This window comes from Phalacrocorax aristotelis, chromosome 2, assembly GCF_949628215.1.
Source record: "Phalacrocorax aristotelis chromosome 2, bGulAri2.1, whole genome shotgun sequence".
Classification (NCBI taxonomy): Eukaryota; Metazoa; Chordata; class Aves; order Suliformes; family Phalacrocoracidae; genus Phalacrocorax; species Phalacrocorax aristotelis.
In genome coordinates, this window is record NC_134277.1 from 118,403,157 (window position 1) to 118,475,245 (window position 72,089).

Sequence of the window (72,089 nt, forward strand, 5' to 3'; positions counted from 1 at the left end):
GAATTTTGACAGTGCTGTATTGTTTTATTTTCTTTTCTACCCTCTAAACAGCATATTCTCATTCCTTATCTGCAGGACTGTGTTTTTGCTATATGTGGTAGAATGTACTTGAATATTCCTGCTTAATAATCATGCTTTTTCTGAACATTTTGTGGGTTTTGATTTAACTTTTTTTTTAAGAGCTGAAAGTTCAAATTTATTTATTACCAACATGAGCTTTATTCTGTTTGCCTGTAACAAACATTTACAAGTTAGAAATCACTTTGCTCTGAAGTTACCACCAAACTTGGCCTACCAATCAATTCCTCTTTATATTTCAGGATGAAGTCTAATACAGAAGTCCCCTGAGCTGGACACAGCACTTTTTGATTTAAGAAACTGTCATCTATCACATTTAAAAATTCCAAGGACATTTTATTATTGGCAGCGTGAGACTAGCAGTACAAGACACTCAGATGGCAGTCTCCCATGATAAAACGCTGCTTTTTCCACAAGTTATAAATAGATGTTTAAGATATCAACTACCCTGATCTCTAGAGCAATGCCTGTGACAGACATTGTCTTGAGCTTTTTCTGTCAGGGCACTGATCCTTAAACATTCACGGGCATTCAGCTTTTATAATGCCAAATCTTTGAGTATCATCCCCCTTCTGATCAAACTCAGGCTCCACATAAAATACCAACATCTCTGAACTTCCACATCTTCTACCACCCTTTCCCTGACGTTTGTTTCCTTGCGTCTCTTCCCTATTCTTCAAAGACAGACTTTCCCTCCTTCTCACACCCTTCACCCCACCCTTTCTGCCCTTTGTCCTCCCCTCACACCCTACCTCACTCATTCAAGTCCCTGCCACTCTACCCAAAAAATCTACTTCCAATGTACTGGGTCCCTCATACTGATACTGTAAGTCAGCAAATTAAGAACCCTCTAAAACTCAATTTGTAGTTTTAGAAAGCAGGTGTTCTTTATTGCAGCGCCGGGCGCACAGGGGTTGCTCCACCTGGTGTGTGCACCAAGTTGCTCTACTACAGGGGTTATGTGCAATCAAAATACACATATTCATTAAATTTCTAGGAAATAATTACCCATTTCGTACTATTCTTGGAACTCATTAATATACACAAATGTCCTTAACGCATGCACATTCATGTACATTGGTGGTCTTCCAGGGTCTGCTGGTGGTCATTTATAGTCTTCCTTACCGTGTCCGCTGGCTGAACTTGGTCCCTGGGCATGCTCAGTTTGTTTTTGGCTTGGTTACACAATTCTTACTGATACTAAACTAGCTTATTCTAGTACATTTCCTTTATTTATTCTACTCAAGGATACAGTGTCTCCAGACTCCTTTCTATCTAATCACATATAGCAAGTTCTAAGACTATCTTATTTGTAAAGTATTCCAAGTATTTCAAAATTTAGCTATGTTGCTAAATTAGAGGGGGCCGTATGTTCTTTTGAAGCCAGCATCGGGTATCAATACCTTATCACCTCCATATCTTCTTCCTCATACACCATTTAAATGCTAGTTTTCCCAACAGTTTCCCCATCTGAATTCCTGTTCTCCCTTCCTGCTCAGCTCTAAATTAGCATATGAGTTACCTCTTGCTCTACCTCTCCAGCTACTTTCTCACCAATAATATTATCCTTTTCATCTGATCTCAGCCACCTTTGACTCATTACGACGTTCCCTTATTCCCCATTATGTTGCTTTTTTACAAATCCTGTTAGAGCCACAATCTCTCAGAAAACAAATTAAGCTAAAGTCTCTGCTTGACACAGCCAACTTCAGGATGGGTTGGAAAGATTTGTTTACCTGCAGCACGGAGTGGTCTGGGGACCTCATGGTTTCGCCAAACCAGAGTTTCCTGAGGATTGCTGTTGTACCAAGGTCAACAGTTGTTCCCCTCAATGCCTGGGACATCTGAAATTTGTCAGAGGAAATGTTCTGGGAACTTTGTACTGTGGGCAAAAGGAGGAGAATCATCAATTTTATGCTTAGACCCAGCTTCTCTTGGCCAGTCAAATAACAAGGAATCCATGTTTGGAGCACTGGGGAGAGAAAGAAGAACAATCTATGCATTATTTTTCATTTAGGAAAAAAAAAAGACTCCTTACCTTGGTTGAGGATTATTTGTGTTAATATGATTAATAATGCATTTGAAAAATTAAGTCCATAAATTGTTTGACTCAAATGCAACAAATGAAAATATTTTTAATTCCAAAGCATTATTAAAACAGTGGAAAAATATTAATTTCATTTAGAAATTAATACAAAGTACAGACAGTAAATTCTGCTTTGAGACAGGAAAGAAAAATAACCAGAATCTCCTACAGAGTCCCTGATGGCTGAATGTGTGAAATTAATCACTGACAGGTGAAGAGGACGATTCTCCATGCAGCATTGAGCTTCCTATTCTCTGAATGACAGCCAGTTAGAATAAGAGAGCCAAAGATAATGAGAGGTGCTTTGCTGCATTAACTTTCTGATCACCAGCCGTGCACCTGCAGCAAAAAGAGGTTTGCCCAAAACCTGAACTTGGAGCACATCTTAAATAAGTATATATTAATCCTGTACATGCATTTCCTTTGGAAGTTTTCCAAAGTGCTGTCACCATTTGTCATGGCCCTGGTGAAATTGTCCCCTCCCCAGCATTCACTACACTTGAATGTTTGGTGCAGACACTGAATTGATGCAATTTTGGCTCTTCTTTATTCTGTGCCGGCTCCGTGGTCTTCAACCTCAAGCCTTATTTTAGGGAAATATCCTAACCCATGAGACCCCTTGATTCATCTTCCCTGTGCTCAAACCTTTGGCATCTCAGCCTTCTGTGAGTTCGTTCACCACCTTTGCCAAAAAGCTTCACGTATACATTTCTCTGAGGTACCTGGGAAAAGGTGAATGTGTAAGCATAACAGAGGCATCAAATGCTTGATCAAATCAGAAGAAGAAACACTGTGTCAAGCTATGGAAATCATTGCCATGGCATGGTCTGGATGCCAAACACAGCACTGCCATGCCTACTGCTAGATAAAGGCAGGAGGCAAAAAAAAGCCCCCCAATGCATGTTAAAAACAAGCAGTGGTTGATGAAGTCTTTGAGTTGCAGATCACTGGTGACTGGCATAATAAACATCACTGTATGCTCTAAAACATTTTTCTGAGTATCCGATATTGTCCTCTGTCAAAGCAGGATGCTGGGCCAGATCATCTTTCACTCTAACTCAAAATAGATGTGGACTTATGGTATGAAACAGCAGGGGTTTTGAAGAGAAGCATCTAAAACATTTTTTTTTCTGCTTCAAACAATACTGGTAACATAAAGATCTAGAAAATGGTAAGTACATCTAAGCAAATGAGTGTCTTTGTTTCTTCACAGATACCAGATATCTTCTACTATTGCAGAGAAAGAAGAATTGTTGTCTAAGCCCTCGCCCTCGCCCTCGCCCTCGCCCTCTCCCTCTCCCTCTCCCTCTCCCTCTCCCTCTCCCTCTCCCTCTCCCTCTCCCTCTCCCTCTCCCTCTCCTAGTAGCTAAGAGTCTGCTTGATATATACCCCAGTCTTTTGCCATGATGAAACCTCCCTCTTCAGCTCCAAATCAATGTCAACTGAATGAAGTTCTCCAGCCACTGGTCAGCCATCTTCTAATCAACCTACCCTGAAGAACATGCATAAAATCAGTGGTGGCCACCCTTTTCTCTGACAGTGCTTCTCTCTGAATGGGTGATCAACAAGACTGCTTTGACATAAAGTAGATGTAAAGTTAGCTGTAAGTTTAAGTCCTCATACTGATATACATGTGTTTTAAAGGAATAATGTCACCTGAATAAAGGTAGATACTTGTAAGATGAAATGTGTCAAATGTTGGATGTACTTTTTCTGTCCTGCTGTTTTGAACAGAAAATGAAGGATAAGCATCATAAACTGCAACTACCAGGCAAAAATATTGATAAATAGCCGGTAGTTTTTTCCTACTGGATTTAGCTTTCTATACTGTTAAACATTTAAGAAGTTGGGTTTCATTTCTCTTTGTCATGGATACATATAAATACGTACATGAAAAATTATAGGTTTTGAAAGTCATGCAGGACACAGAAGATGCATTTACAAAGCCTTGTTCTGTAAGCATGTTTGCTTACTGAATTTCTTATCCAGATTTTAAAGTACAGCTCTATGTCCTATGTCTCTCAGATGGCAGTATTTAAAATCACTGCTAACACCTCCAGAAGCTGATAAGCTTGTTTCAGTGCTGTCAGCTAAGTCCCTCTACCTTTATCTGGAGTTTTCACATGCTACAGAGTTCAGTGACTGTGTACCTCATATTCACAGAAATATTTAAACATTTTCTGCAATTCAACCAAAACTATCTTTTCAGGATCAGTGTGTGTCCTGGGGCAGGATTAAGCCAGTGCTTGGTAGTGCACAGGACTAGTCTTTCTGGTGGCCTGATTGCTTTAATCTCTGTTAAAAACCCCCTCACATCTATAAGGATGTGATCATTTTAAATATAAATATGAACCAAATGCTGATACTACAAGCAATTCATGACCTTTTCTGAAAAACCTGTGGTCTTCTCTATCAGTCTCAATGGGCCATTCATTCTGACATCCAACTATTTTGGCTATCTCACTGCTGTTGGTTTGCAAAGCAGAACCAGGGTTCACTGTTTATGATACAGTGATTAAAAGAACACTTGCAATTCATTCCTGCATCCGGTCTTACTCCTATATGTGCTACTGTTGTCCTAGCTCTGGTGTAATTAGTTTGGCTCTCCAGTCACTGAAGAGAGCTTGCGTGGGTGGCAACACTGCTGCCACCTGCTACTGCTCCTTTATCAGAGAGCCGTGCCTGAAAACTAATGCCTTCAAAATCTGGAACAAGCTTTCCACTTTTTCATGTGGGAGCAGAATGAAGCAGAGGTAAATCAGAACTTCCCACATTATTGCAGTGGCAAACCATAGCAGAAAGAAATTGTAGCACTAAGTAGGGCCGGATCTTTGGTTGGTATATATTTATGGGCTTCATTTACAGGCTTCATTTACTTGGCAAGGGTCCATTCACTTCAGCTGAGGATCTGGCCCTTGTCAGGGTCTTTAAAATTTTGAAGAATAGTTATTTATAAATAAGTAGATTTGCTGCAAGCTCTTTTCCTTTTGAAGAGGCTTTTTTTCTAATATACATTTCAAGAATGAACAGCATTTTAAATCCTTATGCATTACTTTTTCTTCGTTTGCTTGTTGGTTCATTCTTCAGTTCAGCAATGTGTCAGTATGACATTTTTGATGCAAGTCAGTTCCTGCTTGCATTTGGAGCTGCTGCACCTTGTGCAGGGACAAATTCTAGACTGATTAATGCTGCACACAGTCCGCGGAACATCCAGTTCCTACGGACACCGACGTGACTGCAACAATAATGGGATCCGATAGGTGCCTGTCCTGCCCTGAGAAGCATCATAGCCTACGCTGAATGTTTTCATTGGGTAATTATTATGTTTTAATTTGGATCCGATAAAGAGCTTCTCTATACTCTGGTCTAACATTGTTAAATGTTAATGCTGCCCACAATACTTGGTGTGCTTCCTTTCATAAACTGAACAAAGCGGCTGTGCTTTCTTGCCAGCCTCAGATTTATTGGGGTATGGATTACACGTATTAAACACAGTCATCAGGCCACAAAGGTTCCATCACAATCTGCCTACGAGCTAACATCATTAAGAGGCAGACTTCATATATCTTCATGACTGATATGCTGATCTTTCCCACTCCATTGACTAATGAATTGACACATAGAATGTTCTTCAACATTAGTGTGCATCCGTTTGATTTACAGCACTAAAGTAGGGGGCTGTAAGCACTCAGATGCTGATGAATTCCAGACAGCACTTGCACCTGGTTGACCAGGGCGTTTCCCTCTGAGGAGAGCAGTGCTTGCATCCCAGAACTGTGCATAATAAACATGGTGGGCCTCACTCTGTCTGCAGTTTCACCTCTACAATGCCATCAGACTGCTTGCCTTCCTGAGCCAAATCCCCAGCTGCCATAAATCAGCACACATCAATTTACATCGGTTGTTCTCTGAGCAGTGTGTCTCAGCCTTTTGGTTTGTCTGCTTTAAAGATACATCTGGGAGCCACCAGTGCACACTCGCTCCTGAGGTTTCTCATGCCAGGGAAAAGGGCTCAAGAGAAGACAAATAGTGGATTTCTGCCTGCGATGGGTGTCAGTCCTGCCAGTCTGCAGCTGTGATGGGAAACAGGTGGCTGCTGGCCCAATACTGCCCCTGTGAACAGAGGGGAGTAAGGACGTTGTGGAAAGATGCAGAGTGAAAGGAGATTTGGCCCAAAGCTTTTGTCTGTTGAACTAATTGGCTGGCTACAGGGTCCTGTTTTGCTAGCAGCCTTTTATTTATGTTACCCACAGCACAGACTACCTAGTTCTAATGACTGACATGAAATACAGGCTAAATTCAACCCTTTGGAAGCTTCCATCACACAGAACAGTCATCTTTCAGTCTACTACTAAATCCACCTGATGAAACAAAAGAGCCAATTCAGGTACTATCCATTCTGTGAGCAGGACAAGGCAGGAGCAATTGCTTGGATGTGTTCTGGATGAAAGACTTAGCATCATTTACATTGGGAGTTTGTGGTGTACTGAGCAAAAAATACCCAGTAAAAGCATTTCCAAACTTAAAATAAGGGGTTCTTATTTTATGTAGCAAATAAATCAGAATTTTAAGAAGTCTGGTAACTGACATACCACTAAATCATCCAGATCTTCCCACAGGGATATATATTGCAGCCTCTGACACAACATTTCAATGATGACTAAAACATATTACTCTTTGTAGATTCTTGATTTGTTTGTTTATTTTAATTTTGAGATGCCTCATATATTTATACAGATTTCATATCAGTAAGATGTCAGTTTTTACCTGTTTAACCAGAGGATTTGAAGACACAGGCAAATTTCTTCCTGCTATTCATGGAAACACAACATGTAAAAAATAATTTTTAAAAGACCTGACCAGGCAGACTAACTAACTTGAAGGAAAAAAAATTGTTCTTTCTTTTGGCTTGCTTGCTAAGATGGTCACCTCGCTTAAAAACTCATACCAGACTCATTACATGGCTAATACACCTAGTCACACATTGCAAATAAGGAATGGGAGGCCTGTCACTGAAAATAGAGAGACGTTCTCCTGGGTGAAGATAGATGTTAACGTTAAGGGAAGCCAATTCCATATCCCTTTTAAGTGAACTTATCCAGAACTTAATTGAAAATACAGGAAAATAAAGCAGAAGTTCTATTAGTTTTCCATGCTCTGATTTCTGGATAGAATCTACGTGGCAAGTAGGAACTGGTTGTTAGTGTTTGGGGCTGACAAAGTTGAGGATGGAGAATGAAGAAAAAAAATTATAGAAAAAGTTATATCACAAAGGAGATTTTTACACTACTTGCAATCAAAATTAGATCATTTGTCAAAGCTGCTAGATATGAGTGTAAGCTGCTTCTGGGAATCTTTAATTTATGTGACTGCTACTGGCAAAGCAAATAAGGTATTTTGATACTGTTATTAATAGCATTACAGGGATAAAATGTGTCACAGGGTGACAATGTCCTATACAACACTGCAGCACCAGTTATATAGAGTAGAAAAACCTTTCCTTTTATTACCTAGCTCAAATTGTCCTTCATTGTAGATAAATCATACTTATTACACTGAACTGAGTAATAGAAAGAAGTGTTTTAAAAATCTAGGTAAATTATAAATCAAATTTCTAACACATGCTGACCACACCTCTTCAGATAATCTTCCCAGAGATAATTGGGGGAAAAGAGGCTGCCTTGGGGATGGAGCTGAATTTCATCACAAAGAAGCAGCAGCATAGGTGTTATCTGGGAATATATTGCACTGCCTGGAATGAAAAGATGAACCAGGGGAGTCAGAAGAGGAGAAGACACAGAGATGGGTGCAGTGGAAGACCTGCTTGTACAGGATGCTGAGAGGAAGATCTGTTCTATGCCTGCATCCAGGCGCGAACAGTGACCACCTTCCTGTGGAGCCTGTGGAAGGTAAAAGAGCACATGTGCCAGAAGAGGCAGGACTATCTGCCCACTCACTGAAGGGGCTGGTTGAATTGTACAAGAAAAACATGCCTTTCTACTCCTTGCCAGCAACTGCCATGGGGTTCCTCAGAAGAAGAGTAGCAGGGGAGAGAAGACCTGCAAACACCAGCTTCATTGCTGAAGGACCAGCCCGAGTGCCCCCTTTCATGGCAGGAGTTCAGGTCTGTTCCTGTGCAGAGATCTGCTCAGAGAAAAGGACCAGGGAACCTTGTGGGAAATAAATTCCTAAAGAGTGGAAGGAGAGAGCACAACAAGCGGATGATTTACTGACATAAGAAGTCTTTTCATTTAAATAAATTCCCACCAGACCTCACTCTTTTTTTCTACTTTGATAGGGTTCTTACTTGGCCTGTGGAGTCTTGCTGCCTTGGCTTCCAGAAACTTTCATGTGTTAACAACGCTGTGAAAAAGTACAGGAAGATTTACTTAAAATCCCTTTGCTGGGTGTCATTAAACTACCTGGAATCTCCCACCTCCTGCTGTTCACCTTGCCTTGAAAAGTTCCATTCCAAAGGAAAGTTCTGTTCTGTCCCACTCTGCTTTAGATCTGCTGGCTCCTTCACTGCCCTTTTCCCTCAAGGCTTTGCAGGTAGCTGAATTTGTCAGTCTGGTGTTCCAGGCTGGAGAGCAAAAAGTGGATAAACTCAGTATTTCTCAGTCTGCCCTGGCCCACATGTGCACAGCTTCCCCACCTCTTTGGAAGGTGCAGGAAAGAAACCAGCTCCATCCGACTGTGTGGACTGTCAAGGCAGCAAGAGCAATCAACAACAGGCCTTAAAATGCTGTTCTTGCCATGAAACAGGTTGGATTCATTTGCATAAACAAACCTACAGAAAAAACGTGCTGGTCATTATCCAATACAATGAAACACAGTACAAAATTTTAAACTCTCTAAGTTTTCTGTGAAACGTGGTGTGTACTGAAAATACTAACACACTTGTTGAAATACAGCAATATCTTACATACAGTGCCCAGCGAAGTAGGTCTGGCCCTTCCCTGCATGTGTCTACAACTATAAAACTCTCCTTAGATCTCCAGCACCATCAAGCATATACAGTTATTCTGACTCCTGTGATGGGCTCCTTCCTTCTCATTAGCTGCAATTTAGAGATGAGAAGATAATAAACTGCAGGCAAAGTTTGATCTGAGATGACAAGACTAATTTTGGGAAAAATGTCCCTCTACTTCTCCAGATGTCGGATTTAATCCAAAGCAAGCACTGTGTGCAGATAGTAAACATAATATCCTCCTAATTATATTAAATTACCTCTCAGGAGCTGCTCTTCCCTCTTGTCAAAGTCTGGGAACTGGTTTTTAATGATGAATGTGAACCTCAGTGGGACATTCGATATCATCATTTAGTTCAGCAAATGTAGCCCAAATCAGTTGCATAGGTGTAATTAGATGCTGAAAAATAATTACCTTGGCCTTACCATTAAAAATTTCTTGCTTGTATCCCCTTGTGATCTATGAACAAATTACTTTATTAGGAAATCATTAGAGCTCAATTTGTCTCTATATACTACAGACATCAATATTAATTTCTCATAATGGAACCACACATTCTTGCCATAAATTTGTACCACTACATAGCCTGATATCAATTTGAAGTTGTTACTAATCTTAACAAAAAGACTGTTTTTACATAGAAAGGTGTTTTTCTTACGTAGCAGCTTCCAGCAGAAAACTGAGCTATATGAGATTTATGGTTAGACCATTAGCTCAGACAACCTTTCTGTTTCTATGCCCCACTGCAGAGGGAGAGCTTTTTATGTGGCTGATCTCTTTGTGCTACTGTAATATCCAAGTTTGGGTGAGAAGGAGCAAAATACCTCCTCAAATAAATTATACTATTATGAGAACATTACTATTATCAGCACCCTGAGAGCATCTCACTCAGGGATTCGATGCCAGCTCTCAGCCTGTGCAGGGCAGTGGGGAGGCATCCCCAGGTGCCCTATGGGCAGACCCTGGCCGTGGCTGATCCATCTCATAGGAGCTACTGGCCCTTGCTGTGCTGTGACACTGAACTCAGGGCCCCTCGCAACTTTCACTTGGTACCTATTTCTCTGCAGATTTCTCTGAGCACTGAGAAAGCAGGCTATCCCAATGTCCTTGGTGTGAGGACATGGTATAGTTTCAGGTCATATTTAGCAGTTAACTGATTTATTGACCATTAGAATTTACGGAGCAGATGTGAGGAGGAAAGGAGACCAGCAGTCAGACCCCAGGTCACCTCCTGTTATAAATTACCTTCACATAGTTCAGTCTTTAGCTTTCACACAAATGCGTGTTCTCACTGAAGTCTGTCATTGCAGGACTGAGTAAAATGACAAGCTCCAGCTGATTCTCTACAGTAGTGGTTGGATAGTCACTTGCTGTTGGAATGGGCCAATATATAGCAGTCGCCATCTCAGTACTTCTCTGAACATCATGCACACCCATAAAAGTAATCCTTATACTGGGGCTTCTAATGTTCCATTTTCTGATGTGTGCATTTACTTTTCAACAGGTACAAATCTTCCATTTCAATAGGTACAAATAAGCATCTGTTTCCAGTTATAAAGTTGCCAGTCTAGAATCATGCACATCACATTGTCAGTACTCATGTGGTCATGGCAGTGGAGCTCACTCTGCCATGGATCTGCTTCACAAGCTACCAGAGTCCCGACTTCTCCCTTCAGGACCCCTTTGAATCCCTTTGATGGTGGCCATGTAATAGGTGTTAAGGCTGTTCAAGCTGCTGAGAAAATTCAGCACAAGTCATGGCACTCAGCTGGAAGCAAATGAAATGCCAGACTCTGCAAAGCCCTTGCACATACTTTGTCTATGGCACTGAAGTTGTTAAAACAGCAAGTAGACAATAAGCATTTCAAGCCAATTCCTCATGCAAAAGGAGCAAAGTGCTAAAGTCATCAATATAAGTAGCATAAATCAACTGAATAGGCAGCTGGAAAATGACAGCTACCTATATTATGCGACTTAAAAAGGGAAGATAAAATATAGGTGGATTTTTATCTTTTAGGTTTATAAGGCTGTGTTTGATGGACCATAAGGTCTTGCTAGACTTAATGGGCCAAATTTCTCCCTGGGGTAACTCTATTAAGTTCAACTGTCTCCTATCAGGATGGTTTGAACCCAGAGAATTATGTATGCTACAGCAGTAGTTTGAGGTGCTCCACTTTTAAGAGCCGCCATGCCTCAGATGGTACGTTAATTCCAAGGCCAGGAAGCATACATTCAAAATTGCAGAAAGCAGCAGAAAGAACAATGTAGTACAGAAACAAGCAGAGAACTGGTGCTCTCAGCCAGCACAAACTGAACAGCGATGAAAGAGCTCGATTCTTTGCTTCCTGCGAACTGCATCTTCCAATTATACTAATTCTTTTATCTCTGCCTTGCCTGTCTGACACCCCCAAGTCAAATCCCACCAGCATGTCCGGAACAGCTCTCAGGAAGGGACTCTGCTTTGCTCAGAGGGAAGTTTCTTTAAACATCATTCTGTCTCTCTTTAATTTACACAGATTTCTCTTGTTTTCTGATCACCTCCAGCTCTGAGTTCAGTCTGATAGACTGACAGCTGTTCTTGAAGCTGGCTATTACTCAACGGTTGCACTCAAGAACCCAAAATGAAAAGAAACAGATCTCCCTTTCAACCTTGGAGAGAATAATTTTCAAACTGAGGTACCCTAACAGCATTCCAGTGAAGGTGAGGACATTCCTATACAGTGATTTAAGTCTCTATTAACAGTAGGCTTTCTTGGACTTGGAATACAGGTGGGGAAATGTTGCTCTAAAACATTTACTGCCTTAAATTTACCTTTTCTTCCACTGACTCACTGCTATCAACCAAGAATATGTAGCTACAATATAACATTAAATAAAACATGCCGTGTTCAAGATCACAAATACAGAATAAGTCACTGAGATTCTTACTGCAGTCTTACTTTGTTACTGACCTTGCTGAGAGGTCAGAAAGAGATTTTGATTGTGGAACAGAACAAATTGCAAATGAAGGTTAAAATATAATGATTTGGAGTTTTCTTAGGTCCACACTTCTTTAGTTTCACTTGTCTTTTTTACCTTTTGTGTTTCAGCTTGTGGGTCCAGCTAGGTTAGCAGTCTGGTCCTAGCAGCGAGCACAAGCGGATATCAGGAGAAGGAAAATACTTTGTACCCACATGACACCCACCAGTGCACTGCTGATGGGTGAAGAATCACTTTCTTTTGTTTTGAACCTGGCTTCGACAAGTGCCATTTGTTGGCTGACAGTTCTTGTACTGGAAAAGACAGTGAAGAGTCAACACCTATCTGTCTTTGCCATGTCATCCGTGTCAGGAGGTTGTGAATTTCTTTTATCTGTTTTCCTAAGCTGCTCACTCATTCCTTGCTTTTGATTATTCATTTTGAGGTACAAGAACAATTTAACTGCTTTTTCATGGATCTAACATTTTCCCAAGATCTTCCCGAGAGCCCATCATTCTACACATAATAGTGGAGTGGCTCCCCACCTTTCCCAGGTGCATTGCTCTACATTTATCTAAACTGAATTTCAGCTCCATTTTGCTATCGTGTACATTAGCAGGTGGTACAGCTCAGTAAAAACAGGTTTTAAAGTGTCCCAGTTGATGTTGAGAGTCCAACATCCACAGTATATGCATTTCAGGTGTATGTGTGGAGGAGATTACTTGGGACTAGCCTGGGTGCACGGATTGAAAAGTATTTAGTAGTCAGAGTGTATCTTCCAGCTTAGTTTTTCCTAAAATGCAATCTAGATTGTGCACTTGAAGACTTTTTGACAATGCAAAATAAAGTGCAGTAATTGAGAACCATAAAATCTGCTGCAAAAGCATGTTCCTGATAAAAACTGAAATGCTAATGTCGACACTCCCCCAGTACCTTCTCTTCCTATTCAGCTGAATAACTTTGTAGCGTCAGCAAACTTTATACTTCACTGCTCACTATTTTCAATGTTATTTGTAAATACATTGAATTTAGAATATACTCCCAAATTCATCTCAAAATAACACATAGCTCCTCCTGCAAAACAGACCATTTTGATGGGTGAGTCAGCTTTATCCCCTAACCCTCTTGGAATTAAAATTGTTTGGCCCATGAGTCATATTCAAAATTGACAGTTTCAGCTGTTAGTCTGACAACTTTACATTAACTCTGCTGGGCGGGTTTATTTTTCTCTCACAGCATGTCAATCCATGTCACTAATGACAAATTGTCTGAGTACCTTAAACCTGTCCTACCTTAAACCTTTCATAAGTAGCAGCTATTTGTACATGCATCGTACAGGAGATCTAGAAACAGATGTAGAAACAGAGTAGACATTTCTCACTATCTTACCCTGGATAGTAAACCAGTCCATGGTTCTGTGTATCTGATCATATTTGGCTAAAGCCCCTTTTATCCCTGTCAATCATGTTGCTTTTCAGCTGGATGTGTTCTTTGCTGTGGCGCGCTCTTTGGTGGAATAAACAATTAAGCCAGCGCAGCAGAGATGGGGACAGGTAAAGTGGGAATGAGTGACTAACAGCCCAACAAGAGGCATTTAGGACATCTTATTGATAAAGAACAGCTTATCTACTAATGACTTGAGTTACATTCATGTTTGCTACAATTTCTGAAAGTGCTGATACACACTCAATATTATGAAAATCATTGGTATGGTACACTGTCACACACTGACCCATTTCAATCACTCAAAACATGACTTCAAAACATACTTTCTACCTTGCTTGGAAGATGATGCAGTGCTCAATGTGGGAATGTCTTAGAAATCCTTAATCCTGGAGATGGGAAAGGCCCTGAGAGGTCTCTAGTCCAACCTCCTGCTCAAAGCAGGATCAGCTGTGAGATCAGACCACGTTGCTCAGGGCTTTAATGTGGTGGATCTTGAAAACCTCCTTTGGGGAGCACACAGCCTCCCTGGGCAACCTATTCTATTGCCTGACTGTGTAAGCTGGCATTCAGTCTCTCTTATTCTAATTTATGCCCATTGTCTCTCAGCCTCCCATGATGAACCACCACTCTTATTTTTATAACCTCCCTGCAGGTACTGGGGGAACATTGCTGCATGCCCCCAACACCATCTTGACTCCATGCTGAATAAGACCTGATCCCTTAGCCTTTCCTCAGAGGGCAAGCGCTCCAGTCCCTGACCATCCCAGTGGCTCTCCATTGAACTTGCTTCACTTATTAACAACCTTCTTTTCACAGGGGGGCCAAAATCAGTTGCAGTGTTCCTGATACGGTCTAACCAAGAGCCAAGTAAATAATCACTTTCAGTGATACCCTTGCTATACTTGGTTTAGCACAGCCCGGGATGCTGCTAGCCTGCCTCGCTGTCAGAGCACACTGCTGGCTCCTGTTTAGCCCACTGACCACCAGCACCTCCAGATCCTGTTCAGCAGGTCCGCTCCCCAGCTGACCAATACCCAGCCCATATTCTTGCAGGGGGTTAGTCGGTTCAAGCTACAGGACCTTGCACTTGCCCTTGTTGAATTTCATGAGGTCCCTTGTGGTCCATTCCTCCAACCTGCCTAGGTCCTTCTGAAAGGCAATTCTGCCCTCAAGGACATTGACTGCACCCCCTGTTTAGTGTCACTTGCAAACTTAGTGAGGGTGCACTCCATCTCGTCCTCCAGGTTATTGATAAAGATATTGAACAGGACAATTCCCCCATAGACCCCTGAGGTACTTATAACCAGCCCACAGCTACAGCACCAACCATCTAGCACTGTGTACTCCAGTAGTGCATAGTCTAGTATAGCACTGTGTTATAACAAACAACAGAGGGGTTTTTTTTCACAACCAAATAGATATATTTGTAATCATGATAGGATTTATGCAAAAAAAAAAGTTTTTTATATCTGAATTTATGTTATGGCTGTAATAAATAAGATGGGGTGCTAGAATGATTTTTGTTTAACAGAAAAGGTCATTCAAAAATGCTATCATAAAGCTCACTCAGGAGAGCACTAAATTAACAATATTTATTTGTCCTTGTGCCTTTGTATGAAGTCTTATGATATGAACTGTTAAATGGAAAATGTAGTAAGAAGGTGATAAATCTGGAAAGGCATCAACATCAGTATTAATGGAGCAGCAATAATGCAGAAAAACAAGTTATCCTTATTTTGAAACACATTTAACGTTTGTGAAGGAAAAACAGAGAAAGTAAAAGAAGATGGTCATTTCAGGCTGCTGATTTCCAGAAAACACTAACTTTGTAATTATGTACAAATTGACATAATTTCTTACACATGTGCATGCATGCGCATTTTTTGTTTTACAGAATAAAGAGACAGAGAAGAACCAATCTGGAAAAAAAACCCAAGTCGAAAGTGTATGTTCAACATGGATCTTCAGACATCCAAGAACAGTTTTTTCTTGCTGTTGGTCTTTCATTTTATGTTCCAGCCTTGGGCTGAGGGCAGAAAAATATAAATACTGTATGAAAGCTTGGGATGTTCCTGAGCTTTTCTTTTGATGAGCAACAGTAAGAAACAACAGAATTCTACAGAGGGAAAGATGTTATAGTAGTTCATGCTCAGTTTTAATTTTAAATGTAGTTTGGTGAGGTATTAAACCATGTTTCTAATGGTTTTGACAAGTAGCCCTTGATAAATTTTGCTGCAGTGTGTATACCTAGTTGTCTGTCACATTTCTGGTAAAGGATACCACCAGAGGGCAGTGTCTGGGAGAAAAAAACCTGCTGCTGACACCTCAGACAGCTCCCAAACGGTCATATCTTAGCCAAAAAAAACCCCACCCCAGTTAAGTAAATAGGTTTAAGCTGGAATGCCAGACTGAAAAGTGGAGAAGTGACCAGTGTTGTTCAAGAAGGTATTGGCTTTGGTGGCTTTGACCATCAGATTAAGGTGCTCCTGTCTGTCTGCTTTGGCCTAATGCTGTTGCATTAGCTGCCTTGCTGTGCTGTGCTGGTGCTCTAAAATTGTCCAGGTTAAAAAAAAAAAAAAAAAAGAAACGAAAAATACAAATAAAAACTTAACTGCCTTGCTAGGCATGGCTGCTTCAAACTATAAGCCAACTGTTTAGTTATTTTGATCATACACAAGACAAATAGGATGGACATGTACCAGAATATTGGCATTTACTCCTGCCATCACTGTATCCATACATCACATTTATTAGGATGCAGTTGATAAACAAAAAAATACCACATTACATTACTGGCTACAAATTTAATTATGAAGGTAGGCTGATTTGAGCTGTTGTCTTTGTATGAGAAGTCAATAAAGTTATGGGGAGGACTGTCTCATGTCATGAAGCATTTCAGAAATATGCCTCAGTTTGTATCTGCACTGAATAAAAATAATTCCAGATCAATATTAAAGAGATGTTGCAGAATTTTATTTTATTTTTGCATGTGAAACATTCCATATAGTTTTAGCATTATTCTATAACAGAAAAAAAGAGTTGTTTTAAAAGTAAACTACTGGAATCTTTTGTTCTGAAGCCATGAATACACAACATTTTGCCTTTGCTGCAACTTCTGTGTTGTCAGGGTTTTTTTTTATGTACAACACTGTCAGAATTGGCCTAACTTCAAGAAATGTTTGGTTTTGATGCACAGCCTCTTAAGAACTGCTCAAAGCACCTATTTCTGGAGTAGTGTTAACATACAGCCCAACACAATCCATAGCTAGAAACTTGCAGGTATATATACTGCCTCAAAGTACAGGACAGAGATTGAAGTAATGTGGGATCTCTTTACTTAGAATTAAATTCATGTAAATCAGACTTCAGACAGACCAAGACTGTACTCTTGATGGATAATTTGAAGCAAGCTCTTAGGGAAAAGTTAGTGAAATGCTCTTTCTCAACAGACATAGCGTTAATACAAGCACAATGATGTACGTGATCCTGACTTTTTAGTGCATTATGACTACCTCACATGGAAGATTTGATATGAAACTTACTCAGCATATTTGGTTTCCTAAGAGCTTCTAGTGGTTTTGCAATGTTTCAGCAGCTCTCTACTAGTGATGGAAATAAATCCCATTAGATGAGGATGTAGATTTGAGATGTGATTGCTCCTAAACAAATCATAACAGGGGTTTTTTTGGCAAGGCTTCAGCTAGAACACTATATACAGTTTGAGTACCACGATTATGAAGGAAAGAGACACAGTAAAGACAGTTCATGGGAGAACAGAAGACTAAGAAACATTATGTATTTGGAAAAGATTTGGGGTTGGTTAGTCTACAGAAGAGAAAACAGAGGGAGAAGTGTGAGTAACCAAAGAGAAAGTTAATAACTGTCTTCTGGGTCCACTGCGGGTAGGATAAAATGTAATAAGCTTAACTTGCAGCAATTTAATTGCAGTCATTTAATTGAAGAGATTTAGTTTAGACGTTAGGAAACATATTCTAATTAAGGAAGTAAGGGTCTAAAGAAATATGAGGACCAAAATAGATTGCAGGTTGCAGAATCTCTTGGAGTATCTTAAGATCAGGGCAGATGAACATCTGTTTGCAGTAGTTTACTCTTCGAAATTAAGAGCTGTAGATGAAGATCTTCTGAGGTCCCTTCTGGAACATGTTCTGTGGCTTATGAGTCTGGCTACAAAATGCTCTGAAGCTGAAAAGAGACTGGAAAAGCAGATGAATACATCCCACCCCCCAAACCACCTGGAACGTAATTCCCTCCCCAGACCTCGCTGAGTATACATGCACATTTTAAAACATTGCTGTGTTGACACTCTTATCTGTGTTTGATTGGATTTTTACAGATTGCTGTGATCAAATTCTATTAACCACAAGTGCTGAGAAAACACTTTAAAGCTGTTACGCACAAATACACCTTGAAAGTGAACAGAAAAAGTCACAAGAAATGCTATTTACACTAGAAGACTGAATCATATGACAAATTTATCCTTTCAGAGAACAAAAAGCCTAGGGGCTGAGACCGCTACTTCTGATCACAAAGCATATACAAGCTTCATGAAGACCTGGGACCAAACGTGGAAGGGAGCTACAATCTTCTCATAGGCTGTCTGCACACAGAAACAAACATGGTGGCTAGATCTTTAAGGGCTTAACAAGTTACATTTGTTCACTGTTTTGTGGTTCGCCTTGTCAGCTATCCCTCAGTGTTAATGTCCACTTTAACAGAAAAAAATTGCTAATTAGGTAAAGGATTTTGTGGGGGTAAACCTGACAGAGAAGAACGGGTTTTATAGTGGCCAAATAAATGAGTCCATGGGAAGGAGGGCAATGAGGAGACCTTTCTCAAGGTCCTGACTCTAAACAAGTCCTCTTTCTTTCTGGTCACCTGTGATGAAACCTGAAAGCAATGGCTTTAGTTACCATGCACCAAAGAACACCCTGGGAAACCCAGTATGAAAAAAATGCAGACCAGGCTGTGCTGGAGGTGATGAGGCCTGTATCTGTTAAAAAAACAAAACCCTAAAAAGCACAACAAAACACCCTGCCTCCAGAAGGCAGCAATCCTGCTGTGGCTGTGGCTGCTGCCTGCAGCTCGGCGGGGTGGGTGGCTCTTCTCCCACTCTCCCCCATCTGCTCCCCCATCTGCCAGACGGCTTCTCTTCTCTGCCCTTGCCCCAAAACTGACTGACAGACATTTGGCAACAGACATCGAAATTCAAGTGGCTGATGAAAATTCACTGCTTTGCATTTTCTCATTGCCTTTGACAACAGGGAGAGGAGAATATGCATTTATGATTACACATTGTTATCTGTAGAACAGAAAGACTCCATTGGCAACTCCTATGCCCCTGAGCAGGTGCTGATCACTGTCCTATATACAGATATTTGTAATTCAGCTGCTCTTCCAGAGAGCTTTTCATGAACCAGAACTAATTTGCAGTTGGGACAAAGATTGCAGGATGCTTCATATGTTGAGCTTGCTTTGCTTTTTACCATACCAACGGTTTTAGCCTTAATTGTGACTTAGCCTAACATAAATCGGAAAAGAATTGAGAATCAGGTGTGTAACAGGTAATGATTGAAGTCTTGAAATGTTTTTTAGGAAAGTCACCCTATTCACTAACCTAGAACAACTAAAACAATAGTCCAGCATACAAAAGACCATCACCTCCTGACCTCAGCAAAATGAATAAGCCATTTGACTGATCTCCCCTGAGGATGGGTACAAAAACTGGCCTTCTACCTCAGGTTCATTGTTGTTGTCACTAAAAAGAAATGCTGCCAGGAGACAGGGTTTCTTGGGCACCCCTTGTGTTAGAAATAATTTGCTAGGTTTCTAAGGCTCCAACCATTGCATTTTGGAGAATAGCAACCACAGCCCTTGGTGAGCAGGAGGAAGCGCATGGCTACCTGAGCCGGAGAAGCGTTCAGTGAAGTAGCAGCATAAGGAAATTTTACTTGCTACATATCTTGTTCAAGGGGGTGAGAGGCTTTTGGCTTCTCCCTAACAAGTAGTAATAGATGACAACAATTTTTAATTTCAGTCTCATGTGACTTACACACTTCACTTCAAAAAAACCCCTTTCCTTTGTAATGTATTTTGAAGTTCTCTGCTTTGAGAACAAAAATCACATTTTTAAAATTCTCATTGAGTGAAACTTACATCCTACACATTGGTCTAACGCATCTGGAATAAAGGACGTGTCCCTTCATGACTCATGCAGTGCCTCTTCATCTTTCCAACCACATGATTTTGCACAAGGGATTTTCCTAGGTTTGTCTTGTCTGGTGCTGTCTGTGTTATCTTTACTATCAATAGTATAGTAACTAACATCGTTATGGTGTTAAAAGAAAGGGAAAAAAAACCCAGGAAAAGTATTCCCAGGAAGAAACAAGACACACTGAAAAGATAGTGTGACCTCCACTCTCAAAGACATACTTGCAGAGATTGTTCTTATAAACAGAATATGTATGCATGAGCGTGAGAGAGAAGGGTAGAGGGAAATGAATACCTTTCAGTGCCCTGACTTGGGGGTTTTGGTTGGCCTCCCAGGTCTTAAATGGCAATGGATCTGTCAGTGAGAAACTTTGCTTTCAGCCCACATCGCAACCTCAAAACTCTTTGAGGAGCCTTTCCCCACTGCAAGGCTCTCACTCGTTTCTTGGCACTCAGTTGCCACGTGTGATTCTGGGCAGCAGGGAAACAGACTCTGCTTATCGGGAGGGGGCAGCCCTGAGCACAAGCCGAACCTTGTGGCTTTCGGGAGACAATTTTAGAGCAAGACACAATCTCCACCTTACATACCTTTACAGCATACATTTTTACGTACACAGCAGCCCCAGAGGCAGTTCAAAATCAATATGGATACCACAGTCAGCACAGTCTCTGAATTATTATTCTGCCTGTTTTGCTTATTAAGATCATACCTTAGTGACTAAACTCATTATTATACAGTGCAGGCAAAACAGCTTATGTTGTGACAAAGCAACAAGCACTTCCCTCAATATAAAAGGAAAATTAGTTTTGCAACACTGACCAAGACAACTGATGAACCACTCTTCTGCAACATTTGCAATTTGCAGAACCACAAGCTGGCACCGCTCCATGTAATGATCATTTGCCATACAGTATACATCAGGGAAAAAAATTGTAGAAGCAGTAAGTCTTCACTTTCTCCATAGGTGATGTAAAAGGGAAAAATAAACAAGGTGAATTCTTGAGGACGCTTATATCATTCATGTTTCTGCCAAATGACATTGGTGATTATTGAGTTCTTTCAGTTATAGCATTGCCTATAAAGATACACAGCTAAGATAGGGTTCAGCACTTCTTTGAATCTCCTTCCAGTAAAACAAAGCACCATTTCTGCTTTTAGAGTTTCCATTAAAATATCTCCTCCGGACATGACTACTCTAGTTTTCGTTCCCTGTGCTGTTACCTGAAGTACTGATGGGTGCCATGAAGAGCATAACAAAAGCAGACCACACATCATCATAACAAGCTGACACAAGATAGCCTCAGATGAAGGACCTTTTCAAGCCTGATGCCTCCCAAGACACCCACTAATAGCTGAGACAGCAGAGATTTAATCTGACGTAAAGCAATTGGACAGAAACTGGCTTGTGTGCGTGCCTGTGTGTGCATGTGCGGTGCTATGACAAGTCACAAAGTTCTATTTTATAACTCAGCCATAAACATTTGCTCCAGGCAAAACACAGCACACAGTGTTCCATCTAGGGAGCAATTTTTGTTTAAACAAATTAAAAAATATCAATTTGCTCTTTTTTAAATTTATGAGTGCCAATATTTCCTGTTCCCCTCTTCTACCATCCACCCACACTGCTCTGCATGTGACTCGGTAGTGATTTGATTTATTGGAATTAATTTGGCAAATGATTAGTTCATAACACAGAGTAATGGCTTTGCAATTCTTTCTGGGGAAGTGGTAGAAGTATAGTTCTTAGAATAGAGAAATACCTGATGTGAAGGCAGAGTACCTGCCTGTGACAGTACAGGGTTTCCTAAGACTGTGTGATCTCCCATTTCCTTGTCCCTGTACCGAGAGGCCCAGCTTAATTACTGCTGGGAAGTTCTCCCCTGGTCCTGGAAATGTCATGGTAGCAAATTGACCCCGACAACATGGGATTTCCAACACCTCACATTTGCAAACTTGTCTGGATTTGCTATGCTAGCATATTTTGATTTGTTAACTCCAGAGGAGCAGAATTACCTCAGGCAGCTTACACTTTCCTGCCTTTACTTCGAACAGTGGATACAAAACAAGCTGCGTTCCAGCAAGAATTACTCTGTGTTGCAGAACTGGAAACAGAATGAGCTCACAAAACAAAGAAAAAGCAGGCTTGGAAATCTAGTGATTGACCAGATGCTGGTCCCCTGGTCCTTGCTGGTAGCTGGAACAAGGTTGTGGCAGTAGAGAGCAGAAAGCCACCTCTATTGTACCAAACTCCCCAGTCCTGCCATCCAAAATTGGACACTGAGGCTTCACTGGAGCTGACAGTCCAGCTCACTAACACTTTCCCTCCTATGGGAAGCAAGCAACAGTGTCAAGGACACACAGATGAGCAATTAGCACCATGCTGATGAGTAATTAAGAGTTCTGATTTGCTTTGGACCAGCCCGACATGGGATAGGGTGGGAAGCCAGAAGCAAAAAGGAGTGAAATTTTCCCCTCTCAAAAGGAGTGAGAAGGGAGTGAGGCTCACTGATGGCATACTCCTCTGTCCTGGACAGGCCACTGAGGGCCACCTCCATTTGAATTCGGAGTTCTGTGGTTCACTGAGGGATGCAGCTGTCTGTTGGGGCATTGTATTTGTGGGACCTTCTGAACAGCTTAGCATCTGTTTTCACCTTGGGAAGGATGCCAGTTTGTGCAGATTTATGAACGTACAGTTCTGTAAAGTGGAAATATTTGAAGCCCTTTGCATCCCAATCACAGAGACACTAAAACTTTCTCCTACTTTCCTTTTATTATCTCCCTTTTTCCAGTTTAAGATATCTCCACACTGTGTAGGGCAAAATATAATTTCTGAGTCTCAGATATTTATTAAAACCAGGTATGGTCCTCACAGAGTTTGTGAAAATCCTCTGAAAGACATCTCTTGTTGGGTTGTGAGGCCTCCCTCCTGGGAGAGGTCCTGGCTTCCTCAGCAGCAAACCCACGCCTGCTGGAGTCCCACACAAGAAAGAGGACTTTCTGAGCTGTTCTCTTCGTCTTATCCTTCTCTGCCTTGCATTGCACAGGGAGGAGAGCGTGAGGACCTGTATTGCCCATGTACTTCACGAACACGACATTGCTAAAATAAACCTTAAATTGCTGTGAAGCCTGCAGAAGCTGATACAGATGATGGACAAGAAACTTCAGTGAAGTTGCCTTTGTTTGTTGAAGTCTTTGAATTTTTGCTGATCATAATCGGTTTCGTAGTCTGACTGCAACTAGAAAGGGATTATTTCTTTTGCTCTGGAATTTAAGGATGAGCATATTTGTTCAGAGGATAGACGAGTCCAAATTAGAACATGCTACTGGGGCATAATAAATTCACAGCAATTGCAAACTAGTGTTCCTTAATTCTTCAGACACCATCATCTGTAAATATTCTGATCCTTTCATAGTTAGCTCGTTTGTGCTTTTGTCTTTATTGAATTAACTGTTGTCTTTTCTTTCATGCTGTCTCCTGAGGGAAACCCCTTCTAAATCTTTTTGGTTTAATTCCATTAATTGGCATATTGTCTAGTCTTATGTTTCCCCTCCTGGGTCTTGAACTTATGTTCCCCGAGTTCTTAAACTTTTTAGCTATATTTCTGCAGCTTTGACTGACAACTTGCTTGATCAGAGGACAAAGCATGGGCTTTCTTATCTTTTACTTCCAGGCTAATGTTTTAACAATGTAGTCAGTTTATCAGTCAATTTGTTAAGCCAGGGTGAGAGTTCTCTGTTCTGAAGTCATCACAAAAATCAATAATAATCAATTCATTTATTCTAGGCTTCATTAAATTATTATTAACTATAATAATTAAAAATAAATAATTTAAAGGTCCTCAAGCCTTTACTGATTTATGGATAGTTCTTGGTTTTGCCCTTTGCTAGCAACTTGCACATTTTTAATCCTTTTTCAGTTGCACTAATGAAGACAGCAACTAAATCATACAGCCTGAAAAGGATTTACTCTCAGCATCATAACTTCCCCCTTATATTAGCAGAAGAATGAATGTGCAGGAAGTATGTAGCATGAGGGAGAAAAAGTAGTTTTGCTGAAGCATTATTGCAGTAGCAAGAAAAATTGATTTAAAAACATAGACCTAAAACTACTCCTAGTCAATACATTTTATGGTTATAATAAACTGAGTTAATGATACGTTGAAAACATTTTGTTATTGCTTTTTTTTTTTTTACAGGACACAAAAAACATGTAATAACTTTACTGTAAGTTACTCACAGGAATTATATCAAGCTATAGTCTTGAGTATATCTCCAACCAAAGTGTATCATCAACCAAAAGAAAGAAAAGTAGGACAGAAAGACATCCAAAGCAGTGATGGCATTAAGCAAAAGCAGAATGATCACATCCTTCTCAAATGTGTCCACCCTAGATCCCTTATGTCAACACGTCCCTGATCTTGACCGGAGTATAAGGTGCAATTTTCAAGGGTGAAAAGAACTGGTTCCATAAAAACTTTTCTTGGGACCCAGGAAAATCCTGATATGAAAGCCAGCAGTACTCTAAACATCATGGAGTCTTGCTTTGTATCTGCTCCTTGCTATAGAGCAGGACTCTGGCAAATGCTTATTTTTTTATATATATATACACACACAGACATATATGTGTGTATGTATAAATATGTGGAGAGGCAACAGCTGTGTAGGTTCTAAAGAAGCCAGCCCAGTAAGAACTGTTTACTTCATGGCTCACAGTATTAATGACCTCTCATTTAATCAGCAAAGATCACATTCAGATCTTTCCTCAGGCAAGTTTTCATTCAAGACGAGGCCTGAGGAAAGGATGACTAAAAATCCATGAAAACTGCTGACAGTGTAAATTGCTGCTGGACAACTTCAAAGGGGATTTTACTGTTATAAGATATCAGGGTATAGCCCATGGCTGTATGCATCCATTCAAATTTAATGAAAATGAAATTGTATAATCTACCACATTTCACTTTAGAGGTGTTTAGTTCTTGGAAGTGGTGTAAGACCCACCTGGCTTAGCTCGTGCATTTGTATGCTTACAGTGCCCAGATGGTAGCAGCTAGATTAGAAACAGCAGACATCCTGGGGAGCATATGAGCTGCTCAGCCTTGTCAAAAGTTCTGTGTTTAACTTGGATCCCATAATGACACAACCTAAATAAATGATCACAAGCAGTGTTGCTTAGCCTTGCACAAAGAGGAAAGGACTTTAACACATCCTTTTCAGCTGCCATTTGTCTTACCTAACCCTCTGAAAATACCGATTCATAACTTTTTTAGTTATGCCTATGGGCACATAGAATATTATCAGTTTTAAATGAGGGAGTCTGCCAAGCTTCAGAAATTAATCTAGTCTCCACTCCAGAACTGCTTCAAGGTGTGAGTATATATTTAAAAATATAGTTTGAAACTTGAGGTAAGGGACATCCTGGCTCGTTGTGTCTGTATGTCCTTGTTATCATGGGCAGCATTTGCTTTAAATACTTTTCATGAGCCTCATCCTAAAACTTTTTCATGTTTTTCACCTGCATTGCCCTCCTAGCAGGCTATGTCTGAATTTTAGTGCTCTGCTCTTTGCAAACCATCTCATTTCCATTCCGAATACATTCCTTGTCAGTTTACAAAATTAAGCAGATCCTTTTTTCATTATGGTTTAAGAGAGCTCTTTGTATGTGTATTTCTTCATATATGATGGACAGAATGACCAGCCAAGTGAGAAACTTGAAGTTTATTGTGAGTAAGCCTTCCCAAGAAACCTGCACCTGCATGGCCTTTCTTTAAGGGAGAGTTAACACTTCCTTACAGTCAAAGGCACAGTTGTGTGTCATAGCAGGGCATCTGTGCATTTTCTGTTCTCATTCTGAGATACCCAGCTCCATGAGCGCAGCTTTCAGATACCAGATAGTGCTGACCCTCACAAGTGTGCTGATATCAGTGTCTTACTATTTCAGGTTTATTTTACCTAAATCTTTTGCGCTTGTTCCGTGTTTCCCTCTGCTGTGTTATAAGCCAGCTGATCACCAGGGGAGCCACAAAAGCTTAGTAGAGAACGCTGTGCAGGCAAGCAGTGGCATTCCAGAGGGCAGATTTTCAGCTTGCCAAGAAAAACAGCACATAGCTTGTAACCATAGCTAAGCATAACACAATTTCACACATCTATTGGTATGGGCAATAGACAGCTCCTGTAACAAGATGCAGTGGTTTGACCTTGGCTGGACGCCAGGTGCCCACCAGCCTGCTCTATCGCTTCCCTCCTCAGCAGGATGGAGATGGAGAAAATAAGGTGGGAAAAACTCGTGGGTCAAGATAAAGGCAGTTTAATAACGCAAAAGCAAAGGCCATGTGCAGAAGCAAAGGAAAACAAAAGATTTATTCTCTACTTCCCACCAGCAGGTGATGTCTAGCCACTTCTCAAGAAGTCAGGCTTCAGTACCTGTAGCGGTTGCTCCGGAAGACAAATGTTGTAATAATGAATGCTCAGACACCTCCTCCTTTCTCTTATCTTTTATTGCTGAGCTGACATCAGATGGTACGGAATATCCCTCTGGTGATTTTGGGTCAGCTGTCCTGGCTATGTCTCTCCCAAGATCTTGCCTCCCCGTCCTAGCCTGCTGGTGAGGGGGGAATGTTGCAGAGACAGCCATGATGCTGTGTGAGCACTGCTCAGCAGCAGCCAAAAGACTGGTGTGTTTTCAACACCTCTCTAGCTACCGGTACAAAGCACAGCACTATGAGGGCTGCTGCAGGGAAAATTAACTCTGTCTCAGCCAGACCCGATACACGAGACTTTTCAAGATGGAGACCTGTTTCAAGACTAGTGTTTCTTACACTGCTGTGCCATGCTTTTACTATATGTATGCTGCCAGGAAGGCTAACAGAGGTACCATGCAAATAATTCACTTGATCTTCCTGTCCCCATAAATTAAGCAGACAGTTACACTAATATTAGTGGCAGATTTCAGTGAACAAGAAATCCTCATATTAAAATAACCCACTGGATTGTACCTATTATGGATTTGGTTATACCCAGTTTTTTGGTGGTCTCTAATACATTGGTTTGGGAGAAAATTCTGTAATTTGGGTAACTAATACGGATATAGCACCTTTGTAGGGCCCAGCTGCATTTCCTGGGAACTGGAGACTTCAGTCAGTTTGGTGGTGTCCATGAAACCAGATCCTTGTGTCAGTTAATTCACAACAAGAGCAACTGTGTAATTCAGACCAGAAAGATAAAACAAGAACAACAGGCCACAGAAGATGCAGATATCGGAAACAACGCTGCATCTACCAAAAAAAGAAAAATCAAAAGCTCTGCTTTCTCTGACTCATGAGAGGCTAGATCAATTGGAGAACAAAAATCCAACACAATTTCCTAGTGGTTTTAAGGTGAGCAATCATATGATCACAAGTGATCCTTTTTCAGAGCACTACCCGCCCAAGCCAAAGCAACAGAGCAAATCAGGACTCAGCTCATACAATTCACACAGAAGGCAGAAAGCTGGACTGTACAGAGCTTTGTACCACTGCTGTTAAAAGATGCATTATTTTAAAAGAAACAGTCCAACAGATACAGCACTAGTTTGAACCCTAGTGATAACAGTGTGATGTATTTCAGACCTGTGCGGCTTATTCTCCTTCCCTCACCAGAAAATGTACATAAGTATCAAGAATTCTTTTAGTGACTGTAACTGTAACCTTTTGGTACTGGAGGCTTATGTGCTGCTTTAACACCTGATCAGGAGCACCTAAATCACTGTGGTATTTCAGCTGTGACTTTTGAGGGTCCCGGTTTTGCTATGAGATATTTAAATGATGTAAAATCTTAAAAAAAAGAAGATATCTCTGTTTTTCAGCTCTTCCATCTGAAAATACCCAAGACTGTTCAGAAATCAGCCTCAGCTACTCCTGCTTTATCCATTTATCCACATCCTTATAAGGAGACCTTCAGTTTTACCCTTCATCTTCTATTGCTCAAATTCCTTTTGCAAGTTCCATGAAGACTGAATTTGATTAAGGCAATTATGTAATTGGCTTAGTGTATACTTATGCTTCAAACACAGCTGCCTGAAAAGTGCATATAATAATTTTTGCAAAAATCAATCCATTTCTTCTTTTTTGAATCTTGATAATTTTAATTCCATTTCAAAATTTGGAACTCTACTACAAATTTGGGGGTTTCAGAGTTATATACAACTAACCCCTAAACATTCAATGTAGCATATTATTGGAGAGCACCTTCAGAATCTGAATAAAAAGTTTTTGGAGGTGCAAAGAAATAGACAAAAAGAGGAAAAATAAAAAATTCAAGTTTAGAAGGCATCCTAAAACACAGTTCCCTACTTGTTAAACTTAACATCTGAAATAGGTGACATATATTGCAATCTTTGTGTTCTTTTCGGAGAAGAATTATTGATGGTATTTCAAGGGTACCCAAAACTTCAATCAAACTGAATGTCTTTTTCAGAACTGTTGTTGTTGTTACTATGCCTTTCATGCTCTTCTTTCAACAGAAGGCGTTCATGAAAATTTTTAGGCTTCCATGTGGAATATCTGCAGAATGACCAAATAAAGAATTTGTAGTCCTTCTTGAAAAAGAACCTCAGACTTAAAAGTCTGAATAGGCTAATACATGATAGATAATAATTGCTTTTAAGTAGACAGTATTATGGCCTCGCATCAAGCAACAGCTAATTACTAAGGGCATGAAAAGGGTGTTCTGGCACTAATGTATATTAATCACATAAAGACTAATGTACACATTCCTAGATAAAAATGATGTAACAATAAATTAGATTAATTCCATTTTCATTGGCTGGTCAGTAAGTCTAGTCCTAAGAAACTCTAATATATATTTAACTGCTGGAACATAATGCTATTTTACTATTTTATTAGTTATTGCCCTTACTGCATAAAGTCATCCTACCTTTTAAAATGCCAGACCATATCAGATAACATGTGATGCTGGTAATAAAACCAATGAATACAAATAGGGGGCTAAAATTAATGTATTCTAAGTGTGTTACATTTTTGCTGCCTATTTTTGTCATTATTGTTAAGGAAGGAAGAAGTATTGAATGAGAATGTCATAACCTTTACCAGTGTGTAGCAAAACACCACAAAGGCAAAAAATGTTCTTTGATCATCCTGTGGGGGCTGGCAGACTCTGGATGACGATTAATAATTATGAGACATTTAGAGGTAATTTTTCAAATCCTATCATCTAATTTAGCATAATCTATAATGCATAAGATTAAGAGCTAGTTCAGGCTGGTGCTTTCAATCCTTGTTCAAAGACAAAACTTTTAAAGAAAATATTTTAGATAAACTAGGATCAAAGCCCTTTGGGTAGAACAAAGACTAATGAGTAGTTAGCAGCTTGGTGACCACCCATCGATGCAGGGACTGCTAATCAAAGCAGCCCCCAAAGTTACCATGGTTAGATATGAAGAGTGTGCCACCATGATGACCATGAGCACTGACTGGTCACCAGGACCACAAGCCCCCAACCACAGGGTATGGATGCTGACTGGTGGAGTGTCGACTGGAGGGGAGAGGTGGTGCAGCAGGTATTTGACCTCCTCCAAGGTGTGTCCTTAGAGCAGAAGAACTGGCTGTGGTCACCCTTTTTAAACCCAGTATGTCACGCAGTGGTTCTGGTTGCAGACCACACTCTCAGTCATTCCTAAGAGTGAAGTTCTCTAGCACCATTACATCATTTCAGTCTGTTTTTCTATTAAGAGTTTACGGGCTTTCAAAAGTCATGGCTTTCACAGACCAGAAAACTAAGGCTATTATGGTCATGGTTAAGTGTCTTGTCCCTAATAATTGTAACTTTAGCAATGCTCAATGGTAAGATTAGTAATGCTTGGGGAATTGAAATATAAGAAAGTAATGCTGTAAGGTGCTGCAAGCCTCGGAGGTGTGGAATACTTTCCATTTCACTCAGAGGTGCTTAGCACACTGCAGGATCAGGCCTTACCTCTTCCAAAGACCTGTGCTCAAGGAGAATATCCACACTATGCAATGGAGTGAACCTGTGCCTGCTGGCCAAATCTGTTCCAGAGACCAATGCAAAAATCACTTCACCAAAGCAGAATATAGTGCTTTCAAACCCCAGGTGTGCACTCACCACGCTGTTCTGTTCTGTGCTGGGTGCTGGCACCAGCACTTGTTAAAAATGACTAGGGAATGCTGCAGCATTTTATTAGAGATTGTCAGCATGCCTATAGGTCTTGAAGGCGTGCAAAATAAAATCCTGTGGAAAGTAAAGAGACACTACCTTAGCCCAGAAACTAGTGAGGTTAGTTACTCCCAATCTGAAATTGTTCTGCTATGTGACAGAGTGACAGGACTCCATCTACTCCATCAGGAAAGGCCTGGAATTTTTTGTTTGTTTGTTTACAACTAAGGAATAACTATGGAATAATCCCCACTGTGAAGGTAAGCAAGTTAACCTCCGTTTTAATGATCCAAGGACAGAATTCTGTGGGATGATGTGCTCTGAAGCAAATGCTTATTTATGTATTTCTCTTATCTTTCCCTCTTGCTAAGCAACTTCAAATCATAATTTTTGAAGAATCCTGGGTAAATGACCTCTTTTGAGTAGGGAAGGTTAATAAACATTTTTTAAGTAATGGAAGATGTTGGAAGAAACAATGAATTAAACTTTAATTTAAAAAAAAAAGCCTTTGTATGTTTATATATAAAAAATTGTAACAGTTTGTCTGATAGATAGGAACCTTGTAGCTAAGATAGGGATAAAAAAATTCCCCTATTTAATAACTGCCATTTATAATGCAGAAAGAATTGATTTACTGGTTTAAAAGCATTCTGCTAATCTAGAAGTTCCTGTAATATCTAAATCAATGTCTTTCAAATGTCTGTGCAAGCAAAACAAAGCCCTATCAATTGAACAACCAAACAACTTTTCATATTAATCAGTAAGAACTTGATAAATCCCACTGATGTAGAAAATTAACACCTTTGCATGTTTCCCAGATTTTTATTTCATTTTGGACACTTGGTCATGCATTATAAGTGCCGCCTGGCTGGCTGCAACTATTTCACTTGAGATCTGTTATTTCTAGGAGAATTATGCGCCTTGTTAGGGAAATGCCAGCTATTTCCATTTCAGCATCTGCACTGCAGTTGATCTGTTATTAACACTGAGTTCATTAAAAACCTGAAAGAATCTGATTTGTGTCTTTGGGTTGGGGGGTACTGAGGCTTCTGTTGAAACAAATAAGCTGTCTGTGCTGCTTCCAGTTGACACAGCTGTCAGGAAAGCGTTGGCTGCCACTGCACCGCGTAGGGATTCCTGGCTATGAGGGCCTTGTAGCCATATGTAAACAATACTGTGCCAATGACAGGTTTACAACACTGGAGACAACGTGTGCAGCTGTTAGCCACTGGTTTTTATAGCACAAAACAAATGTTTTTCGATTTTCAGGTGTTTGGCGTGAAGCCTCCACAGCAGCACTGAGAAGGGGAGGACGGGCGGCTGATGGCAGCTTTATGCCTACCTGGCAGCGCATTGTCCCATGCTGTGCAGAGGAAGGGGCTGATGGATGCCTTTCCATCTCCTTGCCCCTTGTCTTCCTCTGGGTGGATCTTCAGAGAAGGCTGGGCTCCTGCTAACCCCATACATGTGTTTTGTCATTTATAACACCAAAGGGAAACATCACAGAGGGAAACATCACTCTGGCGTGCTCTGAGAGCAGTTGATCTGGGCCATGTGTCACTGAGGCATGTAATAGTTGCATTTTAAAATGGGAAGGGTAAAAAGGGATAACAGAGTTTGGGATAATAGAATTTGGATATTCTGACCAAAAAACTTGAATGGGAGGGCCTGCAGAGGGCTGAAAGAAGAAGCTGAGGAGCAGTGATGTCTTTGAGTAAGTCTTACCCTGCCCCACTTTTGTGTTATTAACCCCGATTGCCTTCTGACCCAGCAGACAGCATGTAGACTGCATGTTAAAACAGGTGGGAAAAATCAAAAGCAAATGAAGCTACAAAAGCCCCATAATTTTCCTGTAATAAACATCAGCAACATTCTCATAAACCACATCCCAAAACAGTAACTATATTTTACAAGTAATTGCTGTGTTGTCAAACCCCATTGCATAGAGGCTTGTTACACTTTAGCCTTGGGCATCTCAACTAGCCAAGCCATGTTAAAGTACAACTTTGTCATTAACGTAAGTTTAAATACCTTCTTCAAAACTTGTTGGCTTACATACCTTTTTGTGACAGAATGATCCTAGCACATCCTGGTTAATATGCTGTTAAACACCAAAGTCAGGCTAACCTAGCAGGAAGTGCCAGTAAAGAAAATGATTGGGGATCTGTTCTTTAACCCTGCAGACAGAGTCACTGCACAGTTTGTGCCTCAGTAGTAAAATTCTCTTCCACTACATTGCTTGGATCCCATTGATGTCCACCTGGACAGTCTCTAGCCCATGCTACCGTCTTACCCTAGACTGGTATTGGCTGGGAAAGTGTTAGTTAGCATTGGTCAAAAATATGCATAAGGATTATACGAACGAAAAAAAAGCACCATGGGCCAGGGCTTGTGGGTATGCCCTTGTCATGTTTAGTATACCAGTATGGATGTGGGTTTAGCACAGATGACAGCGTTAAAACCATTTTTATTCACTCCTAATTCTACAGGAGAATGGGCTGCTACGGTATACTGGAACTCCCTTTTGTAAGGGGGGTAGTTGGCAGTGTAGCAAGGCAGATACAGTCCCTTGGATCTCAAGATGCATCATTCACAGAGACTTTAATGAAAAACAGAAATAGTTACTTGCGCACAAAGTACCATAGCTACAGAAAATAAAATATCCAGGGAAACTATTGCATGTTTCCATCTACAAACATTCTGGAAATTGGAAAATTGATCCAAAATGGCTGCAGAATCAATTATTTGTGAAAATCTTTTCTCACTTCTTCTTAGTTAGAGTGTTGCTGTCTTCCACATTGATTTTTTTTTTACTTTCACATTTGTAGAAAGAAGTTACATTTCTGAAAGAAAGAGATTGAAAATTCAAGAAAATTCAGGAAATTAGTTCTCCTTAGTTTGAGTTTTCAAGAACGTGCTGAAGTCAGGATGATATTTCCTATTTATTTAAAGCACCCTCCTCTCCCAGGTAAATTCAGCTTTCAGACCATGTTTTTTGCTAAACAAATTTTTTGTTTATGCCTCAGAAGCAAACGAAAACAAACTTGTAAACTTATTTTAAAGTAATTTTTATCCTCCTTGAATTATTTTAAAGGGAAGATTAAATGTCTCCATGTGACTTTAAATAGTTGCAGTGTGAGAAAACAATATTCAGCAAAAAATGTTAATATAAGCAAAATAATTACGTTGGTATATAGCTGGGGGAAATCATAAAGGGAATGATCTTGATTTGAGAGATAAAGATCTGTAATTGTGCTGTATTTCATACTTAGCAGCATGTCCAGATGACTGGGTAACACATTTGAGAGAATTATTCCATCATATGGCTTTTGGAAGAGCTGCTAGTTATTACATTCTAAGGCCTTCATCATCTAAGTTTAATTTTTGAAGCTGTTCATATCCTTGTCAATATTGGTATTTTTTTAGTGAGTGCTGGAAGTAATGACTGCTTATGACACATCCTACTTACATAATGACCCTTTTTCTAACAAGGTCATAGCATAGTTGTCTATAAAAATTGCACATTCTTGCTGCAAAAAGCAGATGCAGCTGGAAAGAGAATTTCAATTTTGAGTAACCATTTGTATGTATGGTGCACGGTTCCATGAACAGCTTCCAGCCCACCATAAGTGCTCTGCCTTCTAGCTCTGGGTGGGGTTTTATAGCTACCATAAACTTTTCTTCCAACAGATAAAAACCTGCAAACACAGATGCATGATGAGTTTGACAATAGTCTTCTCCCACAGCTGCCCTCTCTTCCTTCCCCAGCAAGTACTGGGGGATGACACACATACCCACACGAGACATGCAAAAGCTTTGCTTCTATTTTAACTCTATCAGCTACACGGGTGGATTGTGTTGGGTATGCATGGGCAGTCCTGGTGCTGCCTCTCTCACCACAGATGACAAGTTGCTCCCTCTACCTTCCAAGGCAGTGACTTATCCTGTGTTCTCCAGAGCTCGACCCCCATGGGAACAGCTCCAGGTCCTGCAATGGGTCTCGGCAGTAAATAAACACGTCATGGGCACTCTGTCCTTTCCTCCTACCCACCGTTACCTGTGGCATGGCCATGAGCTGGTAAACACTGTATGTACATACAGCCTCATCTGAGGGGTTGTTCTTGGATCAGCTAGTTTGGGTTAGGAGAAAGTGAAGAACCAGGTTCCTTACCCTTTCCCTCTAACAGCCTCTGCTGTGATGAGAAAGGACCTACCAACCCTTCCATTCACTCCACTGCGCTTAATTCCAGTGATGTCATATCCCAAAAAGATGATCCGATTGCTCTAAATGCCTCAGTTCAGGTGCACCACAGTTGCATCTCCCATTCTATTATTTGGCTTGCAAAAGCTGGGCAGATGTTTCTGCACAGAAAGTCCTTCTATTCCTTAGTGGTTGCCTGATTGCAAATCCCTTTATTTAGTTCAGGTATTATACTTAAGTTCTGAAGTACTGAATATTGATTTCTTTTCTCATTCTTTTTAAAATAAATTTTTTAATAACTTGATGTTCTTGAAATATCGCAATGTCAAGTCATCCACTGATGCAATCCATAACTCACTTGACACCTTTTACATGTTTGTAATGAGCAGTTGAAATTACATATTAAGGAATTTAAATTAAATAAGTGTTAAATTGGGCATAAAAAGAAATAAAGATGCTGTAGATAATATGGGGTCAGAATAATAGTAGCTGAATGGTACAATTCTTGTACTATTGGTGATTGACGATCAATAGAAACCACCAAAATATGGCAGAGAAAAAAAAACGTAAGGCAGGAACTATCAACATTTATGTCTATCTGAAATCAGAAGTGGAGAGCCTTTGCCTAAATATATATACACATTTCTTAGGTTAATTAGGTCCCTTTACTTCTCCTCTGTCTGTATGTTGACATAATCTCAAGTCCTTTTTCCATGTGTCTTGTGCTTGTGGATTTGTTCACACCAGCACTGCTTCTGTCATATTTTTTCAGAGCGTCACATCTTAAGCCCTCAGCTGAAGTTCCTGATGATGGCTTTAGCACTTCTTGACTAGTATATGTGTGTTTGCACCTTCTCAGATAACCATTCCCTATCCCACAGAGGAACCTACTATCCCTGTTTGGTGGGGCAGGAAACCAAACCCAAAACCTTTTTCATTGGAATGTAAAAACTCAACTACATCAGAAAAATTTGCTAAATAGTTTGGAAAGAAAAATGGAGCAATGTAATGAGTCAGACAGTATATACACCTTTTTGGTGATTCACCTATTAGTTGAAAATAGCAGAAACCATCCAGCAGTGGCAGGGGAACACAGCACACTGTAGCAGCCAGCCTGGAGCAGGCACTGCCATAGCTATCATTATTACTGTCTTCCTCCCATCTGTGGTTCAGACTCTGCTCCAAATGTTGGGTTGTGAAAGTTAGTATGTGCTAGAGAAACCAGCTATCCCTTGGTCCAGCAGAATCCCAAAAGGACTTCCTGACACAGAAGGAGTGCCCTGAGGCAAACCTTTGTTGCTTTAGCAACGTTTCAACTAAATGCAAGAGAAGTCAGATGAAATATGAGCAGGCATGGAAGGACTGCAAGACACATGGCCCTAAACAACCTTGGGACAAGTTAGGTTTCCTAACCACAAGAGGAATGTTTGTGCTATCTGTCTCCAGATAGAAGGTTTAGATCAGGGAAATGAGCATTGCAAGCTTAAAAACCCCAGGAAGCCAGGAGCAGAATAGCACATGCTCTGAAGTCTCCCTTGCTAACCCTCTCGCAACAGCCCTCCATCTGAGGAACAAAATGAAGCATTTGCACATCTTTTGAAAGAGGAAGAGAGGCTCCTGAACTTTCAGAAATCAAAGTTAGCAGGGATTATCTATCTTTTATATAACATGAAGATGATTTTAATGGTATGACCAACAAACAACTAAACTACCTTCTCCAGAATATAATGAAAATCTATAAAGCTTGCTGGAGATGATCAACTGTTTAGTAAAACCCAGCCCCAATTCATCAATATTCAGTGAATGCTTAATATTGTTTTTCTAGCAATTTCCCTCACTTGGCACTGGCTTGATACTAGGGAATAGAAACATTTCTGCAGTTGCAGATCACTGTTTCACCTTACCAGCAGCTGGCTGCTTCTTCTACCAAACTGACAGAGGCATTTCCCCTTCCCTCAGCATGAAAGCCTATTTTTGTATGCCTATGGAAATGTGAGGATATAAAGCCATGATTCTCAAGCCAGCCTATCTAACTTAGAGATATTGGCCTCATCATATATTGTAAGATCATTATGCAATCATAATGAGAAACCACATATACTTAGTATTATATTTTTGTTCTTATACACCAAACTCAGTTTTTTAAAAACTTGTCCTCCAGTAAGGAAGGTCTTTCAAAACTTTCTTGTTAGTCTTATACAGAATAAAGGCCATTTGGGGTCTATTAAAATCCAGAAGATTGTCTTTTCCCATGGAAACACTGTATCGTCTATTGCATAAGAAGTGCTGCCAATATAGTCATACTGTTGCTATGTTCTTGAAATATAGAAAACCTTTTTAATAGCGAGAAGAAACAGCTTGAAAGAATAAAACTTGAGAAGTCCAGAGTATTAGCAAAGCTCTAGTAATCTGCCAGTTTTCCTCGAAGAACTTTGACAGCTGAAGGTTACGGAATAAACAGTGCAGACAAGCAGCTTTTCGCCACGGCCTGGCTTGCAATTTGCACCTCTGAGAAAGCAATATTCTTTTTTCCTTTTCGTTTTTCCTTTTAATCAACATGTCTCATTCCACTTCATGGCTGGTACTTTGGTTGCAAGAACTGAAATTTTCATCCAGATATGATAAAAGTAACATGACCTCCTAATGGACCTCTACAAACACACATATGCACACAAACCCTCCCTGTTTCTCTGACCTAAACATGAGGGTACAATAGCTTCTGAATACTGACATAGATTCTTGCTAGTGTGTTATTTAAAGCAGAGAGAATTAAATATCATTCTTTTAAATCAGCAAGCTGAAAATCACAGTTTAAATAGCTGATTTTTATCTTGTTTTGCATAACCTTTTTCCAAAGGAAATGTTGAATCTTTTTGCTATTGCACATTGTAATCTACTTACATTTTTCTAAGCAAGTTATATGCAGTGGGCCTGTGAGTTTCTTCAGTCCCTATCCTGCCATGCACCTGGATGGTCACCCACCTGGTGGCAACATCCCAAGGAAAAAGAGGAGCTTGGACGAGGCTTCTGCTGACAGAGAGATTCATCTGCCTTGCAGGTTGCTCCTGAGAAATCACTAGGAAGACAGCAATGAGGAATAGGCTGTGAGCCAGAGGAGCTGTCTTGGCAGACTGCACAAAACCTGCAAATCACAAGTCAAACCCTCCTAATTCAAACAATGGAATAATGAATAGTATTTATTCTTGGTCTCCATCTCCAGTATTTCTATAATATTATAACCTGTGAAACCACCTCATTGCTTATTTGCCAGGTGCTACTTCCTTTCTTAGTTATTATTTGGACCAAGCATTCACACAAAAAAGGAAAAAACTACCTGAAATGTACCGAGAACGTTTTTTAAATGGGGGAAACCAGCCTCACATTTAAAACTAGCTGACATTTTAAAGAAGGGGAACAATATCTACTGGTGAATTGAACAGCAATATTTCTTTCTGGTCACAATCTCGCTAAGCTTTCAGAAGTGGTAGCAGATCTCCTTCTCTTTCCCTTCTATATTTTTGAGAGGTCTGAGGAGGCATATCAGCTTCTCTGATTTTTCAACTCCCAGCTGGTTTCTCAGGTCTGAATTAAATAGTCACTGACTGGAACTAAGGAGATGCAGTAAAATGAAAAAAATCACTCTCTCTGTCCTGCAAAAGGCTAGTGCTGTCAAAAGCCAGTTTAGCACTTCAGCACACTCTGGTTCCAGGTTCTTAGCTGTCTGAGCCATGTGTGTAACGTTTGGGCTAGTTTTGATAGCAAGTTGAGATTTCTGCAGGGTTTTATTTCCTGTAGATATTATCAGTTGAGACATTGTCATTGCTTGCCATATTTTCACAGTTCATTGTACATAGCCTTGCTTTTAACACAGGCAAAGCTAAACTTTCAAAAATATAAATTTTCTTTGACTTTGGTTGCTTTCTTTTCTAAATCTGCCCTTCAAACAGTTGACACTTGCTTAACAAAAAGACCAGCCTCCAAATTGGAACTGCAGGGGGCTGTAATGCTGAGGCACACAAATAAAGCTGCAGGAACAGAGTTTGCATCTGAAAGCAAGAATAGATGCATCTGTGGCCTACTATCCTTCAGTTAATTAATGCATTCACAAGCACGACTAAGTAGCTTGTGTACAACTCCGTGATGCTGGACAGCCGCTAGAAAATCTGTATGATCTCTTACCACATTTTGCAGATTTAGTGACTTTGGTCCCTGCTCACTGCAGATATGCAGTAAATACGGCCTCAGTCTGCTGCCAAGCATCTGTATAGACTTAAACATCTGTAGAGCAGGAGCTTAAATGGATTGTGTAATATAATGAACAGCAGGCTACATAATTACCCTTTATTTACTTGTAACAAATCAGTTACTACAAAGAATTGTATTTTCTACACTGAAAAAATGCTGCATCAATTAAATTGGAAACTGCACTTCTATTAATTCTGTCAATGAGCAGTATAATTTCAAAGTGGACAGGGTGAGTATAAGGACAAAGAAAATAGATTTTACTCTTTTGAAGAGTTGGCAATAGTACACCAACTCTTTGCAGTAATTCCAAAGAGTTATTGATTTTGGAGCCAAAAAGAACCATTGCATTCATCAGGCTTGACCTCTTACAAAACAGAGGGTTTTGCACAGCAAATTCTCCAATAAACCCAGTAGATTTTTTTTACTTGGTTTTTAAAAGACCTTAAAAAAACACCCTCAAGTAATGAGGGAACTGCAATCTGCAAGTTCAACTCATGATGTAAAATAGAAGTCAGTTGAGTCAATTTAGTACTTCTGGCCCACATTTAGCTGAGTGCCACATTTAGAGTCTGCCATATTTTCACACAGCTTCTGACTCTTATTCTGTCAGTTAGAAAAAACCCTTCCCCTTCTCAGTAGTACTGGAGTGAAGAGAAAACACCACATTTAAGACTCATTTACTCTTGAGCAGTATGTGTAAATAGTGCCAGATGGAGTACAAAGAATCTAATGTCCACACCAAGGCCTGGAGTGATATCACAGAATCACAGAACAGTAGGGGTTGGAAGGGACCTCTGGAGATCATCTTGTCCAAATCCCCTGCTTGAGCAGGCACACCCAGAGCAGGGGGCACAGGACTCCGTCCAGTTGGGTTTTGAATGTCTCCAGGGAAGGAGACTCCACAACCCCTCTGGGCAGCCTGTGCCACTGCTCTGGCACCCGCACAGGAAAGAAGTTCTTTCTCATATTGAGGTGGAACTTCCTGTGTTCCAATTTGTGCCCATTGCCCCTTGTCCTGTCATTGGGCACCACTGAAAAGAGTCCAGTCCCACCATCCTGACACCCACCCTTTAGATATTTATAGGTACTGATGAAATCCCCCCTTAGTCTTCTCTTCTCCAGGCTGAACAAACCCAAGTCTCTCAGCCTTTCCTCATAAGGGAGATGCTCCAGCCCCCTGATCATCTTGGTAGCTCTCCGCTGGACTTGCTCAAGGGGTTCCACATCCTTCTTAAACTGGGGGGCCCAAAACTGGACACAGCACTCCAGATGTGGCCTCACCAGGACAGTGTAGTGGGGGAAGATAACCTCTCTCGATCTGCTAGCCACACTCCTTTTAATGCAGCCCAGGATATTGTTGGCCTCCTTGGCCACAGGGGCACAGTGCTGGCTCAGGGTCAGCTTGCTGTCCAATAATTCATGTAACTATGATCTATACTGATCCAGCAATCCATGTTTCTGTTTGAGAAACAGAACAAAGGAGAGTTAGAAAGTGGGACTCATGCACTCTAACACTGCCATCCACCTGAGTGTGCAGAGAATATGAAGCAATATCTCTAAGGAATAAAACAACTTGCATGCAACTCTGCTCAGCACAGCCTTGCAGAGGGCTGTGTGGTGAAGTATGAGAATATTGAGGCTATCTTTGTTCATTTACCTAGGGAGAATTCACCAAAATAAGTCACCTGATTATGGGGGTCTAAACATTACTATGACTTTGGTGGGGAATACAAAATACAGTACCTCTTACATCTTTCCACTTCTGTTTGGACTGGGCCTTCCCACTCTTCCCCTACCCTTGCCATTCAACATAGCAGGAGGAGCCAGAGATATTTTGTGTCAAGGTGTGTCTGCCTTGCTTTCGTTCAGGTCTGGGTTTTTTTTATTATTATTTTTATTAAATTGAGAAACTGTAAAGCTTTATGAAGCAAAATAAACCAATGAAACATTATTCACAGACTCTTTCATCCATTGGTTCATCTCAGAAATTATCTTATTTTTCCATGAAATCATAAAGTTTGGAGTGACTGAACTTGGCAGGAGTGGACCATCTAATAGGGTGGGATCCTGTTGCATCCTGCCCTACCCTAAGGACTCCAGGGTGGTTCTGGGAGTACTGCACTGCCTGGGATATACTTGAGCTTTCCTACTGCTGAAGAAAACCCAAAAGACCACCTGTAGCCAGAAGTGTTTTTCCTTTTTTCCTTTGACATGAATCCCCAATGACATCCAAACAAACAGCTAAAACCACTAATGCTAGGGCAAATAATCTTACAGTGAAACTCTGAAAGTCCTTTTAGGTCTAATACTGAAAAATGTACTTTCTTGCTCATTACAGAAGATTCTGTTCTGTATATTGTAGCTCTGTAAAATACCTAACAGTCCAAGGATATTTAAAAATAATTAAAAGAATTAGCAAAATAAATAGTTCTGTGTTTAAGTCCTACCTTTCAAATACAGTGGTTGTGTCAAGTGAACCCATGTTGAGTCAAACAACTTCTTTTACAGGGTATACACATACCTTAAGAGAGTATTTACAATACTGGTGTATGGGCTTTGGCTAGGGTAGACAATTTTCTTTATAGAAGCTAGTATGGGGCTGTGTTTTGGATTTGTGCTAAAAACAGTGTTGATAATGCAGACATGTTTTAGTTGTTGCAAAGTAGTGCTCACACTAGTCAAGGACTTGTTCAGCTCCCCGTGCTCTACCGGGTGCACAAGAAGCTGCGAGGGGACACAGCCAGGACAGCTGACCCCAACTGACCAAAGGGATATTCCATACCATATGACGCCATGCTCAGCACATAAAGCTGGGGGAAGAAGAAGGAAGGGGGGGACATTTGGAGTGATGGTGTTTGTCTTCCCAAGTAACGGTTACATGTGATGGAGCCCTGCTTCCCTGGAGGTGGCTGAACACCTGCCTGCCCATGGGAAGGAGTGAATTAACTCCTTGTTTTGCTTTGCTTGTGCACGTGGCTTTTGCTTTATCTATTAATTGTCTTTATCTCATCCCACGAGTTTTCTTCCTTTTTCCTTTCTGATTCTCTCCACCACGCTGCCAGCGGGGAGTGAGCGAGAGGCTGTGGGGTGCTTAGCTGGAGGCTGGGGTTGAATGACTACAACTGGAAACTACATGATAGTATTTCAGTGCCCTGTGATATTTGATACCTTTGATCCTGATCTGTTTTGTATCTACTGCAGAAAAGATGTCAAATTATTGAAAGCATGAGACCTTAGCTGCATCTGTAAATTTTGTGTGTGTGCACCTGTCATATATAAAATGCATCTTTTTGGGTTCCAGTTGGCATTTGAACATGACAAATGGGTATCTTTTCATTCTCAGCTGCTTATGAACCCAGTTGTGATTATCAATTTTGCATACATGTAGGCTCTTTAAGTACTAAATGAGACATGTTATTCAATAGGGATAAGCAGTATAATATCTATACTTCTGAGCAAACCCAATGAATAATGTGGCTTTTGTTCAGAGCAAGTCAGGAAAATGTTTAATACCTAAAATACAATTTGGTATTCAGCTACAATGGTTTTATAATAAATTGCATGTGTCTTAAAAATAACATTACAAAATCATAATCTAATTCCTGTATTCTAAGCAGAACTAATAAAGTGTCCATATGTTACCTGTCATATACTGGATTTTTAATTCCCATTCTTTTCTTGATACCTAGATTATATGGCTGTTACATTCTCCAGCTCCCAAGTGCAGTCCTTCTCTTCAAGCTACAGCGACTCATATTTTTAGGGCTGGAAATGGCTGGTTCACTTTCTTCTAGCAGTTAAGATAGTAGTTGCTACACAGGCATATGTCTTAAAGCAGTAAAGTGTATGGTGATATCATTGCAACATTTACACCTCCTCAACCACTGGTTCCAGCTGTCAAAAGTATATGTCATATTTTAAAATGTATTCTAAAGTGAGAGGTGATGGTTATTAATGCTACTGAACAACTACTGCATCATCCTTCTCTTCTGATGAGGGAAATCTGTCATTAGCAATTAGATTAGAAAAATGCAACTCAGTTCTGAAAATCCAACTTTATTCCTTCTCCTGGCCTTATCAGAAAGCAGGTACTAGATAAGAAGGACAATTCTTGTGACACTATGATTTTGAAAATCTAAGCAATTGAAAACAAACAAGCAAATAGAAAAAGCCTTTTTTTATATTATTTTAGGTGCTATTTTAACAAGCACACCAGAAATTTCAGTGACAACAATTTTGTGACATCTGACACCAACCACATGAGACACATTCTGTTCCGCCCCCTGAGTACAGGTTGGTTCCCCGACAACATTGCTGTCCAATACCACTGGCAGCAGAGTGTGGCAAAAGTCTAATGCTTTCATTATTAAAAAATCTTCTTTTAAAAAACAAAAAGGTTTTATTGTAATAGGTGGATCTTTCTGGTGAAGTAAGAGGATAGATGAACACACATGATACAAATAATATTTTCTGATGTACGTAACTTTTGGTAACTATGACATTCTTCCACCTAAGAGGAAGATAATTTATAGCAATCAACTCTGCAACCCTTGCTCCTGTCATTGCTGTTGCTCTGTGACAGCAGATGAAAAAACAGTAATGGCAGTAAAGATGCAGTAGTTTCAGTTTGACAGATGTATACCTATCTTGCAGGACAGGAACATGTTGCACACTAGAAAATCTTCATCTTCATCTTCACTCTTTTACTTCCCCTTTTGTAAGACAAAATTTTCTTCCTCCTCAATTGTACATATGTGTGTACACACACACACACTCAAATAAGCCTTATTTAGGGTGTGAATAAGCAGTTGTATGAAATGTAACATTCACAGCCATGCTGTATATCTACCTTCTTAGTGAGAGGAATGTCTTATGCCACTTCCATGCATGAATTCAGCCAAGATGAGCAGAGGTTACCAGCAGCAGAGACTTTGCAGAAACATAGAAGAGATATAGGCCAGGTGTATTTCTTACTAGTGTACTGCGAGGCCTTCTATGTTTAAATATAGAGCCATATTTTATGTTTTATTGAAATGTTCCCTGTTTTTAAGTTACTGTTTTATCAAATCCTGCAGCTCTGAGAGCTCCTGATGATGTCAATGAGAGTTTTGTATAGACAGGGATTTTGGGACTTATCTCGTAACAAGAAAGGTGATTGATGTGAGTACGAATACAGATGCATCGATCTGTTGATCCGCCCAAAAACAGTCTGACACAGGTCCAGTTGGCAGACACCAACATGATGATACAAAAATATGGGCATTTACCTCCTGGGACTTACAAGCTTACCACTTGAACCAACAGTCTGCATAACATCCTAATGTACTTGGCCAGCACAGCATCCAGCAAGATTACCATTCATAGACTTTGAAATGAAACACCCTTCACCCTGTTTATGCTTCATGCATGATTAAGTTCAAAGAAAGCAAGCCATATCGGTACGACAAGCTGTCAAGGAGAGGAACCTTTTGCACAATGATAAAACAAATAACTAAACACATTTTCAGTGTAAAACCTTGTGTTGTTTATAGAGTATTACATGAAAATTGTGTTAAAAGGACATTAAGGCTGAAAAGTCAAGCTTCTCAAAGTCAGGAAATAATGGAATTCAGACTGCCTGTGAAACCAAAATTTTGTTCTTTTGGTAATATTCATTATTACCCAGTAATTAGACAGCTGCATGCTGTATCTTTGCATAGGACCCAGGCCTTCCTCGGAGCAGAACACTGACAGTGCTCAGTGAATGAAAAGCTATTCAGTATTTTGGTTTACCCTTATTATTCAGTGAGTTTTTATTTATTTGCTTTCATATTTACGTACATGATATTCAATGCCATTTCATTCTCCAGCATCCCTTATGTCATGTCATAAGTTGATGGGGTAAGTCAGGTTGGAAGGTACCTCAGGAGGTTTCCCTTCCAAATGAAAGCAGGGTCAGCTGTAAGACAAGATGTGGTCGCTCACGACCTCTCTGGGCAACCTGTTCCACTGCCTGGTTTGTAAAAAAGCTTTGTAAACCTCTTTGAAAACCTCTTTGTAAAAAAGGTATTCCTTAAAACTAGTCTCAACCTCTCCTGATTCCACTTATCCCCATCAGCTCTTGTCTTTCCATCATGTTGTGAAGAGTCTGGCACTGGCTCTTTTATAACCTCCCCATCGATGCTGGAGGGCTGCTCTTAGGTGCTCCTGAAGCTGCCTCTTCTGCAGGCTGAGCCAGTCCGGATCCCTCAGCTTCTCCTCACAGGGCAAGCGCTCAAGTCCCAACTGTCCTGGTGACCCTGTGCTGAACTCCTTTCACTTTATCAGTGTCTTTCCTGTACTGGGCAGAGGGGGGCGGAGCGCAGAAAAGGACACTGTACTCCAAATGTAGTGTAATGAGTGTGGAGTAGAGATGGGTAATCACTTCCCTGGATCTACTGCCTGTGCTCTGGTTAATACAACCCAGGACACTTTTGGCCTTCTCTACTGCCAGCACACACTGCTGGCTCATGCTCAGTCTGCTGCCCTCCAGGACCCCCAGGTCCTTTCCTGCAGAGATGCTCCCCAGGGCAGTTGGTCCCGAGGCTATGGGATGCACAGGGTTCTTCCTTCACAGGTGCAGAGCTTTGTATTTGTCCTTGCTGAATTTCATAAGATTCGTGTCAGCCTATTTAGGTCTCTGTGGATGGCAGCTTTGCCCTCAAGTGTATCAACCAGTCCCTTCCAATCTAGTGTGATCTGCAAATGTGACAAGAGCACACACCATCATCTCCTCTAGAACATCAATAACGATAACAGGATGGCCCCAAGGGTAGATCCCTACAGCACTGTGTTACAGGTACACCAGCAGAACAAATCTGTTAGAGCCTACCTTGTGTGACCCATCATCCAACCTGTTTTTTATCCATCCAGTTGTGAACCTGCCAGACCATAATGTCCTGTGAATGCTGCCATCGCCACCTTTACAGCAAATGGATACTGGGCAAAAGAGGAGTCTCCCTCTGCTCTGCATCCCTTCTTGCAAGACTACAAGCCTACCAGAATGCCTCCTGCCTGTGGTTCACTTAGGTCATGAACACTGATGCTGCCACACACCCCGCCACATGGCCTCTCTTATAACAAATAAACAATATTCCTGTTTATATTGTGCAGTACATGGTCCTATGACTCATTTACTGCATGCTGTTCAGTTCTTCTGATTAGAGGTGTGGGTATTTCAGCATAGGATTTTCTGTGGAGCTCACTTCTATCACATGTGAGTAGCAGTGTTTTAATCTCTGTAGCCTCCAGGAGAGGTAAGGCAGTGGATGTGGAATTGTTCTGATGTGGAATTGTCTCTGCTGATTTCAAGTTATGCTCAAAACTTGTACATCTGATATTCACATGATTTAGCTTTATGTAGCACATTATGCATTCAGACAACAACTCTCAAAAGTTTTTAGTTGGGGCCACGAATATTCTCAGAGGCTAAATTTGTGCACCCAGGAAGTGAGAAACACATACCGAGAATTATTCATACACTCAGGCATCCGGCTTTGGAGCTGTCAATCACCATCCCTCTCCACTGACTCCACAGAGAATTTGGGATCTGGATTTTGGAAAGTTGTGGGAAGTTTTTTGCTATTTGTTCCTCATCATTCTGGAACCTCTAGTAGACCCTGGCTCTTCAGGGAGCACTGAAAGCTATATGAGCATGTTGTTGCAGTCCTGTTCTCCCTCAAGAGATGTCACCTCCTGCCATACATCAGCAGACATCTTACAGGTAAGAGCATTTTTCAGTAGGTGTTCCTGCCTAATTCCCTGAACATAGTCCACCCATTCATTGAGCAGAGCAGAGGCCTTGGATTTTCCAGTTTATCTATTACACGTATCATCAGGCAACTGAGGACTGTGACATAACATGTATACAGAGGTTTCCTGGATTGACATCAGGTCTGATGTTTCTTTAAAGTATTTGCTTTGGAAATCTCAGTAGAAATCCTTTCAATAGGCTCAAGCATTTGTTTGTTTGCTTAGGTAGCTATTTATGAAACACTAGTTAAACTGCTCTATATTTCTTTCTCTCTTACTCTGGAGATGGCGGGATGTAGATGTCAAACCTTTTAGGTTCCTCTATTTGATTAAGTTAAGGTCAGTTGAACACTTCTTCAGGATGACTTTCACCATAATAGCTCATCTGAGGTGAGTCAACTAGATGACAGCAGACTCAGATCTTTCTCAAAGACTAAACTACCCAACAACAACAAAAAAAGGTACACATCCGAGGTCAACGGGAAGGCTATCAATTATATGGAAAGCTAAAGAAGGAAGTTATGGGTAGGATAGAGAAGCATAAGGAAATACAAATTAATTCAGAGTTTTCAGATAAAGGGGAAATGAAAAAGCAGCATAAGAGAAATTAATGGCATTATGCAAGATTGAATGGGAAACACAGGTCTCGAGCCAGGCTTCAGTAGGACTTCCTATATGCCTGGAGGCAGGTTCAGGATTAAGTACTTGCAATGAAAGTACCTGTGCAAAAATTCAGGTAGATTCTTATTTTACCCAAGACACTTTCACAAGTAATAAATATCCATCTCAATAGCAGAGCTGTTGTGTACTCTTTTAGAAATGTTTTCATTGGCCAGGGTAAGCTGTGTCCATCACTGAAGAAAAATTTATGTACTTGAAGCATCTAGGAATTTATTGAGAAAGCCAGACAAGGATAAGCACGTTAGGGCAAATTAAATTAGGACTGTGAAAGTGTAAGCTGCTTCCGGCTACAGGCTAAAGAGTGTTGCAGCAAATTTTCATGCTTAAAGACTTCTTTTAACAGTGGCTTGTGATGGATCTTTTCTTGCAAAAAAAAAAAAAAGTCTGAGCCAATCTACAGCTCTCTAAAAGCTGCCACCCTGGTTAGCTTAACATACCCCCACTCCTTTCTAAAACGAGCAGCTATAAAGTTACGGGACAGAGATTGAAGTAACCCTTCTGTACTAGGCACTCCAGCTACCAGTGAAATAGGAGAAAAAACAAATCACACATTACTGACAACAGACTAAATTAATTGAACCCTAGTGACAAGTGGCATATAACAAAAGGTTTATGAACTGAAGACAGGCCAAAAATACTCTGCTGTTACAGGTTACTGCAGACTGGCCATGTCAGCAATCCTTACAGACAGAAATGTCAGGGGCATCCACCCATTAGGAATACTGTATTTAGAAATGAAGGAGTGTGCACCCATAATTTAGTTCTGTGCTCTGACTGCAGCACTAGAATGGATGGGGCAGTTTGGGTTTTCAGGCTTACGGTATCCTCAGATCCCCTCTTCTGCACAAATTACCATGTTTATCAATGGTTCCATCCTAAGCAACAGCTTTCAGGACTCATGTCACATTGCTTTTGAAAGAGCAGAAACACACCACTGGGGAATAGAACTGGCTGGAAAAACTGTGATGGCACATTTCTATCCCTGGAATTTGGCAAAATAAAAATGCTTGGTGGAAACCGTTCAATTTTGAATATGATTGCACAGCTAAGTATCTGCAAAAGTTTGGAATAAACCGGGAGAGTTGGAATAAAAAGATTTCTTGAAATCTTGATTATTACATGAAATTCCAAATAATAAAGATCACATTGGCTCCCATTGCGACTGGTGATGGCCTCTGTAAGGAAGAGTCCTTCCTTACCCCTTCATGCTACGCAGGAGGTGTCAGCTAAACAGAGTCACTACCACATTTGGTAGGTATTACCAGAAGGTTAGCTTTCCATGTTTAAATTTAACTTCTCTTACTGGCCTGAATCGTTCACAGAGATATATGTGAGAGCACCCTGGAGTCTTGTGAATAAGAAGAGAGAGAAAATTCTCCTGGAGCAACTGAAAAATGAGGAAAGTTAAATTAAGGTGGTTGGGGGAAAGCAGCATACTGCTCTATATTTCCTTCTCTCTTACTCTGGAGATAGGGTGTGCATGTGTTTGTGCAGATGAAAAACCTTTTAGGCTCCTTTACTTGCTGAAGGTAAAGAAAAGCTGACTTTCCTCTCTGGCAGACATACCAAAAGGCTGACAGCACGGTGTATTATTCATTTGCACTGTATGAGTCATCGCCTGCTCTGTGAGTCAAAGAAAATTATTGTGACCAAGGGGAAAGGTGAAAAATAGTCCAAAACAGAATTATAGGCCTCTCAGTGCCATATTTTGTTATCAAATTTACAAGCAGTCATGTGCCAATGAGCTGACCCTTAGGAGAGCAGATAACTAGAGATAGTGGTTTTGGCCCTCACTTGCATACATACTTGTGGCCTTAATTTCTTCTCTCCAGAGTCCCAAGCCCTGGATATCAATATTTTCTAAATACAATGTAAAAATTTGCCTTTCTAAATTTGTTGTACTGCTAAAACCACGGGATTAAAAATAGATTTGGACAAATGTACCATCCCTTTATAACATTTCATTGGTAGCATTCAAAGCATTATTAAACAACAGAATGGCACTGAAATCCCGATTATTTGTAAAGGTGGAAAACAGAGTCTCCCGACCCTGTTCAAAGCCAGTCCACAGATAGGCTGGGAGCAGAGCCCTGACTCCCAATGACCAGAAATCCTCCTGAAGCTTACAGCATCTCCACTTTATACCAATTACTTTAGCTCTTATTGCATCAAAATAAGGATCATTAAGATATGCAGCCAGATATAACATTTAAGGAAAAAAGGGGTCTGTGCTAGGGCAACTATGTTACAATCCTCAAAATTTTGATTTCTCCCCTAAATTTACCATGTGGTTCTTAAGTAAACCTCTTATTTCAGTTTATTTTATGTATAATGGGGCTAAAAATAGATTTTTACCTCTCAGACCTTCACAGCCTGTGAAGCGCTGAGATGATTTGTGGACAAAAGCGTTGCTTAGAAACAAAAATATACACCAAAGATCCCTAATCTTGCCTCCCAAGGGGACCTGGAAACCAAAACTGTGCTTTGAGACCATGTTTTTCCTGAGGTACACCGGCAAAGTTAGCTCACAGGCAAAAAATGGAGCTGGGCTAGGACGTGCTTTGTTTGGAAAGGCAGGTGGCCTAGCAGTGAGCACCATGTCCCAAGCTGCTGGCTGCAGTTAGCTCTGCCGCTGCCGCACAGCCCACCACTCATGGCCTTGCCACTGCGCTCCTCCAGGTGCCCAGAGCTCCAGAGGTGCCTCTGAACTTCCCAGCCCTCCCTGGTCTTCAGCAAGCTGAGTATGAAATAGTTATTACCAGCAGCTGCTTCACTGTGTGGGACTCTGGTTTAAGTAATTCATTTTGATAACAATGTGTAGGTTAATTGATCAGTCATTAATTTTCTTGCTTTGTAATTTTTCCTAATTATCTCCATTACATAGAAGGTCCGCAAGGCATGTTCCTTGGTGAGTATGCCTACTTTTTATTGCTTTTTGCAAAAGTACAACATATGTGCAATTATTCAATGCCATTCCAACTCTCAGCATCCCCTTTGGTGCGACATATCCCATTTCTGAACTCTTCTAGACAATAGTTAATCTCTTCCCGTGAGAAATACTGGTTGTATATGCTGCAGCAGAAATTCAAGTGTTGACAGAAAGGTCAAGAAACAAATACCTTTTTCTAGGTCTGGCAGCTTTTCCTGTGAAAATTCAGTTATGGTCTTGTGGAGACAATCAGGAGCAACCACAGACCTAAATGTTCCTGTTCCTTTAAGTCTAATAAGCAAAGCTAGTGAAGAGAGTATTTTTCAGGCACAAATGTTTATCACAAAACCGTGCAGTGGCAGCAGGGGTCAAATGACACACCCAGGCATCATTCTGCTCTGGTACTTTGGAAATGACTTCCTACTCCGGTGCATATTTCTGCCCTAGATCCAGTTATTACTGTTACAAAGTGGGAGGCATACCTTATTCTTCATGTATTATCTGATTTCTGGTGGGCTCTGAGATGCAGGAGACCAAGTGCTAGCAAGGACCATCCTAGTCTCTAGGTAACGTTAGGCTGAAGTGTAAGGAGAGAGAGGGGCCATGCGCCTGACTGAGCAGAGATGGTACAGCTTCCAGGAAAGGAAGGCACTGGTGGGTAAGGGATGTATATGCACACCTCTGTTCAGGCATAGGGCATTGATCACAGGTTATAAGACGAGATTTCTGATTTAACTGTTGGAAGAGTTGGTTCAGCTGAACAAGATGAAGCTCTTGCAACACAAGTCTGCCACGGGCCCGAGCTGGAAGGCAGGCAAGGCATGCAGACGCGAGGTGCATATTCGTCTTTAAATAGCAAAGCTGCATCAGCAGAAGTCTGAAATCTTCCAAGGGCACAGCTACAGTGAAGGGTGAAGTCACTGTTATGTCTGTCCCACGGGATGTGTGATATGTGCTGGCCACATGTTGTCCCCTTGTTGGGAAGGATCCCAGTTGTGCACCATTTTCCTTGACCTGACTTCCCTAGGGAAGAACATAGCAGCTGGGAAGGAGCTGTGGTGCACTCCCCTGTCGTGCACTGCTGGGAGGCTGGGGGGTACAGGGTGAGCTGCATGAAGCACCTGCTCTGCAATCTAGATGTAGGGGCAAGGTTTTAGTCTTTGATGGCAGAAAATCTATGCGCAGCAAGTTTCCTTTTACAGCCTGGAGAATATGACCATGCTGACCCCTTTGAGCTGTGTAAGATTGCTTAGCAGAGAGGAAATGGAAGGAGTTCATGACTATTTTTAAATTTCATTGTAAGAAATGCAGCTTCACCTTGAAAAAGAAATTCATAAGGACTAGCTGCAACAGTTCATGATAGAAGGATTAAGATGTATGTGAGTTGTTAGGAGGTAAATACCTCTGTACTCTTCTTGTAGCTTCCAATGAGTGATTTAATGAGAAACAGTAAGAGTGAAAGAGCAAAACCTCTCTGGACTTCTATGCAATTTTTTAATTAAATGGCAGGAAAAATTTCTGGAGTATTAGCTGTGGATGCTCAACATAATATCAACCCAAAAGTAAATAACAAGCAAATATATTTTCCTTTTATATCTTTCTAACTTCTCCCCTGAAGTCCAGCGCCTTACCCCTCATACTTCCATTCTGGTGACATTTACAGCCATTCCTCACTCTCCATTTACCACTTACCACTTTGTTTCCCTACAGTACTCACACCAACCTCCTCTTCAAACCTATATCCAAAAATTCTTATGAAAATACTGTGATTACCTCCCATGAAACCTCTACCTGAGATACTTGCTAGGATCTAAGATTTGGAAAAGTCAAGTCACTCCTTAAAAGACTTGGCCCATTGCAAATGACCTCCAGTGACCCCCATGTCTGCAAAGGGAGGGTCTGGGTACTTCAAAACAAAACACTAGGGAAGGCATGGTAGCATATAATTCTGGAGAATCTAAAGGGAAAGACTGCAAAAGCTACTTGTGCATAGTTCTGTAGCTTAAAAGGATGGAGAACTGGACAGATATCATTAGTTTTCTGCAAGTTTTCTGCAAGTACAATAGAAAATACTGCTTTAAATGTGCTTACATCTGGAGGGAGAAGCTGACAAGCAATTGCACTGCAAAAGCATCCCACCATCAGTTGCCTCTCTCACTGTTGTTTTAGAGTTTGTTACTATTTGTTTAATGCTGTGCTCTGCTAACCATCTTCATTACCCAGTTTTTCTGTCCTTTACCCTTAATTACCCTTGGTTCATCTGAAGAAGATGATGACAACTATGGAAATGCAACCATGCAGTTGGTTGAACACCAAGAATGCTCATACTGAAAGATTTACACCATGTGTTCACCTGTAGGTGAAGCAGCTGAGGTCTTTCAGAGCCATGATCTGCTCTGAAAAGCCAGTTGCTGAGAAGCCAGGATTTCTCCCAGCTGATGACCCTGGTCCTGCTTTCCCATCCTCCGTGTCATATATCCTCTCCCTCTGTATTTAAATATTGTGTGTCTTCAAGTCCCCCTGTGCATCTGCCCTGCTATTACATTAATTCTTATGGGAAATATTTCTCCACTATCCATTGTCCTTTTCAGAAACATATCCTTGAAAGAAAACGGAGAGTGACTGTATTGTAGTAGTTACATGGGCCAGACCCAAAGCAATGACGCTGAACACTCAGGCTTCTGGAGGAGCTCCAGGAATGAGTTTAGCTTGAGACTGACTGCTTAAATCTCTGTAATGGAACGGTTCAAAACACAGGGATACCAAAACTTTAGGAAAATGTAGATAAGTTTTATGCATCTTTTCCAATAAAAGGGTTTTGGGGTCTTAAGGGGAAATTGAATAAACTTTCAAACTTAGTTTCCAGGGGTTGCTAAGACAGGAAAATCTTGGAGTCCCACAGATATGCATACTTGATTACTGTTGCTCTGAAACTGTCTGTAATAATACCACACTTCTATTTGATACTTTAAGGGAGTTTCTAATACTTCTCTGCTTGCACTGTCTTCAGCAAGGCCTTTCAATCTCTGTGTAAACTTCTGTCTATCTGAAGTCTTAAAGCATTTCAGGGTATCATGTTGCACTACTTTTATCATAAAACATGATCTTATTCTTGCAGGCAGTCTAGTTACAGAGGAAGAATGCCATGTACTTTATGGCTATATGGAAATTCATTTCTACAGCTATTGAACCTTCTTGTGCCAGTACTAATCCCAACCCATTTAATAATGAAAAATACATTTAATCTGTTTTATTTTTGTTAAAAGCATAAAATACTGTGGTTTCAGAACTAACTCCCGATTTCCAATTAAAAGCCGCACTTGCTATCCCACAAGTCAACATTGTGGGTCATCATTCCTCTTTAGAAAAAAAAGATTACTATGTGGCTTCTAAAATTAGCAAAGGTAACTGGATATTAAATCAATGGCTCATCAGATGGATAGACAAAATAAAAACAAGTGTTATTCTGTTAAATGAGGCAATAGGAGTGCTAAAACTGTAAACCACGGTTGGATCCAATATACTTCTTCAATGCCACAGGCAAGTGAATGAGTCAAGGGCAGCGGTCTCCATGCAGACTTCCCTGTGTTCCTCCACTTCAGTTGTGCTTTATAGATTTGCCTGTAGTTTGTTCCTGTCTTTTCTGTTTGATTTCAGAATTCTTCTCCTGCTTTTAGTGTAGCTCTCCCACACATTGATGACCTTTTAAATATTTAAAATGCTAAGTGTTCATTCAAGCTATTATGCAACTCACTTTTCAAAGTAGCAGGGAAAAGATCAAAGCTGGGAGAAAGAAGACCTGTCTGTGCTACTTGCTTTTGACTCTCTTTGTTTTCCTGACAGACTCTGTTTGAGGAGAACTGAGAAGTGTGCTTTGTTAGTAGTTCAATGCTCAGAAATTCTCAGTGTCATGTCATTATTCATCATTTCTATTTTGATCATTTAAGCAATCTTTTCATTTTGTTTTCCTCCTGGATATATTATCTGACATGCAACAACCAGCGTTTTGATAAAGATCTTTGGTGCCTGTGGATACACATGTAGCTGATGCCTGTTTAAATGGCAGTTTCACAGCCTTCGGAGGTATGCTGCATCATGCAAAAAAAAACAATTGCTGCACTAGAAAATTCAAGACACTCTTAAAATCATCTACTCAAAAGAGTGACATAACTTGGGAAGAGAGGTATAATCTAGACAAAGCACAATGTCAAGTTAAATACCCTGGACTTACTTCTGAAAACACACCACTGATTTGGTTATGTGTCAAATCAACAGGAACCTAGAAACTGATAAATTTAAAATTAAGAAATAGTGTCTTAGAGAAAAAAGGTTGGTAAACTGAAAAAACAAGTGTTACAGAAACCTCTTGATTTTGGATACATAAATGAAAGTGAAGAATTGAAGAACCTAGCTAATCTAGGTTCCCAAAAAAGCGAACAAATTTTCAAAAATGCTAATACAGCTGCTCCATTACAGTTAATGGGAAGTGTCAGTGCCATGATACCAAAGTTCTGCTACGTTGAGAAGTGGTATATGAGCCCTACAAATGCAGAGGATAGGGCAAATAAAGTAGGATCGTCTAAAGAATTATAAAAACAAACAAAATTTTGTGTTGGTGTAACTGGTACTCCCTGCTCCCAGCAGTTACCTTTATAAATTTTGATATCTGTACATGCATTTATGTCTCTATAGAATCATACAAATCAAGAAAATAAATACAGTATTTTGACACTGATATAGTAAGAACTTAAATCAAACAAACAAAAGAAGTGAATGAAACTTGGGCTAATGACCATTTCCTAAGTATTTTTTTTTTCTATATAGCAAGAAATTGGAGATCAAATGAAACAAATATTTTGATGATCATGATGCAGGCCCCAGCAGCATTTTCTTGGGTGAGAAGACTGACTGACCTTCAGGGCATTTAAGTGTAACAACAGAAGAGTTGTTTCTAGCGAAATGCTAGAAAACTACTTAAAGAACCTCAGTGGATGAGGTCACATCATTCTTTCCTGTCGTGTAATTCCTCTGCTGCCCAGGATATTACCCAACAAAATGAGATGTGGCAATTTTTCCAATTGGACACCAGAGGGAAATTTTTCACAGTGAGGACAGTGACCATTGGAATAATCTCCCCAGGGAAGTGGTTGACTCGGCCACGTTGGACACCTTCAAGAGTCGGCTGGACAGGGCGCTGGGCCATCTTGTCTAGACTGCGCTCTTCCCAGAAAGATTGGACTAGATGATCCCTGAGGTCCCTTCCAACCTGGGATTCTGTGGTTCTGTGATTCTGTGATTCTGTGATCTCAGCCAAGCTTTGCTATAGGATGCACTCCCTGAAACCCCAAAACATTGATGTAGGCTTTATTCTTTATTTGCTTGAAGTAGTGACAAGGTTGTCATTCAAATTACCAAGGCATCTGTTTCTAAATGCCCAGCCTGCTTCCCGAAGGCCAGCATGATACTCTGGCTATCAGCAAATTAAAAAAATAAAAAGTTATTGCATTTGAAAGATACCATCACTTTGTGTAATATATGAACCATTGCAACTTTTAGATCGAAGGCAGCAAAACAAGAATCATTTCCTTCTGGGCCATATTCCCCCAGACTTGTTCTAACTAATCTAATTTATACTTAGCTGCAGCTTCTGGTTCTCGGACCTCTGGAGGACAGTGCCACCTGCTTTCCTTCATAGTTTCCAGTACAAAAACAGTCAAAATTAAGATTTAACAAATTTAAGTAAAAGGACTAATCTTTGCATTATGTCCTGCACCACAATGCCCATTGAAAGAAGGCAATAGGCAGTATTCTCTAAGCAAAACAACCAAACAAGCCCTCAGACCTTTTTATCAAAGTTAGCTTGAATAGGCTGGATGTATGCTCCATGGCTTCTGAATTTAGTCTGATAGTTCAGTATAAAAACACTACATGAAATTCTTGTATCAGAAAAAGAACCACTCCTTCAAATTATACACCAGCATGACTAATGACAATCTTATCATAACTCTGAAATGTCAGTGATTTGGCTGCTTCTAGAAACATAATAATGAACAAAATACAGCTCTGTGTGGTCCCATGCATTTTAGTTCCAATCCATAGTTTTGCCTTACATTTCTGGGGTTTTTTTTTAGTATTTAATCATCTGCATTTTCAGTTACTTGGGGTTGTTAGATTCATAAGGATTTTCATATCATAGGCCTAGTTGAAATAGGTTAGCATGTAACCCTGAATCTCTGCCAATGCAATATTTTTTCTATGTAATTTTGTCCAGTCCAGGCCTAAAACCACAGGTTTTCATAACTTTGCTGTCCAGAAGGCATTGCATCGCCCACAGTTCTGTCCTAGTTATTCCAAACCATGTTACACCTGCTTGACCTTACCTGCAGCCCCTAAAAATTACTTCCTGCCTATCTTGACGTACTCCTAGCCCTTCTCCATACTGTTTCTCAATCACACTCCCTCAAAAACTCAGTTATTCTTTAATTTAGCAACTGATTAGATCCCTAACTTTGTTTTCCACTTAATCAGGAATTTTCTAAATCTCAGCAGACTGCTTTTAGTTATAATTTCTCCATGTACCATATTCTGTCAGACAAGGAATAAGGGTCGGGTCTCACAAAGGTCAACCTGTCCTTTGCCAGGGATCAAATACTTCATGGTTTCATTGCTTGTGATTCTTTGCAGACCACAAAATCTAGAAATAGCCCAAAGGACACAAGGTTTGGTGAAAGCAATAAGTAATGAAACATTCGGGGGGTTCCCTGGGCCGGTGCCCAGCCTTGGCCAGCACCTAGCAGCCACCTTAGAACAGGTGCAGACCAGAGGAATCTGACTGTTTAATTAAAACAAAGCTTTTTTTTATTTTCCAGCGGAGAGCTACCAAGATGATCAGGGGGCTGGAACATCTCCCTTATGAGGAAACGCTGAGAGACCTGGCTTTGTTCAGCCTGGACAAGGAAGACTAAGGGGGGATTTCATCAGTACCTATAAATATCTAAAGGGTGGGTGTCAGGATGGTGGGACTGGACTCTTTTCAATGGCGCCCAATGACAGGACAAGGGGCAATGGGCACAAATTGGAACACAGGAAGTTCCACCTCAATATGAGAAAGAACTTTCCTGTGCGGGTGCCAGAGCAGTGGCACAGGCTGCCCAGAGAGGTTGTGGAGTCTCCTTCCCTGGAGACATTCAAAACCCAACTGGACGGAGTCCTGTGCCCCCTGCTCTGGGTGTGCCTGCTCAAGCAGGGGATTTGGACAAGATGATCTCCAGAGGTCCCTTCCAACCCGTACCATTCTGTGGTTCTGTGATTCTGTGATTCTGGACAGGGTTAGTTCCCGTAACTGGTACTGGCAGATGCCTAATAATGCCTGTCCCTGTTGTGCATATGCTACATTGTGTGGTGGATGGCTACCTATGACAAAGCTTGGAGTGGTTTTGGATGTTTGGGGTTTTTTTGTGAAGGCTGAAAGTAGACAAAAGTCTTTTCGAGAGCAATATGATGTTAAGAAGTTATTCAGAATATAACTAGCTTTCAATTAGAAAACAAGAGTCAATAGACTGATGAGATGATACAGTCTTTAAAACATTTAAAAGCAGACTTGAACTGTGTGCATACAATAAGGGATTTGAAATCAATTTGTCAAAGGTTTTAGCATGAAGACTCTTTTACACTGACTTAAGTGGGCTTCCACTTTTACCTTAAAGCTCTATCAGCTTTTTTGCAATAACTAACTGCTTTATTTCCTCCACATAAGGGTTTTTAAAAGCCCTATATCTACTTGCTAAGTTCTTCTCCAGTAGAAAGGTTTAAATTCAGGATACAATTTTGCATTTTGGAGGCAGCCTCTTCTTCTGAAGCTCTCAGCCCCATAACACTGACAGGCCTTATGATACAGAAAGGAACAGCAATGCAATTGGTTTTGTTGGTGTCATTGTATGACACCAGATAGAGCAGGAAAGACCGTCGAGACCAACCGATTCCTTTTTAACACAGGGCTTGTTATCTTTTTTTACTTCTGGAAGAAAGGTAATTTGCACAGGTTGTGTTGTCAGTCATCAACAGGTTGCTATGGTGTGCAGTCAAGCTTCTAAGCAGTGTTTTGTTTTGTTTTCTATTCTTGCCTGGGTTCCCCCTTTAACCTTATCAAAGCAGTTAAATTTCTTCAGCCTATCAAGCTGAGCCATGTCAGCATCTTAAGATAGTTGCTATTGACACGGCTGAGCAAAGCTGAATTGATCTTACAACCCTCAGGACATCCTGCACAGCATGCATGCTCTATACTACTACCACATGCTTGATTTAAAGTCCAGACCTTTCTAACTCATTGTTGGCAAGGTAAATGCTTTGTACCACTAACGTTATTTAAGATCTTTCGGCTGCCACAAATGTTATCCCAGTTACTGTATGCTGGAGATGGAAAAGGAGGACAGTGATGACATGCTTATTTGCACTAAAAGCATAACAACAACAAAAAAACCCAACCTAAAAAAAAAACCCAACATGATTCAAGTTGAGTTGTACCTGTCTATCTGAGAAAGCAGCAATAAAACGAGATTAGTTACATTAGAGAACAAAGTGTGGCTGACAAGGCTTTCAGCTGCTCTCCATGAAGAACTTGACAAGTGAATGGCTGTTTTCCGAGCTGTTAGGCACCCAAGTTACTGCACATTTGCTTGTATTCTATATGTTTTCCATTAGCAGGCACACACAGTGACAGTAACCTGTGAATCGCAAGAATTCTGTCATTATCACTGTGAGCACAAAAAAGGCTGGATTTTGAAAAATAGGGAACTTCAGTACCAGGTCACAAAGGTGATCAAGACAGCTCAGCTCCAGGACAACAATCAGTCTTAACTACTTGTTCTGTTTACTTCATTCCTCAATAATATTAATATCTCTTAACTTTTAAGCAGAGAAACAGAAGAAAATTCCCTTCGAACAAAGAATATTTTTTTTTAACGTATTTTCATGCCTACCTGCTTGTGTGCATATTAATTAATGACTATTTACAGAGTGGCACCCAGAGAGGTGACAGACAATTATTGTTTAGCCCTTCTCAATGCAACTACTAGGTCAGAGAAAAATGCATAAACTTGTATAGTTGTGGCCTACGATAATAGGGGAAAAAATTACATTTTGTCTTGGTTTCAGCTAGGATAGCATTAATTTTCTTCATAGTAGCTAGTATGGGGCTATGTTTTGGATCTGTGCTAAAAACAGTGTTGATAATGCAGACATGTTTTAGTTGTTGCAAAGTAGTGCTCACACTAGTCAAGGGCTATTTCAGCTCCCCGTGCTCTACCGGGTGCACAAGGAGCTGGGAGGGGACACAGCCAGGACAGCTGACCCCAACTGACCAAAGGGATATTCCATACCATATGACGCCATGCTCAGCACATAAAGCTGAGGGAAGAAGAAGGAAGGGGGGGACGTTTGGAGTGATGGTGTTTGTCTTCCCAAGTAACCGTTACGTGTGATGGAGCCCTGCTTCCCTGGAGGTGGCTGAACACCTGCCTGCCCATGGGAAGGAGTGAATTAACTCCTTGTTTTGCTTTGCTTGCACATGTGGCTTTTGCTTTACCTATTAATTGTCTTTATCTCATCCCACGAGTTTTCTCCCTTTTTAACTTATGATTCTCTCCCCCATCCCCCACCAACAGGGGGTAAGCGATCAGCTGTGGTGCTTGGTTGCTGTCTGGGGCTAAACCATGACACATTTGAAGAATAAAGGACCAAATCCTCATCACAGTGTTTAATCTTTCTGAGGGACAGTGGGCTAGCAGAAGCCTGGCACTGCCCACTGGGTGGGACTGCTCCTTGAACAAAATGGAGTAACACTATGCTTCAGCCTTAAGGTTCCTCCATTACTAATGGCACCAGTTTGGGGATGCTAAACACCTGTGGCATTAACAGAGCAGTTTCCTGAGGCTCTGTGTGTAATGGACCATCTATGTTGGGGTGCAGAAAAAGAAACAATGGCCACACTGCTACACGAGCAGGAAAAGCTTTTCTGCCACCAACCTGTACGTCCATTTTGCAGAGCATAAGTAATCATTAAAGAAATGAGAAGCAGCAAATTTATAGCAAACTTCATACACATTGAAATCCTACTTGTATAACCACAGACAAAAGCCTCTCCTACAGTTCTCACTCACAAGTCCTTGGGGTTTTTTTATGCACTGTTAAAACAGAATGCTGTAGAAACTATGTCATCTGAATTCCCCACACAACAGTTAATTACCCAGAGAAACAGTCCATTAAAGTTATTAAGTTATATGGGAAGTAGGTATGGGAGCCTGGATTGTTTTTTTGTGCTGGAACAAACAAACTCATATGACTTGGGAAACAAAGACTTGGGAACCTGGCAGGCAAAATTCTGCCTGTTCTCTGACTCAGTGAAAATAAGTTGTATGAAGTTAGAGAACAAACTCAAAAACTGAGTTAGTAGCAGAGAAAACTTGTCCTTTAACATAAAACAGAAAACAAATAATGATTAACAGAACAAGAATTAAGATAGTTTGAGGATCACTTCTGGAATGGGAATTCTCAGCCTTGGCAAAGAGAGCATTATAATACCAAAGAACAATTGTGGGCAACAGCTACTATAATGTCATCATCTTATTATCAACAAAATAGGCTGGTGATATGGAACAATTTGTTCATCTCTCAAATTATGATGTACTGGAGCATTCTGATTTCAGAACTTGATTTCAAAAGCATTTCAGATCTCATTTCCTTTAAGAGCAAGGAGGATTTTCCTTTATATATTATTTTCTTTTACTTAAAAACCAGGGTTTAATCATCTTTCATTGTGGTTTTAATCAGTCAAGGAACACACATTGCCTCTTTCAGGGAGCATTCACAAAAAAGGTTCAGGTACAACTCTATTAACTTATATGGGTGCAAATGGCTTGGAAAGTAATTCTATTTGTATCTACATTGTGATTCATAGATTGTGATTATTCCAGAATTCACTTGTTGGATGTTTTTTATTAAATAAAAAATAAAATGAGATTATAAACTTTCTTGTTGTCCCTCCCTCACTTACTCAGCCAGAGCAGAAAAACAATCAAAAGTGGTAATGGTATACAGTTTTTTCTCTGACTGCAAAGACAGTGATTTTCTTAGTAGTCACTTGTTGGGAGTTTAGATTAGAGGCAATAAAAACAGATACACTATCCCTCCTTTGTTTGCTTAGCCATAAGGCTGAGCTATAAAATACCCCACAATCTAAAATCACTGACAATGTACTCTGTGCGGGGCTTTTCTGTGTGATGCAGAAGTGTTCAGAACAACTGGAATGAACAGAAAAATCAAAGTAAAAAAATAAAAGAAAAAATCACAGTCATAAAATGAAAAGGCCCTTGCTTCAGTTTCAATCCATAATTCACCTAGAATTTGTAAAAAATGAATAATGTGATAAATTCTTGCATGTGAATACCTCAGAAAATAAAAGCACAAAGCTTTTTTAAGCCTAAAATTACAGGAATAAGCAGCTGTGTATTTCTTCCCTTCAAAAAGATAAAGGGTTCCTTGATGTAGCCAAATGGTGTGTGACTTGCACAGAGGCAACATTAACAGCCAAAGGAATCTGGACGAGCAGCATCTCTCAGGTAGATCTGCTCCCAGGTGTTTCCTGGGATTACAGTAAATCCACATGGTGTGGAGAGAACTTCTGGACAAAAGGGAGGAGGAGGAGTAACCAGACCAGCTGATACTCCCTGGCACTTTCTCATATTAAACCAAAAGTTTTGGTCAGCCACAGAGCTAGTGTTTGCTCCAGGTAGTGGTATGCCCTACCTGGTGACTTGGCAGGCAGGAGGTGGGTGCTTAGAAGAGCTGATATTGGCACAGCTTTTAGCAAAACCCATGCTAATTCACCTTTCCACACGCAGGCTCGCGAATCAATGTCCTAACACAGTACGTCTCATTGGGTTTTTTCCCACAAAACCTCCTTTGTACTCAGCTACTGAGAGATGGTGAAAAGCAACCCCTCAGCACTACTCCATTCATTATGTAATTAATACTCATGGAAAAAAGTAAATGAGTCAATGTGGTCTCAGCAAAGTATATTCTTCTACTGCAGTATCAGCTCAGCTGTCTCCATATCATCTTCTCAACAAGAGTAAAATGGAGGGATTTGTAAAACACAAGTGCAGCCTGTCACACATGACGTTTTACTGCTGTCCCACATACAAATAATTGAAAATAAGCTTATATATCCTGAGGACTAGGAAAAAAAACAGTATGTTTGACACCTTTCTCTTTAAAAGGGTTAATGATAGGTGCTGCTTGTGGAATATTTTGGAATTTTTATAAGGTTTTACTGTTTTTTTCCTGCATGTATTTAGAAAGTTTTATTATGATATTTTCTAGTTTGCTGCAATGGGTGAAGAGATCAAAGGAGGACAGTATATAGTAGCCTTGTGTCCTGAAGTGAAATTACGATTCAGTTATTAGCTCTGCTACTCAGAAGCATACATGAACTAATGCAGCATCTATCCACTTTGCCTTATCTATTGTGACAAGCCTCCGGGGGGCTGATCCACATGAAATTCATTTCACATCTCATTCACTGAGTGCCTGGGATTTGAAATACCTTTCTGCTCATCTAGGTTTCAATAAGCTAGACTGCACAGACTCATTGCCAACCAAAAGTAAGAAAGTAAACTTCTCTGTAGGGATGGTGCTTTCAAATTTCCTGCGATGCCACTGGAGATGCACTGACATTCATTTCAGGAGTTGTGCACGTGTATACCTAGGACAAGGTAGAGAATACTTATATTTTTCAGACCAATGGAAATTTGTTTTATTGTACTCTGGATAACAATGAAGCTTATTTCCTATAACATAAGAGATATAAAAGATTATATTCAATATGAGATGTGTGACAATGAAATCTTCTACCCTTCCATTAACCATGCTCCTCTTTAAGAAAGTTGAACCATTAGGTATTTGCCAGCTTATACTTAATTTCTGTAAAACTTTTACTGATGAAAACCGTGCTAACAAAGATCCCGCTACTTGTCCAGAACATTGCTTTTCATGTTTGGTAAGCAAAAGCTCAGTGGAGGAAAAATATTGCTAGAAATATTAGGGATTTGCATCAATTGCCCTACTCTTTTCCCTCCTCCTCAAACAACTGACCAAAACTGTCACCACTGGAACACACAAACCAACAACTCCAGTGGCCTAGACACCTAAAGGAAATGGGCAATTACTGGTGTTTCCCTATCTGTGCAAATAAATGAATGTCTATCAGAGGCCAAACTGTGACATACTATATTTTTATGCAGTATTACTAAAGCAGCATGTCAGCTATGAGACTTAGTCCTAGGGTCTCTTACATACAAAAAAAATCCCCCCAAAAAAGACTGAGATGAAAGTTAATTGCCTTCACTCAAATGGCCTATGTATTTTTCAGGCAGCTTCTGTGTATTGTCCACCAGAAATTGCTCTTAGAAGTCGGGGCAGAGCCCAGATCACCCCATGCTGGGACTTACATTAGAGGCTAAAGAATCAGATTTACTGTTGGTATTTCTGTCTCAAAGAATCTTTTAAAATTTATTCACTTATTGGGTCCATTACTTCTTCATTAAACACACACCAAAAATGCAAAAGGGATTACTGCCAGTCTGTAGCTTGCAATGTCACGAGCACTAGCAAAGACTCCTAGGTGTGCAGTGTTTTCAGCTGAGGGACTGGCACAAATCAGCTGAGTTACATGGGATAAGAAAGGGTATTTAATAAGCTGAATCCTGAGATTATTAAAGGATTGCAGTGGCAGCCAAGTAGTCAGTATGGAGAAGGAAATAAACTTGGTTCTCTGTTTACCAGGTTTTCCTTTTACAACCTCAGCCTGAGCATTTCGTCATGGCATGAGAGGTTTCATATTCTCACTGGGTACTGAGTGCATCCCATGAGACAGGAGCTACGCAATCAAAACCGAGTGCTGCTAACCCCTGATATGCTTCACACATGAATTTTCCAAGCCTGTAAAGCAGAGGAGAAATACCACCCCAGTGCCAGTGCCCGTGCAGCTGGTCCTGTTGCCCAAACTTCTGTCCATGTGGTCATGATCCCACTCATATAGGCCATGGGCTTTTCTTGTATGTGCTTGGTGAGGTTCTCTACTGTGTTCAAAAGCTGATGTCTCCAGTACAGTTAGTCTGCTGGTCTGTGGCTTCATGACCTAGGTCTCCCTTTTCCATCCACATCTTCCCTTTGTTCTGCTCCCAGTTTTGTCCCATACACTCCTGTACCCACAGTACTTCCCAGGCCCTGCCCACCACATGGCACCTCAGATCCTTAGAGGGTCCCTGGCTATCCCCTGTTTCTCCCCTACCGATGGCGATGCCTTCCTTCTCCTCAGGAAAAGGCCCTGAAGAGGCCAGGCTGCAAATACCCTTGCAGCGATGGTGAAAGGCACCTTCTCAATGGGTGCTGGGTCTGCTCCAGTGCCTGCTCAGCTGGACCCCTCACTTCAGTCTGTCCCCCTGCCCCCTGGAACTATCCCAGGTGCTCAACAGCTACCTGAGGAGAGGTGCAGATGGAAAGCAAGACCAGAGCCCTTCTTCCCTTAGGAAACCAGGCCAAAAATAATCCTTAAGGCACCCTACAGTTATACAAACAAAATCATATCAATGAAGTAATTTTCTTCAGCTGGATAATCAGTGCTCAGACTAAACCTGAAGACAACAGTACCATAGCTGGAGAAATGAGATTTCTCTGGTGAGGTATTCTAGAAACCTAAAAATAAAACATATTCTGAATTATTTTTTAAAAATTCTAATGAAGAAAATTTAGCCAGTTGTGAACTGAATTTTTCCTTAATTTCAATATCAATAAGTATTTAATTAATTCCTCCTAAGAAACCTTTTTTTACATGCAGTACGCTGTAATATAAATAATTTTAAGATTTACAATATCATCTCTAAGAATATGTTCTATTTTTAAATAAGACTTATCAAAATAATCTTACCAACATGAAACAGAAAACACCAATTTACCACTGCAGTCTAAATTGACACACACTCTCGAATTCTTGGCAGATTTTCCTCACTTGGTCATGTGCAATTTCTTCAGTAATTCCTAAAATACAAAGCACACAGCATTGGGGAGTCTACAAATAAACAAAGGAACTTAACAAGACCATGGGACTCTCTTTTAGACAGTGGTCTCCCCACAGGTATCATTTTCTGCTTAAAGCAGCTTCATGTTTCTCAGTCTCTGGTGTTTGTTCACCCACTCACATTCTAGTGTTGCTTTTATAAATCAGTGGTAGGTCTTGAAAACACTCGCTTTCCTTTAAGCACTTGTACCAAGAGATTATACTTTATATCCCTATATTTTGCAGTTACTTTCTTTAAATTGTTCTTCTAGTTACTAGTATGCATACACAGGATAATGTACAGTTCATTATATGCAACATTTTTTCTTTGATGCTGAGCTTATGAACTAATTTAAATATCAGTTTCCCTTAAAAAAAACCCACAAGCTTTGCTCCCAGTGCAGTCACATTTTCTTCCTGAAATGACATTGGATCAGCATGACAGTGTACTGTAGTCTTTCAAAACCCTACAGTTGGTGAATATAACTTATTTTTAAGATGTTTCCTGACATAATATGTAACATCTAAGCAGTTAATAACAAATTTAACAGTTAAGCTAATTATTGTTGTTAAAAGTTATCTATTACTGTTGAATTGTTTGATGCATGTACAAGAAAGATCTCATTCTTAAAACACTATACTGAAATACTGTGACCCTTCCTTCAGTGTGGGAAATAAAATAATACTCCCTCATAAAACACTGTCAACTGACAGTGCAAATTGTATAAAAACTTATGCAAATATTACTTTAAACACCTCACTAAGAAGGTGTGCCCTATCAGCTTATAATGATTTTAGATTCTACACAGATTTTCGTGGAAGGCAGATAAGCATGGTAATTTCTCTATGTACTGTATATTTACCTTCTGAGATTGCACTGTGGCCTAAATTAGCAGGGTCACGCTGTGACAGAGACATGCAGAATTAGAAAGTAATGTTTATTATGTTGGTGGGTATAATATATATTATCCTGTACTTTTAAGTCCCATGCTTTTGTGCTATTGTGTTTCTTTTATGACAAACATTTTAGATATACCACACCAGTTCTTAATCTTATTTTTATCTGATCCATTTTTGTATGTTTGCAATTGTGGAGGTTTTTTTCGTCCTTTAAATTGTAAATTTTGGAGGAAACATAATGAAGTTACTATATGACATATGTAATATGTAGAAATATACTGCATGAAAAAAAGGGAAAAAACAGTTATCACACATCTGCAAGTTCAATATCCGAACCATTATACAACCCACTGAGTCACAATTTCTTAAAGGCATGAGCTATTCCTTCATATGGAGTCTTTTTCTCCATCTTGTTCAAACTATGTTACCTGCCAATACAGGAAAGAACATTTATCCCTATTTTTCAGCTAGGGTAAACTGCTTTGTTTAAACATTGCATAAAAAGAGTACCATTTAAGATGGGAGGCAATCTACTTTCTAAATCAGCTGAGCATGGAAGAGAGAGACCTGGGTGTACTAAGGCAAATTATGTTAGGTTAAAAGGCAGTTAACCTTACTAAAGAAGGGCTGCAATAGAAATAATAAATTGTGAAATCTGTTGATCCACGTGAACTTGGAAAATATTTTTTGTACTCTTTCTAATACAGTTAAATCCTACAGTATGCTTTATTCTGGGTTATGCTTACTCAACTATTCAGCAACCTGTTTCTAGTTCTGCCACAGCTTGTCTATAACCTATGCTTTTAGTCGTTAACATCAAAAATCAAGGAGGTATTTTGGGGAACTCCCACTGAGTTGCATCAGATATTCCAGAACTTTCCTCCCTTTTGTCAAGCACCCCTGACCTAATGGTCAGCATCTAGGGGCTTCTTCTTCCTTAACTGTTTAACTGGCAGATGATGTATCTCAGAGACTGACAATTACTTGATCATTTCCACCTTTGAAATTGCTCCTTGTACAAGGTGGATTCTGGTTGCTATTGTGCTTTGGTGTTCAGTCTGATGGACAAGGCACCCAAGGGAATAAAAGGATTTCTGAAAGAAAATGGAAGCAAGACTGCATTCAAAACCTTGCATTCAAAGACCTAGATTTCCTAGGGCTGTGGTTATTTCAAAGGAGTCTAAGGCACAAAAGGCGAAGTGCAGCAATGGAATATTAGGTGCCTGCCCCAAGTGTGAGCCAGAAAGTAAGAGCTCTGACACCAGAACTGTAAAGCTGTGCCACTCACCAACAGGTAACATGTGCACTGGAGGGAACTGGGAAATTAGTCCTGGAAAGACCAAAGAGACAGCTGCCTGGTTTTCCTTATGGAAAGAAAGGAATCTGGAAAACAGAACTTGCCTTTTATACTTGAAGACTATTCAACAAGAAGATAAAATTAAGCATGAACAATTAGCAAAGCTTCAAGTGCTTATCTCTCAATTCGTTGCTATCTTTCATTTTGTCCCCCACTATTGAGTTGAGGGGAAGGGATTTTCTTATGCACTCCAGAGTTCAGAATGCCTCGCTGTGGCAGGCAGAGGAGAAACCCACACAACACAAGGCAAACTGTGGGGTGAAACAACACCTGCTTGACTCTTGGGCAGAAATTTGTTCTCCTCTCAACTACAGTTCAGAAAACAAAGCCTCCAAAGAAAGCTTTTTAACAGCATTGTGACTTTGAAATGTGACAGTGCTGATATTGAAATGTGATGCATTGGACTTTTTATTTACTGCTCAACTCAGCTCCTGGCCTGACAGGTGTCTGTGCTACAGTGTAACCAGGCAGAAACCAAACTGGTAACGAAGCTGGCTTGCAATCTGGCTAAGGCAACATGGGGTTTTGCATGAGGCTTTGCTGAGATTTTTTGCCGTTCTTCTGCGGCTGGACCTCTCCTAATGCCATGCTTGCAGTGCAGACATACCTTTTAAGTCTGCATTTGACCAGAATACACACTTGAGAAGAAAACTCTCTACTGGGGAATGTTCACAATCAACGCCAGAAACATCTCAGTCTATCGTAAAGTCCTTGTTAGGGAACTAAAAGGACTAATAGAGTTGGGGTCCACATTCTGTGTGGAGAGCCACAAATGGTGACCAGGCTGTCATTCCCAGGAGCTTACTTTATACTTTATACTTTATACTCTCTGAACCAAACATTGCGGTTATCCTCCCTTATTTTGGTGGCACACACTTCTCAGCGTGGTCTGCGTGCACTCACCCGATTCTTACATGAAGACTTGAAAACAGGTAAAGCTAGACATAAGACATATATTAGCAGGAGGAGTCAGCATGATCCAAATTATTTTACTACTTCAACACGTGCTGTCATCTTTAGTCTAAACAGCAAACACAAAAAGGCAGACGGTCCTGAACCAAAACGTATGTTCCCTGCTGTATGAGAGCTCTAGCAGAGATGAGGATGTGTTTGTCTCCAACTTAACAATACCCCAGAGGACAGTTTTGTACTCAGCACTAAGAAATATCAACATAACAGATGCTTTTCCCCTTTAGCATTACAGAGTTCCTTCAGAGTCTACTCTGGCCCTGATTTTGCAGTGTGGTCAGCTGCTCTAAGTCAGTGTCTTGAAAAAACAGACCTCAGAATTATTGTTATTCTGTCCTGTTATTCTTTTTTTCATGGATTTGAATATATGCAAGGCATAGTTTGGCCTGGGAAGCTTAATTAGCTAAGCCCACAATCTAATAATTCAGATTAAATTGCTTGTATCTATCTAGCACTGTGATATTTATGTATAGGGTAATTATTATCAAATGTCTGAGATAAAAACCTTTAGACTAAAAGCACTGTTATCGTTCAAATGCATATTTATACATTTCAAACCCCAAACCCCAAACCTCCAGCTATGCTGAGAAAATGTTCAAAGTCACAGTAAGACTCAAAACAAAGGAAATAAATAAAACATTAAGGTTGAATATGCAGTCATGAGATTGTGAGCTCCTTCGAGCAAAGTCTTTCCTCCTTATGAAGCATATAGTGAAGTGTCTAGCACATAGTGGGTATTACTCAACATAATTATTATCCTCTTAATGTAAAACTTTCACATCACATTTTCTGTGAGTTTTTGTCTTTTTTTTTTTTTTTTACAGAATTGTACTTTTTGAAATATTTCTCTCAGGCTCTGCGGGCTGTAAAGGAGCCCAGGAGCAATTCTGAGGATCATGTTTTTAAAGATTTGGGGAAATTTTGGTGTAAAGCCACTGGAATATATCAGTAGAAAATGCTAAACAGGTTTTTATTTTCATCTGTATAAGCTGTGGCACAGACATCACTGGTCTTTTCTCATCTAATAGTACTTTTTGTATTTTTCTTATTGTGCTTCACGTTTTCTGAACTTCTGCCCAATATTCCTCAAGGATTCCTGTATTTTTTTTTCCCCAACTCCTGGAAAAATATTAAAAGTTTTCATCTGCATGGACTAGTCCTCTGCAGGACTCCTCTAGCCTTCTCAAAAATGTGACAGTATTGACCTTATGGACTAGGTTTTTAAAGGTATTTGGGAATCTGTCTCCCAAAGAATTAAGGGCAAGTCAGGCATTTAACTACTTTGAGAATCTTGGCCCAAATCTTGGTGCTTTCAGAGGTGTTTGCTGCGTGCTGGCTTCCAGTGAAGACTAAGGAGAAACATATTTCCGTTTGAGGGGCAATTCTCAAAGACAGAACACAACTCAGAGAAATTCCAAGAGGTTGTAGACTATGGGAATTTGTGGAGGGAGGTTTTTTTCCCCTTGGTGTATAACTCTTCACATTCATAGTTTCGGAACCTCATAAGTTGAGAAGGCCTTGAGTTTCAGCGACTGTCTCCGGCTTTTTGATATTTACTGATCACCTCTCATTTAATGTAATGTTTTTTTCTGTGCTCAGCACTCCAACCAGGTTACACAAATCCATGTATTCAAATAGTTACATGTTTCAATACATCTAAACAAAGTCACTGATGTCAGATTAGAGATAAGCAATTTGCCTGATAAGCAACACAGGCAGTCAAGGCCAATAGTCTGTGCTTTAGGTTTCACCCAGTGTCTCAGGCTGCTCTGTGGAAATGGCTAGAGACCATGCTCCTGCCTCTGAAGCTTTGATTCAAATTTCATCCAGTTGGCACAAGTGTGAGCCTTAAAAGGGCTGGAAACCTACTGGCTGTGAATCATATTGCCTCTAAAGAAAAATTAAAATCTCATTCGCTGCCTTCACAGTAAAAGATAGGAAGAAAAACAAACAAAAACAGTGTAAAAAGTTACACAGTTTTTAAAAAACTACCAGTGGCTATGTATTTCTCATGAACCATTCTAAGTTTTCAGACTGAGGACATTTGCAGTCACAGTCTTGACACCCTGTCCAAGGAACCTTTAAAGGCCGTAGAAAAAGAAGAAGCCAGGCCGTAGATAGTTCTGAACAGTCACTCATACTGTTAACCTTATTTGTTGACAGAAGGACAGACAAGTGCAAACAATAGTGTGATCCTTGCAAACCCAACACCACCTTGATATCAAATGCTTTCTCCTAAAAGCAGCAGCGACAGGTGAAGGTATGTAAAAGGCAAAAGTAATAAAGTTAGCAAGACTCAGTTTTGCATAGACCATAGCTAAATTTTGGACTTCTGGTAACATGAATTTTGATGAAACATCTTAACCATGACAGAATTTTAGTTTAAACTTTATGAAATGAATATTAACTGGTAAACACATTGAGACGATGTAAGAGTGCACTGAAGCAGTACTCCCAATGCAGTCACCAAAGTTATTTCACAAGAGGCCAGAATACCCCAGTTTCCAACTATTAGCAAAATTCGGTGAGTGAGCATCAGTGAATATCCTGCAAGATTTTTCTGATCAGAACTATAACAAGGACAAAAGAGGGAAGGTGCCTCTTTCAGTGCCCAGTTGACAGGGAGGATTGAGAGGAAAAGGAGCAACAAGAAGACATTGTCCAAACCCACCATGTAGTACTGTACACAACACGGTTCGCTACAGCAGTTTGTCAGCTTATGCTCTAATACCTATGACTTTCGTATCTGACCTTTCAGGTTATGCAGAAAACATCAGGGGACAGATTATACTACCAAATAGGAAATACTGCTTAAAACCCAAAGCAGAAAAGAAATAAACACCTTTTTTCCTCAAGGAGCTTGCATTCACACTCTCTTAAATAATTTAGCTTTTCTTTTGAAACTGGGGATCCTTCAGAGAAAACCTTATGTCATATGCGAACGTGCCATTGTGACCAAAATATCAGTGACTTTACAAGAGTGCAGAAAGATGGCATGTGCTGCATTATTTGCTCAAGCGGTTTCTAGAACATCCAAGCATTACGCATGATATGTGGGGCAAGCATGCAAATTGCTGAAAGAGGATGCCAGTTTGACCTCCAGTCACTTGTACACTTTGGAAAATCTTAGCATGATGATAAACACTCAAACCAAGAACTGCTGCCCACAGTGCCTGCCTTAATCTGTTTAAAATCTTGGATTACTTTTCGGATCTTCTCTGGTTTAGCGGCTTCTGTCAAGCTGTAAATAAAGGAGATCATGTGGAGATTTCTTCTAACAGTCATGGAGATGTCACTTGTTCACTGACTACCTGGCAGGTTTTCATGGCAAGTCTGCTCGCTCGTCGTAAATTGCGCCTGTTGCCTAAGTGACCAGTAATCCACTTGAAGAATGAAAAAGAAGTTACTGAGGTGCCAAGGGACTATGTCTAGAAATGAGAAATATTTGACAGTGGAAAAGTATGTGTTTGTAGTGTTGTTGGTTTCATTTTTCCAGGGAGAGCTGAAATCACAGAAGGCAGACAGAGATCACTAAAACTCTTTTGCACATAGATTAACTTGTAATTCACTTACTCATGCATGTGGGAATACAGCTTCTCAGACCAACTTCCTTCAGCAATAATGCGGTTTATGCTTCTGCTCTTGTGCTTTAATAAAAGCCATGAGATTAAAAATCTCCCCAGTGACTGCTATCCCAGAGCTGAAATGTAAGAAAATGGATCATATACAGTACCTAGAAACCACAGCAACTGCATTTTTAGAAAAAAATAAGAGATCAGTTATAATGTGACATGGCTTCTCATGGGATATACTAATCCTGCTCAGAAGAATTAGCTTAGTTGACTCAATTGCTCCTTCGGGACTTGCAAATAATGCATGTTTAAGTGATACATATTTGCATGGTATCAAGAACAGTGTCATTTATGCTTTGAGGTGTTCCATAATGTACACTCTAATTATGGAGAAAATTCTTATCATATTAACATAGCA